Source organism: Phragmites australis, chromosome 2 (assembly GCF_958298935.1).
Source record: "Phragmites australis chromosome 2, lpPhrAust1.1, whole genome shotgun sequence".
NCBI classification, from domain to species: domain Eukaryota; kingdom Viridiplantae; phylum Streptophyta; class Magnoliopsida; order Poales; family Poaceae; genus Phragmites; species Phragmites australis.
In genome coordinates, this window is record NC_084922.1 from 47,403,027 (window position 1) to 47,463,974 (window position 60,948).

Below are 60,948 nucleotides of genomic sequence, written 5' to 3' on the forward strand. Positions count from 1 at the left end.
CAAACATATATTATAGTCTTCGTAGGCCTTGTAAAATCTTGAGGTCGTACTGGTGGCGACGTGAGTGGAAACGGACCGGACCTGGTGCGGTACTCTGTTGGCACGCATGGCGTGCACGATATCCATTCTTGTTCTGGAGTTGTACCTAACCCACCACTTAAATCGACTTTGTTTTATAACCTGTTCAGCATTGGGAGCCTGGGCATGCAGCAAGGCATGGCAGTGGAGGCGGTGCAGAACGTGACGGTGAAGACGACGTGGTTCACCGGCACGATGAACGGTCTGAGGATAAAGACATGGGGCGGCTCCAAGCGCGGGTTCGTCAGGGGCGTCACCTTCATGGACGCCACCATGTCCGGCGTCGACAACCCCATCATCATCGACCAGAACTACTGCCCCAACGGCAGAGGCTGCCCCAGAATGGTAAAGCAGCACACGCATCGGTACACGTACATGCATCTGGCTCACTAGCCAGTCACTACGGTTTCTCATATTGCTTCCCATGCATATATGTATTGTTATGCAGAGTTCGAGTATCAAGATCAGCGAGGTGAAGTACGTGGACATCCGGGGGTCGTCGGCGACGCCGGTGGCGGTGAACTTCGACTGCAGCCGGAGCAACCCGTGCAGCGGCATCAGCCTGCAGGACGTGGCGCTGACGTACCGGAACCGGGTCGCCAAGTCGTACTGCCAGAACGCGCAGGGGATCACTCTTGGGCTCGTGCTGCCCCCGAGCTGCCTCTGAGATAACGAACCGGACAGTAGCATAATCACGTGTATATATATACATACGTCGAATGTATAGTACTTACGATCGTAGATGAATAGTGGAACATCTGTTGGTTCTTCTCTCTCTCTTCCTATTGTAAGATGAGTGACTGGGTACATATAAAAGTCACTTAGAATCGGATTTCACGTTTAATTATCTAACATCATCTAATAAATAAGACAGTGCAATCTGCGCAGCAGGGCATAAAGAAGCTCCTTTCCAAGATGAGAAAAGCTTGGATCGTTTCGATTAAAGATCAGATAATTAGACGCACAGTCGCGCGTACCGCACACCGCATCCGAGCGCATGCATCCCTTGTTATACCTACAACTGCAAATGCAATTTAGATTGCAAACATTGAGTTGGGCATGGCTTAATATACACTTGCACCCAACCCATATCAATTTCTGAAACAAATTTGGAGTGTTTCCTTCCTGCCGAGAAAACAAGAAGAATTTTTTTTCGAATTCCCACAGTAATTCAACTGTTTTTCTCATCAAATCTCTACGAAATCCTTGCGATTCCTCTTTCAACGATGAATAAGTGCAATCTGACCTCCACAACCCAAGTTAACCGAACCCATCCCATCCAGCCAGCCTCTCACAGTTAGCGGCCCAGCGAGCGCCGTGGCCACAACTCTCACGGCAGCCCAGCATCTCTCCGCGCCCAAGCGGCCCAGGAACCGTACTTCCACGAGTTTTTATTTAAAATACATTTACAAAAGACTGCTCTCTCGCGACGGCTTCTCTCGAATCGTCGTCCCCAGCTAGGAAGTCGACCAACAGGCGATCGTCGATTTCTGAAGTCGATCTCGCCGATTTCTCCTCCGCTGGTGGCCTTTCGGCATCGGAGAAGATAGGAATAGGTGGGTCGACGTCCGAACTCGCTAACATGGTAGATTAGTTATTGTTTAGGCTGTAGATTAGGTTAGTTTGGTGTTATTTTCGTATGTAGTGGTGCCTTGTCGTCTCTGGCCGGTTCGGTTCCAACGTCCTCCAGCGGCAACCTCGACATGTTTAAATTACAAGCTTCGAAGTAGATTTACTTTAAAAAAATATAAATTGAATATGGTTAGAGTAGCTACACAACGAAATAAAATAGGTAACAATAAAACATGAGTAATACTATTTACCCTAAGGTGCTACTTAAAATAACATCAACCGAGTACTCATGCCCGTCGCCAACATCAGCGGGTGTAAAATAGTCAAATATTAACATTCCTCACCTGAAAAGCAAACCAAGTACGTGAGTACGAAAGTACTCGCAAGATTTAATTCATAATAGATATTTATAATTAGCCTGACTCCAAAGAGAATACAATTTGAATAATTAGCAAGAACTCGACCACAAAATTAAGTAAATTTTAAATGCAAAAAAAAATTTCAACTCAAGTATAAGCATCTACATCTAACCATAAACAACAGTCTATCCTAAGATCATTATCATACCGTAATTTTAACTTGAGCAGTATCAAAACTTAAACAACATCACTATACATTTCCCAATATAACATCACAGCCACAATTGTAACTCTACGATTGATGCAAATGGATAAAAACATGCTCATAACCGAGAGTGCGGCAATTCAAATTACTTTACACCCTATAGGGGTACTCTATTACTCATATGACTTGAGAACCATACGGTTTACGTGAACACACAGATCTACACAAGGGGTACTCATGTTAACTTTTCTCAAATAAGCTCCAATCGTTTGAACATGCGTCTCGATATACGAGGGTCATCTAAAATTATTCTCAAAGCAAACTAGATACCCCTTACAAACCTATTATGCCAACAACACCCGAAACTAGCACGTCAAAAAATCACAGCTACATAAGGTATTCGACTCATCCATCTCACATACGGATACGTGGTAAGTACGAATAAGTGCTAAAGCCAACTGCAACAACGGACGGTGCTTAATCAATTCAAGCGGGCCTATAGCATTCGAGACTCCCTTTTCGAGCCATCCCTATTGTCCGCTCGAATCTCAGCTCATCTTCACTAACTTACACCATCATTCATCATCATTATCTTTGTGATATAAGGTAAGCTCTAAGCTCACGAACGATGGTCGAACCATCGCTCGACTTTTACCGATGACCTAAACCATGCTAAGCATAACACATTCTTTTTAAGTTAGATCATTATATGACATGAACAACCCAGATTACAAAGGATCAAGTGATAAATAATGTTAAGGGAGGGTAATGCAACAAATAAGATCTAATCCAAAACCCGACATAAGACTCATTGACATGCAAACATACATAAAACATAACTTATCAATTGACACAATATATGATCCAAAGTAATGAGATGAAAATACTTAGATGCTTGCCTTGTTGATCAGCTTCACAAACAAGGGAAATAACTTCCGGATCGCCCTTGATCACACCCGTGTCACTCACCGGTCCTTCGTTCACTAACAAAGATCGCATGCAATGATGAGCATGAAAGAGATGCAATGAAAATGCTACAAAATTTTAATGAGGATGTGATACTGAATAATGAATATAATGCAACAAGAAACACTCGAATTTAAATACATAAGCTCATGGTAAAAAGGATTTATTTAAGATATGTCAAAAAGATCTTAATTAACCTAGCTATCAAGACTAAATGAGCTTCAATAATTTAAACAACACTTTAATACCAAAATATTTTTTTTCTAGATAGCACTGATCATAATATGAATTTTCGAAGTGGTTTCACAATTTTAGGACATGGCATTAGTTAACTGTGATTTAATTAAGCTGAAATGCATTTAAAAAACTAATTAAATATCAGAAAGTATTTATTGAGTTAAAATATTTTTAACATGTAGTTCAGACTCATACGAAGCTAACTCAACTAGCTTCATAATTTTTAGAGTTCGTATGAATTAACTATAAAATATGCAAACTATCAGGATAAAAAGAAAATATCTGATAAACAATACAATCTGAGTCTCCGATGAACTCGGATTCTCCAGGTTCCGGAGTCTCCGAATGACCCTCGGGAGGGGTTCCTCGGGTATTTTTTGTTAAAATCACCCGAAACCTCCGGGTTTACCCGGATAGTCCGGGTTCCAAAGTTTTTCGACAATTCTTCGACCGATTCGATTTGCATATCAAAATCTAAGCCACCTAAACATGTAAAGGCACTAAAGCATTGGTTCTACATCTAATTTACTCATTCTACACACTCGAATCATTAGTTCAACTCCATCTAATCATTTCTTCTAACTTTAATGCTCAAAAACACATGGTTGCGTCACCATTCTTAGACTACCCAAGCTTCTTTTCCCAAGTTGGTGACCGTCGATTGGGGGAAGAAATAGAGGGATTTGCTTGAGAAGATGAAAAGGCATGCTGAAATTTCAGAAAATCAGGGTGTGATGAAATTGCTTTGCAAATCCTTCAAATCTTTGTGCATGTGAGTGATTCTTGGATGGATTGAAAGCTAAGGAGGAGGGGATTGCAATGATATAACATGCACACCTTAGTTTAGCTTCCTTAGGGCAGATTCTTAAGGAGAAAAGAGAGAGTTGGAGAGGGGAGAGCAGCAGCCTTGCTGCTGTGCTTTGGGTGAGAGAGAGTGAACGTGAGGGAGGAAGTGAGGTGGAGAGAGGGGCCGAGGGGTGGGGTTGCTTCCTTTTGCAGCCGAATGGGAGAGGGAGAGGAGGGGTGGGGCCAACTGGTGGAGTCCACTTGGAAGAGAAGCAAGAATTTTTTTAGCTGAAAACTCTTTTCATTCTCTCCCCATTCTATTAACCCAAAAGGTGATCTAGAGCTCCAAAAAATTTACAAATTTTTGCGTCACAAAATACAGAATGAGATGAACCAAATTTTAAGTTGGATTCACGCAAAAACTTAGGCAAGACTCAAAGTAAGCAAAAACTCTAACGTCGGTTATTATCAAAATGCATAGCAAATATCAAACCACCAAATGGAATAGCAACAATCCATAATGCTTAACATCCAAACATGATGCTTATGATGCTTAATTATTAGTAATGACATGATTATGAATTGGGATGTGATATGACAACAACAAAACCCATAAGAGAAATTAAAATGTTGCATCCAAATATAATACCGAACCTAAATTACACTTTGATATTTACTCCTCGGCGGCCTCCACCAGGAAGATGGATCCTACATAGTCCACCACCCCTTGGCACTCCTCCTGCAGTCTCTCATCGGCTACAGGCCCGGCTACTGCAACCCCCTCCTGAATGAGGTTGAGGTTGAAATTGGGATCACGGCTGTCATAGCACCGGAGGACGTACCCCGCTGCATCCCTCACCGCCTGCACCACATCCTCAACACCTCTCGCCGCCAGAATACCTGGGAGATCGAAAAACTCTTCCGAGAGAACCTTGGTGGTATAGGCCTAGGTCTGGGCTGTGTATGGGTCCTTTGGTTCAATGATCTCTAGCTCGAGGCTTCTTAGGGGCTCCTTGAATGCCTTAAAAGCATCTTGGAGAATGCTATGAGTGGTGCTCTCGTCCTCCCTGAGGTAGGTGTGTTCGGTGGTGAGCGCGGTTTTTTCTCGTTGGAGCTCACCGCACTTCTGCTGGAGCACGAGCCGCGCCTCCTTTTCTTCGGCTAGCTGCCTCTCCAATTCAGGGCACCTGCTGGCCACCACTTCCTTATAGTCAATCAACTTGCGGATAGAGGCCAGGAAGCGGGTGGCCAGGGAGAGCAGGTCGGAGGCCGAAACGGGCTCCACGACCGGCTCAGCGGGCACGAGAGTCACCATCAATGCTCTCGAGGTTAGAGCTGCTGTAGGCTGGGGGCCCAGAACATGTTGCTGAGGTACTGGTGGAGGAGTTACAATTGGGGTTGTGAGCAGGGTCGAGGACCTGCACTTGGAGTTGAGAAAATTTGGCTCTTTACCAGTGCGCGGAGCCATTGGGAGCGGCAGGGGTGGTTGTGAAAACACGAGTGGAGATGGAGATGATGGGCTCTGAGCGCAAGGGTTTCGAGGCTGTGGGGGATGGCGAAAGGATTCGTGGGCAAGCTTTGGCTTTCCAATTTATAGTGCCAACGCAATATCCCAACTGTCGCGCGGAGCTCAACCGTCTTGGATTTCGAAAGGCCACCCTTTGGGGGCTAAAATTCCCTCATGTCTAGCGGAAATTAATGTCTCTCTCTCCCACGATGTTTCTCTCTCTATCTCTAGAAGTTTAAAACCTCCCCTTGGGATGCGGTTTTTTGGGCTCGCTACAAAAGTGGAATGCGTTGGTGGCCACTCCCAGGGTGAACTCATGTTGACCTGAGGACCAGGTGGTACGACCAAGTCCATCCACGGCGAACCACTCAAACCACCACATCCGTGAGAGAGCTTGGGAGCTATTGTCGGTGTATAGAATAGGGTGGTCCCCTATTCTGAGGGCCCACACCAGCCAATACCAGTTGGCAGAAGATTCTTTCCCGAACCAAGGTTCCACCACACGACCAGTCTGCATCTTCGCGACTAGGATCATTACCACATAAGAGATTCCTACGACCAGCTTATTCTCATTAAATGCATTCTACTCAAGTGTTTTTATTCCCTAGGAACTCCTCCCTAGCGAACAGGATGTAGCCAGCGCAGTGGTGCCATGCCCCGTCCCGTAGCATTAAACGCTACGGGATGGGATCGCAGGAGTTTAAGACTGCTTCATAGGCGTGTGCGAGACCGGTGATGGGACGGGCGTACCGGCTGACCAGGGTGACGTAGGCATGAAGGTGTCCAGTGGATGGGATGGGCTCGGTTGCTTCATCAGAACAAAAAGGGGTACTTGCGCTGCTCATTTTAAGTAGCCTAGGGGTGGGAGGTTTATCTAAGGAATGGGTTAGCAGAAAATGGCCCACTTGTAAGTTCTCATTCTCTCTAGTATATAAAGAGAGGAGGACTCAATTTGTAGGGGGGCGGATGGAGAACCAGTTCACAAACTCTAATAACAAAATACACAGGATGTTGACTGTTATCCTTAGAGAGGCCTGAACTTGGATAATCTCTGTGTTCTTGAGTTCATCATAAACACACACGCACAACAAGCGTTGTTCACACGCCCATCGATCGACATCATTGTCAGGGACTAACTTTCGACAGATAGAAAGATAGATCTCGAATTTAGATGAATTTAGGTGAAATAACCGTTGGAATCAGAGTCAGAATGAAGAAGTTATGACTCTAGAAGATTTAATCTTAAATTAAGAAATTACAAAATAGTACTATTCATGGATGGGGCCACAGGTGGGACCTACTAAATAGTACTAGTGAGCCCACTAAACAGTGCTCAGGTGGGGCCCACTGAACAGTGTTCTGACTGGGTTGGACTTGGGCCTAGGCTGGGTTGCACAGTGGTCTACCCATCGGGGAAAAACGGCATGAGGCCATCATGGCATGGGTGGAGAATGGCCCACTAGGAAGTGGCCTCGGCCACTAGGTTGCGCCAATAAGACGGCCCATCAGTGGGCCGAGCCATGGCCTGCTCAGCCGCGTCACGCCAGCAAGGCTAGAGGCCTAGCGGCACGCGCGTGCGGGTTCACCAGTGGAGCAGAGCAACGGAGAAGGTGGTGGCGACGAATTGCTGTGGTGCATCGGCGGAGACTCATTGGAATTGCACTCCCACAAGGAACTCATTTTGGGTCTATTGAAGGCAGGCGGCGGCCGGAGCACTCCTAGATGGCTGCCGAAGCTGGTCTAGGTGGCGGAAAAGAACGGGTAGCACCTCCCCTACAAACGGCGTGGTCTACCTACAAGGTAAGGAGGCCTAGCACCTCTGGGACTCCTCGGCACGAAGGCTGGCACACATGAGGGGCAAGGGTGGGCAGTGGTGATGAGAGGCTCATCGCCATGCGCTTGCGGTCCACTGGCCAATGGCAGCCGCACTAAGGCAAGCTCCAGCTATCCTAGCGTGATACGGAGAAGGGAGAGAGGGAGAGACGGGGAGGCTCACCGAGCTCAGGGACGGTGAAGGGTGACTGACATCGAGGGGAAACAAGCGGCGGCGAGGTGGGTAGCGCGGCGAGGAATCCTCCGCAGAGTAGGGAGTTGGCAACTCTCAGCTGCTCCTATTAGGCGAAGGGAAGATCAAGAGGGCCGGTGACGTCCCGTGGTAGCCTCCTTCCTCCTCCTCGCGATCGGTGGTGAGATTGACAGTGGTGGGATTGGCAGTGAAATTGGGGAAGAGGGAAAAAGGGGAGGGCTTCTCGCTTTATAGAGAGAGAGGAACCAGGAGGTGGTGGCACATACCGGAACTTGCACGGCAGTGGATAGCACGGGCATCGGCCAGCCGGCATGGTGGTCACCGAAGTCGTGGCCTGTTAGGTCACGTCTCGGGTCACGTGTGTTGATGGGGGGAGAGAGGGAGAGGGCAAGGAAGTCACCGGCACGACTGGCAGCAACACAACGGCGAGTTGGAGGAGGGAGAAGAGTGGCGGATGGGCTGGTGTGCACGCGAGTTGGGCCATCGCGCGTGTTACAGATCGTGCGCGGTGGAGTGGAGAGGGGGGGGGGAGGCTGGCTGGACCGGGGAGGTGGGCTGCGCAGAGAGAAAGAAGAAGGGCGGCCCGATAAGAATAAAAAGGATCTGGAATTGATTCAAATAGATGTATTTGGATTTGGATTTGGATTTGGCATCAATTCAAATAAGTTTATTTGAATTAGGATTTGGATGTGAAACCCTGACTTTTGGGATGGATTTGAATTCAAAAGATTTGAATTAATTTGGATTTCAACTAAATTGAATCTAAGAAAAAGATTTGAATTTGAGAGTCATTCAAATTAAAATCTCCACTCAAAGAACCATAAAAACAAATAAACAAAAATGCATATATAATCATATTATTACATGGATTAATTTAGAATTTAATTTGGTGCTCTTTAGATACTCAGTCAAAATAATATATATGTGAATATATACATACATGTATATATACATACATACATGTGTGTATCATGTGTGTATATATATACACACATATGAACATACATACATACATACATACATATATATATATATATATTCAAATATATATATATCCTCTGGTATTCATGTAACTTAGGATATGTTTGGTTGGTTCAACGAAGTTGAATGGGATGGAATTATTCTGTATGGACGTGATGGTCCTAATGAGATGATACAGGTATGTGATGATACGAAAATATGTTTGATTGGATGTATTCGATACGAGGACATGTTTAGTTGCTTAAAAATCATGTATTATATGGATGTATAACTTAATTATTTTACAAAAATTATAATTTTTATACTTGTTATTATCAAGAAACTATGCTAATTAGTACTAACCATTACTAATTCCTATTAATCATAATTTAAGTTGTCAATAATCATCACTAAATACTGACAATAATAATTAGTTATAGTTAATAATATTTAATTTTAACTAATGTTTAACTTAAAAATATTTATTAACCACTTATAGTCACTAATCATCTCTAACTACAAGTAATTAGTCGAGTTCACAGAACCTGTACGGGTCGTTCAGTCGATTTTATCGCATAGCTCGGTATAATATCTTCTCAATATATTTAAAAATATAAATCATCTTATCCTAAATAGAATAATAGGATTTAATAAACCAAATATCATGACGTGGTCAGATTTATTTAACCAAGCAAACACAAACTTAGGCAGGTTATCTGCCGATCAACATCTACATACAATACATCACGTGTCTCGCTTAACTACCGCCTTAATTAACACGCCATTTTCAGCTAAACTGTTTCCCTGCTGTACCTCCCGGATATGCACGAATACCAACATAGCAAGAAACCCTATTATCAGTTGCGCCAGTTGCAATATTCTCTGGTCAACTTTTATTTCTCAATATCTCGAGTCAGCTTAATAAAGCAAACTAGAAAGATGACTCACGGTAATAACGTGATTAGTCTCGTATAATATTTTATTATAATAATATTTGATTAAAAATTAGTCTTTTTAGTTTTTTATAATGATAGTGTCATTTATTTACAAAACGTATAAAATTGGAAAAAGAGATAAAAATTATATTAGTAAAAAATAAAATTATTTATGCTCCAATTTATACCCAAATCATATATATGTAGTGGTTCAATTCATATACGTTTTGATCAATTACGAAAATCGTGCGTTAGGTGTAAGCAACCCAATCAAAATCAAATAGGTTTGTCTTGTCTACGTATCGTGCCTCGCCTGCTGCTTGCTTGATGCTACAACCTTAATCTACATGGTACTCCTTAATCTATTATCTTAGTAGAATTTGATTTTTTATTTATATTATGAATTTTAGCTATTGATTAATTGTATTTTATATGGACTTTTTATTTAGTTATTTGATTTTTATAATAATTTGATTTTTTTTTTCTAAGACTATATTTAATATTGATCCATCTTTTTTCTATTATAACCCTAATTTCAATTATTATTAATTTTATTTTATTTAGACTCTTTATTTATATATTTTGCTTTCTAAACCGTATGAAACTCGAACTACTAATTTTTTATAATTTTTAATTTCGAATTAGTAATTTATTAATCATATTTGATATTGATAATAAGTTAATAGATGATATATCAGTTCATATTTATAATTTATTTAAGAATTAAATTAAATCTAAAAGTGCGTATTTATCTAGAGGACGAAGATTTAATTCATAAATCGTATTAAGTTTAAGGGGAACTCAGTCACCTACCGTCCGTACAAAATAATATGTATTATGTTAGGGTTCATTCAGGTCAAATATGAGGCTTGTATGTCAATTATACTCAGAGGTCAGAACTACAATTCAGCTCTTGGCGGATAACATTATATTCCATTCCATCCCGCGGTTTGACGAATTAGTTTCCACGACTCTACAACTACCCCGGTATCGTTTGGCTCTTGGCTGCAGCAGCCACGCCGGCGCGACGTCTATGGCGACCGCGCTGCCGTCGCCGCTCGTCCTGCAGCGTCGACCAGGCCTCGCTGTCGCGGCGGTGGCGCCTCTGCTCATGCTCCTGGCCGTGGCAGCCTTATCCTTCTTATCGGTGGCCGTGGCGGCAGGCTCTCCGGAGCTCGTCGAGCTGACCCTCCTCGCCGGCGCTCGGGAGAAGGGCGCGGGTATTCAGCTAACCATGTCGCCTCCTTTTGTTCATTTGCCGCGTGTATCTGGGGCTGTTTCTTGATAGCGTATGTTTGTGCGTTGCAGTTTGCTTGGATGGGAGCCCGCCGGGTTACCACCTGCAGAGAGGCTTCGGCTCCGGATCACACAGCTGGCTCGTCAATCTTGAGGTGACCGATCGATCCTTTTTGTGTTTAAACTTGGAAATTGTGACGTTTTCATGAATGTAAGATGTTTCTTAAAGACTCGTGCACAGATGATCGTCCGATGTTTTACACGATTTTGGTAGAAGTGACATGGACCTTTGCCAGTTATGGTTGCAGTTAAATGAATTCTTTCTTTCACGATGGGATGTTTATTTGGACTCGATGCAGTGTCATTGATTTTGTATGAATAAACTCAGGGAGGTGCTTGGTGCAGTACGATAGAAGATTGTTCCCAGCGCAAAATGACCGACCTTGGTTCATCTAAATTCATGGGAGCAGTAGAGTTCAGCGGGATACTCAGCAGCAAGCACTCAAAAAATCCTTGTACGTAAAGATGCTGCTTTCATGGATCCATTGTCAAGCTTCATTAACATGCAAAGCACCTATTAGCTAATCTCTAGTCTGCTCTGTGGTTATCCATGTCCCTATTGTTCGTTCGGACTAACTCAGACGAAGAAACGCTTTTGAATTGAGTTTGATGCTTCTGCTGCTCAATGGGGTTTTTTTTTCACTAACTTGAATGGGTGCGTGATCAGATTTCTACAACTGGAATAAAGTTGACATAAGGTACTGTGATGGGGGATCATTTGCTGGGGATGCGGAAGGCAAAGATCAGGTGAAATTTTCTGAATTCTGCATCTGAGTTTCCCATCTTAATTCCTCATATTGATGATGTACTGGCCGTTGATGTAGGATAGAGCCAAACTTTTCTTCAGAGGATTGCGCATCTGGGAAGCAGTTATCGATGAACTCATGGGAAAAGGAATGGACACTGCTAAACAGGTTTGAGCTATCGAGTTTTAATGTCGTTACAACAAAGATTAGCATTCTGGCAATTTGACCACTGGTTGTGAGCAGAGCCATGTCCAACCTCATTTTGTGTACACTTTTCAGGCCTTACTCGCAGGTTGTTCTGCTGGTGGTCTAGCGACCCTATTGCACTGCGATAATTTTCGTTCAAGGTTTCCTCAGGAGGTTTCAGTTAAATGCCTTTCGGATGCTGGATTCTTTCTTGATGTGTAAGGCCTCGAAAACTAGTATACCCCAGTAGCGTTGCACTTGCCTTGAATTGAGTACCAATTTTCTGCCACAGAAAGGATTTATCGGGGCAAAGGTTCATGCGGTCGCTCTTCAATGGAGTTGTTCACCTTCAGGTTAGCTGTAGATCGGAGTTGCTCACCTTCAGGCCTTTTTCTCTTTTGGGATGCATGACATAAAAATGTTTCATATATGCAGCTTGGTAGCAATAATAGCCTTCGAGTTAATTTTTCTGAATCCTTTTTCAGAATGTTAGAAAAGTTTTGCCCAAGGACTGCCTCGCAAAGAAGGATCCGACAGAGGTAGTTACTCATTGTCTAGTTCAGTACTCCTTGATTTGTTGCCAAGTTTATTTGCTAACATGTTCTTTGCTCCAGTGTTTCTTTCCGGCTGAGGTTATTAAGAGCATCAGCACCCCCACATTTATTCGGAACTCCTTTTATGATTCATATCAGGTGATTACAGTCTTTATTTTTTCTTGTACTACTTGTCACATGGCTAAAATCCTAACTGCTTTAGTTATGCTGCTTCTTTCTAGGTAGGAAATGTTCTTGCGCCAAACGGATCTGATCCTGGACAGTCATGGTCGAGTTGCAAAGCTGATATTCGAAACTGCAGTTCCAGACAAATTGAGGCATTGCTTGGTTAGACTAGCTTGTCAATCTCTTTGGTTTCTACCCTCATCTGGTGACTGTCGTGTTTTTTTTTTTTTTGGTGACCCTGTGAATTTTCCTTGTCCATGTTATAGGATTCTGGAAGAAATTTATCAAGGATTTGAAGGTTGCTGAAGACAAGAGGGACTGGGGGCTCTTCATTGATTCATGCTTCAACCACTGTCAAACGCCATTCAATATCTCATGGCATTCTAGGATCTCCCTAAGACTTGGTAATAAGGTGAGGTTCAAGTCACCTGGTGCTGTTTCTTCTATGCGCCTTCCTTTACTTGGATTGATGTGTGTGTGTTTTTTTTGGCCGGAACAGACGATCGCCGAGGCTGTTGCGGATTGGTATTTTGGTAGAGACCATGGAGTAACGGAGATCGACTGAGAGTTTCCATGTACTAACCCCACATGTAGCAGTCAGCTCGACCTGTAATAAGTGAAGTTATGCTCTTCGCTATTGCCAAATCAAAACAATACTTCAACATTCTATTATGCCTCAAACGTAGAAATAGAGATTGATTGTAATTTTTTATTTAATTGTACTTATAAGGATTCGAATTCGAGACATCTGATTTTAATACTATATTGAGTTGTATGTATCAACTAGTTCATAAAAACCTTAGCTGATGAGGAAAAATAATAATTTATTTTAATACTATAATTTATTTAAGCAATAACTTATCAGAAGAAAGATATGCAACAAACTTTTTCAAAAAAAGGTTTTCCAAAAAAAGATGATCAAACTTTCCCCAAAGAGATGAACTCATAACTTTTTCGAGATAACTTTAGCAACAAAAGTTTTTTTATATAACTCTTACAAAAAAGATCATAAAAAAAAGATTTAAGCAGTCCACTAAAGTTATCATAAACCTTTTTTCTATGCAAGTCTTAAAAACTTTCATCGATAAAGTTATCTTGAAAACTTGTTTACAATTTCTTTTTCAAAAAAGATGAACCTATAGCTTTTGAATAAGTCTTAAAAATAACTTTATCATAAATCTTTTACTTATAAACTTTATGAGACTTATATTAAAAAATATCTATCTATTATCTTAATATTTGAGAAGAAAAAGAAGCCTCTATATTCACTTTCAAGGTCACAAAATTACCATGTTAATGTGAAAAAAAAATTAAACCACTTATTATTATGAACATCTAACGGTTTACATTTAACTATAAAGTCCATTTAAAAGATTAAAAGATTGGGAAGAATAGCTGTTCGTTTTGCATACAGATTGGAAATAAAAATATGTAAACAAAGTATGACACTGTTTGTACTTTTGTATCCTGTTCGGACACACAAGCCAACAAGAAATAAATATATCCAATCACGTACTTTTGTATCCTGTCCTGTTCGGACACATGTTTCTAATCCTGTTTGGACACGTTAATGGTCAGAAGCAATAAATATCTCCAACTAGAACTCATGAACGTCAGCCGTATTTCAGATTGTTTTTTGCCAAAACTTTTGCTGCAGGTGTATTTCGCCGAAACATTGTTGCCGGTGTTCGTCATCTCTTCCAGCCTCTCCACTGGGGCTGCAACAGCTGGTGAGATCTCTGCTCTAGCATGTTTCCTCCGCTTGTTTCATTGCCATAACAACTAAGCAAATAGGATTAAAATTTCGATTTAGACTAGCATACAAATTAGATATCTTTAGACTAGCACAATGTCAGACTGGATTTCTCACCCGGATTTGTAAATTGCAGTCATTGACAGTATTGTGGCCGTTGGACGTGATAAACGCGCGGGTGAAAGCGTACGGCCTCCCTTCCAACCTCCTGAATTTAGACTAGCATACAAATTAGACATCCGATATAATTTCCAATCAAATATAAAGGATGTGGTGTCTTTAGACTAGCATAGTGTCAGATTGAATTTCTCACCGGGATTTCTAAATTACAGTAATCTACAGTGTTTCCGACCTTCTCTGGAGCGGCTCCATCTGGTAAGATAGATCGGCTATCACATGCTTCCTATGCTCCTTTCATTGTCCTAACAACTAAGCAATTATGATAGAAATCAGAATACATGGAAAATAAATATCTATGTGCATGCTCCAACTATCAGCAATCTTATAATATGATATTTTGATATGCTATTTATTATATGGCCAATAGATAGCTGAATCCAACAATGACTCCAAGAGAAAAGATCATTCAAGTTCTAGGATGTAACAAGAACACATATGTGTTAACTATTTACTTATATAGCTCCTGATTCAAACTGTTGAGTTGGGTATATCTCATATAATACATTTTCTATGTAAGGCGTGACATATTAGTACTTAATGTTGTAGGTCAAATAAAAAGACATCAACTACAAATCTAATAGAACTCAGGTATAGATGGTGAGAGGTCACAAAATATAAGACTGGTAAATAAAGTTTGATGCATTCTATTTTACTTTTCCTTTGTTATTAGACTGTAGTAAATCTACTGAATAAAACTATATGGTTCATTACAAAACTTGCTCAATACAACTGCAATAAACCTAGGATACTCTCTGGTATTCCTTGCAGAGAATTAGGAAGTTCTTAACCTTTTTCTTTCAGACTTTCCATTTTTAGTAGTCATGATCATCCAAAAATTTGATCTCATACTGTCATGGGTTAGGCCCATGGGGGCCTACTCGGCTGGCCCAGCAGGGAGGCGGTAATAGCCAGAGCTAGGGTTGTCATCGATCTCCACTACATGTGGAAGGCGCGGGAGCCCTAGGGCCGGCCGCCGCCGCAGCCAAATCGTCGAGATCAAGTCATCATCAAGGTATCTTTAGATTAAGAAATAAATATCTTTTGAATAGAAATAGTTTATCTATAGTTAAAGAATAGTTTAGATTTAAATTAGAAAAGAGATCATATATTGTTTGGTAATCAAAAATAAGTCCTCTCTATATAAAGAGAGGTATTGTATCATTTGGAAATTAAGAAAGAAGAGATTGCATCTCTTATCTTTCTCCATCTCCACAAATGGGTGCTATTCACTAGTGTAAACAGTACCAATACCACCAGCATCACCGCTTGCCACCTCCTCTCCCTCCTCCTTGCAGCCGGCCACTCTGGGGCGCAAGAAGGCCATCCAACTCTGCCCTAAGACCTTCTTTGACTACGATCTCCGCTGTCCTCCCTCTACAAAGAAACGCCCACTACACATACGCATCACGCTCGTGCCTTGGCATATATAGATATCTTCTACATGGTCAGGTTATTCTAGATAATCAAATGTGTCATAGAACCACAAAACTTGTATTTTTTTTCATCAAGCAAGATCACCCAAATGTGATTAGTGTGGTCAGAAATATCTTTCACAGTAACACAACATTCAATTTCAGGTAGTCTAGAGCAACTCTGTGCGAAAGCATATTTTTTATTCTCAACCCAGTCAAGTATCTCTAAATGAAACATGAGATTAATGCCTACTACGATTGTAGCATTTAGGCTTTTTAATGCTTCGTAACACTCCATTGCATTTCTTTATATAAGGTTATCATTTTTAAGCACATACTTAAGACCCATTTATATTACATATATCTTAAATACTGTAAACAACTACTTTGATATAAAAGCCTAAAGGAATACGAACATGCAGATACCCATCAATTAGAAATTGGAGTCCTCAAATAACAATCAATTTGTTCCTCCGAATTTCAGTTCGCGGTGTTCTGAATATTATGTTTGTAAAAGCAATTGAGATAATAATTGCAAATATGCTTTGCAACATGGAATTGTCTGAGCAGTGAGAAAGTGATTTCTAATATTATCAAATGGCTTTACCAAGTTTTCTTAAGTTGATTTTCGTGACAGTTTTGGTGTTTCTTTAACACATAATCTCTAATAATATAGGGAGTTGCAATAGTGAATACATGTTTACTTTTCATGGTTATCATTAAACTGATGTTTTTTGCCATGCTTCATTTTCACAAATTTAGAAGTGTACTAAAGAGCATCAAAAGTTGCACTATAATTTTTCAAAGTAGACAGAGTAACTCTAATATGATTGTTGCTGCCAAACTATATCTTGATTTGCATGCTATTATGACAAACCTCCCTTTTTAAATGTAGTTGCCCATATTTAAGTATCAAAACCCCTTTCATTTTTTACCCATATTTTTTGGTTTATTGGTGACTGCAATACTTTTAACACTAACAATATTTTGCAGACAAGTTATGATGGGACAAAGATATTATCAACGAAGCCGACTTCGACAAAGAATGCATTGAAGAGAACAACATGTCAGTGCACAAAGAAGAGCAGACAACTCGATATAAATCATCAAGGCCTAGGAAAAGACCTGCAAGATACATATCTTACGATTAGGAGATGTTAGAAAAAAGTTTGGAAAACTGCCTAGAAGAAATAGAAATATTATTAGTTTATTTTAATGAACAACATTACATATAACTCATTGCAATACAATTAGCACATTAACAAAGTTCTATATGCTTCCTAATTCTTCAAAGTACATTGTGTCAATTATTTTTCATGCCTTAATGGTTAATGCAAACTTTAAATTTTGACAAAATATGACAATTATAAATAACACTTAACAGTAGCAATATTCAAACTGAATTTACAGTAGCAAGTAGGAATTACCATCCAAATAAAGTAAGACCCCCCCCCCCCCCTAAAAAAAATGAAACTCCTCAGATTATTCTTTAATAAATATATTTTTAAGTACGAACTCAAACTAATTACAAATGCATTAGAAGATAAAACATCAATTTTCTTTCTCATTTATACCATTCTAAAAAAAATTGTTTATACCTCTCCAATGCTCAAAGCTTCTGATCGTATTTTTGTGTTCACATGTTATTCAACCCATACGAAGATGCACAAATAGGAATCCAAAATAGATAGGTCCTTTGTCATCAAATCATCTTGGTTGTATATAATATATTGGGTGAGCAAAATGAAAAGGGTCAGCATTGTGGTAGTTTATTTGATATAGAAAAGCAATCATGACTGAGACATAATCGAGTAAAGTATAAATATACAGTTAGAAAGCAGCATGTCACAAAAGTGAAGAGTTAATGCAATGACTATGTTCAGGTAACATGATATAGATCTATCACACTCTCACAATTACAGCATGATGTAGAGTTCAATACTTCAATATACTCAAACAATATAATTCAAAATATACATACAACTATACTAGAGAACAGTAAAATCATGTTAACATTAGTTATACTCAAACTTATACATACCGAATGGGATGGAGGACTGTCATTTCTCACTGCTCTCTTTTCCCAACTCTGAGCAAAAGACTTTGTTTTTCCCAATGGCACAACAACTGAAATGGAACCAACAATATCGTTAGAAAGCTATTTTTGTCCAAGTAGACCCATCTTTAGAGTGGACAAAAGATTGTACCCTTGACAATATCGGTTAATATCCTAGTTTCACCATAGACAACTTCTCCCCATGGGAAGTGTTAGATTGCATCGCATACCCAGATTCATTGAAACAAGGTTTGACATTCAACACCAATGTCTGAATGGAGACCAAGACTTGCAGCATGGTTGAATAGAAGGGTTCCACTTCTCACATCCACCACCAAACTAGGTGTTTAAGAGGCTAAGACAGACTTACACACAATCATAGAGATTTGGGTTAAGCCGCAATCCTCCACAGCAGTAATTCACTAGCTGAAAGAACAGCCAAATATAGGTTTAACATGCATATCAGCATATGCTTTTTTTTTTGACGTAATCAGCATATGCATATAATGGAGAACAAAGAAACAACAAGCTATTATATATGCATGTGACATCAATAATTCCTTACCAGAGGTTTACTTGGGTATTGAGAAGGAAAATAGACATCAAAGAAAAAAAGCCCGTCATGGTAAGGAGTGCCTGCCAGTCCAACAATGACAACTCTAAGCAGGTCCATTCTATCCTCATAGACTCTTACAAATATTATATCTGCTCAGTTTGGAGAAAAATAACAGTAAGTACATGAAAATACTATGTTGCGCATTAACAAAATTGCATCAAGACAATTTTCTGGCTAGATTGAATTCGAAGTCATTTTAGACATGCGTGCAAAGTAGTAAAGATACCAATAGGTTTGATCATCTGGTGAACATGCAGAAAGGAGGGAAATGACTAATACTATGAAAACAATAAACTTTTTAACAAATATGTAACCTCTATAAAAAAAATAGACCATAAAAAACCACTAACCTGGAAATTCCTTCTCTAGGATTTTCCACTCATGTTGAATTCGCTTCACCCAGTTCTTTGATGGTTGCTTAAAAAACAACTTAATATTAAATTAAGGAAATAAAATGAAGAGAGTCAATGTCCAAAGTTCAAACATCTACCTTCTTAATTGCCCGAACCTTCGTTTTGCCTGGCAATGAATAGAAATGATCACTGTGGTCAGCAACTATATCAAACTATTTAAATGCCTTAGATTTTTCATCAAGTTCATTGTTGACAATCTTAATTTGACTAAGATGATGTGACATCTCAACAGAAGTCATGTGCCCCCATGCTAAAACTGCACCAACATCGGGTGGAATGCCATGTAACAATTCGTAGCCAATTTTAAGATGCTACCACTTTTCATTATTGAATTGTTATAACTATAGTAGTTAATGGACACATCTTCATTATAAGCATATTCTTCCTCTCTAGGTGCTTCAACAAACTGATCAAAATAAAGTCCAAAAATTCCATGGGCAAACATTTGTTGAAGGAATAGCACTTGGGCTAGCAAAATCCTCAGCAACCCCACTCTGAAGTTGTCCAACAAAAATATAAATCAATCAATAAATGGCATCGTATACTAACAAGGGTAAAAAAAAAACAAAGCAAGCACACAAAGGACTTAGCCTTTGCATGATTTTGCCAGTCCTTATGAAAACCAACATCTTGCTTATTCTTGTGATCTGAAGTCTTCTCATCAATTATCACAACTCCATCAAGGTCACCATCAGCATCAAGTTCAATTACCTCATGAGGAACAACCTGTTGATGGACATAAACCATGTTTAAAATAGAAAGGTTTTCTAGCACCTTAACAGCATCATGGCACGTGTAAGAAAAATCAAACTTAACAGATGCATATCAATGCACCAAGGCATAAGCCTAGATAGACGAAGACAGAATCAAAATTACCGATAATTGCATTCCCAAAATATGTAGAACATTTTGAACATCCTTTGTTAGTTATGAGCTCACATGCAGCCGCTATTAATGCTACATGAATATCAAGCAATCTGGGAAAAAGAAAATTATGTATGTCAGTTTATTATTTATTATTTGTTAAAGGAAAATGTGAGGATTAATCAGAAAAGCGTCATCTAAATGTAAAGCAGTGTATCTGAGGATTATAATACTCAAAATGAACATTTGAATGCATGCTTTTCTGCAAGTGTTATCGCAAGTCAAGCATAAAAGAGAGATACTTGCATATTAAGGTTAAAGACATATGCTAAAAGGAAGAAAGAGGAAAAGTAACAAGAAAAGTCTATGATCTTAAGGTGTAAAATTAAGAATACTAAACAAGAACAGGAACAGACCTTATCTCATACGGCTTCCCATCAGGAGGTTTATGAAGAAGAAGATCATCCATAATTGAAAAATAGGAGTGGAAAAGCAAGTCTTTCACATCCTTGACTATTGTATAGCTTCCAGTGATAATACTCCGTATTCCATCCTGCAGTTCGGAATGGCAAGAAATGTCTAAAAGAAATGATAACAAACAACACAGAGAGAAAAAATAAACAAATAAAATTGATCATCAAAAGAAAAATCTATCATAAAACAATGAACAAATGGCTTTTCTTTGCCTTCTCCAATTACGCCAAATGTTGCCATTGTGGGTGCTAGAAAACCATATACTAATCCAACAAAGACACTTCCCGGAATGCCAACTATCAACCATAGGATCAAGATTGTTGTAGCAGCAATAAGAAGCATAATCTTTATTGCAGGTCCCACCAGCTTAGTTTTGCCTTTAAAAAAAGGAGGACACAAAATCCAAATCTGATGCATGGGCAATAACACAAAGGATTAGGGCAGATAGTCCAATTGCCATAATAAGACATTTAGTCATTTGCCATGTCAGACCTCTATCAGATTCCAAACCAAGCTGAGCGATCTCTAGCCCATTTTTTTTCTGACAAGCTCAATGTACGACGGCGCGGAACGATGGGAACAAGGCCACCGCATCCCCAAACGGTGGGCGTTCGTCGGTGGGGGAGGGCACCCTATCGATGGTGGACCAGGAGCGCGGTGCTAGGCCGATGGCGAGTGGATTTGAGTGGTGAGCGGTGAAGTGTTCTGACACTCTGAGCCTGAGTCGGGTGGTCGGATGGGAGCTGGGCAGTGCTGGCCAACCTACACATATAACACGCAACCATGAGCCCTGACAAAAGTTTTAGATCACTATGATTATTACTATTTCTTTAACTGTTATGATTGTTACTATTGGCTAGCCATAATCAATGTTATGACGTGCAAAGAGAGATTGCTTCTTACCAAAAATCAAGATTCGCCTCATATGATCATTATCTGTTTTCCGAAGGACTCACATGATAAGAAAAATAAAGGCATTATTGCACAACGTTAAATTACCAAAGATCATAAAATAATTAGAAACATCTCAAGTTTAACCAGAACACAAGTGTCTCAAGTAGAAGCTGAGCAAGCCAAATGGAGTATCTTTTATCACATTCATGTGGAAGAAAATAACATCTTCACTGAACGCAGGAATACTATCCTCTAAGGCTTTATTTGCTCAAAGTTTAAGGCTATCAGAGCCAGAAACCAAAATCCCAGCCAGTAGAACCAAATATTGGGGAATATACAGCAGGGATAATCAAAATTGTACTATACTCGTTGTCACGGCATGATGAACAAAAGGTCAAACCACGTTGATCCTGAATTGAATCCTTCTTTCTACGGCGCCACAAACTTCTTAGGTGGGGAATTTCAAGAAATTAGGCTATAACTATCTGAGTTAAAAATACATTTGTCTCTTAGTTTTATTCATAACTAAAGACTAATTTCTTGCATCGAGGATAACATACTTAAACTTCTAAACAAAGAGAATATTATGAATAAAAATTTATACCACATCTAATCGCGCAATTTGCGCGGCCTCCTTACTAGTTTTCCAATAGAAGGAAACAGGTCGTCCTGCAGTCCGCATGGGCCACGTGCCCCGTGGTTGGGTTACCTCCTAGCCGGATGGGCCGCACACCTCCACAGCCACAGGCCACCCCGCGAGTCCTCCACGCTGCACTAGCCGGCCTACCTCCACTCCCACGTGGACTGCAAGGCTTCCTCCGCATGGACCTCGTTCAGCCAGCCCACACGCCCGAAAAAGGAAATGGGCGACGCTGTCGGAGTTGCGCGCCACTTAGCGGGCGCGCTCATGAAAGGATTTTCGCCCGACTACTGATGGCCATGGCTGCTAGCCTGCTACGCTATTTTCCACCGTGCGATCGCGCCGCAGCTGTCCAGGCACGCCACCAGCTGCGCCTGTGGTGTGCCCACCTCGGCCTCGATCGCACGCGTGTGGAGGCAAGCGAGGCGCGTCCCACTCAGCGGCGCAGGCACCGTGGCACATGAGGAATAGAGAGACTCCGAAGCGGCCACGTCACAGCGACGGACTCGTCTGGTCGCCCCTCTTCCAGCAGAGAATTTTTTATTTTAGCCTTTTTTAAATTAATATTTTAAAAAAAGCATGTGGGTTCTATAGATAATCCAGGAGGAGCTTTAATTATAGGCCTCAACACCAATGAGCTAGGTTCTATAGATTATCACGGTCAGTAATCCATTGCAACATTTCCCAAGTGTTAAAAACATGCATTGTGCACCAAACACCAGCATTATATTCGTTTAATTGATGGACATACATAACAGGTGAAAACTAATTGCTACTGCAGGGAGGAAAGCTAATAATATTGCTGCTAAAGGGTTTAATTCATCTCGGTAGGTTAAATCATAACAGACTATATAATAGTGACTGACAAAATGTTACTAATTGTAATAGTAAGCATATGTTCACGTAGTAATTATGAGACTTTGTGTAAGTTTCAAATTTTTTGTAGAAAAAAGTTTTTTTATATGTTGACAGAGTATCGGGAAGAAACTTTCACACTGTGTAGGAACTCAAAAAATTCTTATTTCTCCTCCTTCAAAAGGTGCCAATATCTCACAATTAGGGGCGTGCACTCTGCCTTTATCATCTTTTTTGGATGAAACTCCGGCCGTACGTTTAAATCGATCAGGTTATTTCGTGCCTTTAGACTATCCTTTGTTTTCTCAGGGATATTGCACGAAGTATCAATGAGGCTCTCACATATATTATTTCCTATATGCATGGCATTGAGATAGTGTTGAACTTTTAAGTGCGGCCAATAAGTTAGCTCCTAAAATATCAATTTCTTTTTTCACATGATTTTTATTAGATCGTTTTCTTTTTCTAAGAACAATATTGATATTCTTTACTTGATCATGGACCTCCTACCCTCTGAAATGTCTAGAACTAACGCAATCTCTCTCGTGAAATCAAATTCTTTCTTCATATTACTATATGGATGAGATTCGGGCAGAAACTGTTAATGCTGCATATACACTATTTTTCTTGAGTTATTGAGCCATATATTCTCGGTAGCATCTAAGCATTGGGCGCATGCTTTGCTTTCTTTTATAGTTTGTCCCGACAAATTGTCAAGAGCCGGTAAATCATTGATTGTGCAAAACAATATAGCATATAGACTGAAGTACTCTCGCTTGTACTCATCTCATATGTCTACACCTTATGACCAGAGTATTTTAAGGTCACCCACTAATGATCCGAGGTACACATCGATGTCCTTGTTAAGTTGCCTAGGATATTGGATTAAAATTGACATCATAAGGTATTTTCTCTTCTGACAGAGCCAAACAAGAATATTGTATATGCACAGAACTACTGGTCAGGTGCTATGTCTGCTGCTCATGTTACCAAACGGATTTATTCTATTCGTGCTCAAAGTAAACATCATGTTCCTCAATTATGCCGTAAATTCTCCGAATTTCATATCGATGTTTTGCCAATGCACACAATCAGTAGGGTGTCGCATGTTTAAATCATTCTTACAATCCTCTTTGTACCAACGAAGCAATTTGGCCATCTTTTTATCGGCAAGCAAACGTTTCAAACGAGAAATTACATGAAGATACCACATCACTTTTGCAAGATATCTTTTGTTCCTACGAGCATCCCCTCATCATTATGACACTTGTATCGAGTTGTTTCACATACAGAGCACTCATATAAGTCTGCATACTCTCCAAAAATAAATAATACAATCTTGCTTGCAAGCATAGATTCTTTTCACTTCTAATCCCAAGGGATAAATTATTATTTTTGCTTCACACGTGGATGTGGGTAGCATATTCTCATTGGGAAGCAATGCTACTAACAGACGTAACAATACAATGAAACTCTTATCAGACCATTCATTGCTTACCTTCAATTTCAAAAGTAGAGTACCACATGCAACAGTGTGTATTGCTCTTCACAGCACAGATATGAAGGTTACTTCAACTGCTGCACAAATTCTTAAAATCTAGCAAACTCTCTATCGTTGTATTCATCATTCCCCTCAGCACTACAGGCCATCTGCTCTAATTTTTTAAGAATATCATCACCTCGGTTCATAAAGTCATCAACAATATATTCGACGTCCCTGACAAGAATAACTTCATACACATCACACTCATGAACTCTTTGCTCATGCATATCACCATCAGGATCATTCACATCTTCTTCTCCATACTTGATCCAACATGTATAGTTTTGTGTGAATCCACGCATAATCAAGTGTGCATGCATATTTTGTATATTTGAAAACTTTCTCTCATTTGTGCAATTAATGCATGGATAATACATAATTTTTTCTTTCTTGTTCAACATAGCTGTATCAACAGCACGCATGAATCCATATATGCCATTAAGGAACTCATCATAAATACGATTCTCTATGTACATCCAATTTCAGTCGGCAATCTGTGATTTCCAAAATATAACAGTTATTGAATATTCAATCTATAGAATTGTTTTAAGTGCAAAATTTTGAGGCAATAGTTCTGGCCTAGAAAAAGACAACAAATGAATATATACGAAATCTTGAACAGAAACTCAAATATTTTGAAACTATGGTTATTTGAATCTACCAATTTAGAGCTAAAGAATATAAATACTAACCTCTAAAGATTCAAATAGAGGAAGCTTGCACTCCAAAGGGAGCTCAAAAAAATCATCCTGCAGAGGAAGCTCAACCCAATGTCTGAAGAATCGCGCTCACCTCTGTCTGAAAAACTCGCGTCAAAAGACAGGATAAACCATCTATATGTTCACCTTCGTAAAGATGGTATTTAAGTACATACGGTATATCATTGTTATCTATCTGTGTCTACTTGAGGGATACAGACAGATTTTAGAAGAAACTGTCTGTGACAATGTTACAGACGGCTATTTCTAAAATTCATTTATGTCTAATCCGTCTGTGTCTCTTAGCACACCCAGACGGCGGTCATGTTACAGACACGTCTATTTTATCAACTGTCTATAGGTATTTTGTTAGTAATTGGTCATAAGAAATTGTATGTGGCACTCTGTCTACTTTTACTGTTTGAGTGGTAGTGTGTAATGCAAAGAAGAATACAGGTTTGCTACGCACACAGTCACAAGTTCCTTGACATTTTAAAATTAAGATCAATTTTTTTGTGGCCTTTGGATTTGCACGTGTCATCTGGTTGAAATTTGCACTGATTTATTTGTTTATTTTTTAAAAAAATTGCACGTATCCATCTCAGTTCAAACCTTTGGTTGTACGACTGGGGCAAATACACCCAGTACTAACTTCGTATGTTAATCTTGACTGATTTGGTGGGTTCTACTTCCATCACGCAGCTTGACAAACTAATATTACACTGCGCCAACCACCCCTATTCTTTGGCCACACCAGCGCGCGACGGTCATGGCGACCGAGCTGCTGTCGCCGCTCGTTCCGCAGCATCGACGATGACGAGGCCTCGCTGTCGCCACGGCGGCGCCCCTGCTCGTGCATGGTCGTTGCCACCTTCTCCCGCTCACCTGCGGCTCGTCAAGTTGCTGGGTATACAACGAAACAACGCATTTGCCAAGTTGCTGGGTATACAAATTAGGTGAAAACCATTTGCTGCCGAACTGCTCGTTTGGCTTCCGGTGATCGACGTCAGACAAAGTTTCAGATTAAACAAATCATGCGCGGAAGAAGTAAGGGTGGAGCTTCCGGGAACAGACGAAGAACGCGGGAACTAGAAGGCCGCCACGAGCCCCATGACGAACCCGGAAGCCACGCCAATAACGGACTCGTCGTTGATTCTGTGCAACCTGACTCGTTTCAGACTCCTTTTCTTTCTACTGGGACAGTCATCCAACGGTGCCCCACAAAGCCCTTGGTCACCAGAAAAGTTTGAAGCCGGAAACCTTTGTAAAGGCAATATAGGCCCAGAACAACCGACGTCGAACGATGTCAACCGAGAAAGCAAGCTAAATTGCCCCGGAATTTCAGCTGCCGAGTTGGCTGTGCTGAAGGTTGAGGACGTTAAGGTATACCATATTTGAGATGGAGACTGGGATTTCACCTGAAAAACTATCGTATGAGAGGGCAGCTGCCGTGCAATGTCGGATAGGGCAGCTGCCGTGCAACGTCGGAAGGGAGGGGTCCTAAAAAATAGTTACTTGACAGGTCTAGGCTGCTCATGGTCGTGCAATGCTAGACCACGAGGAAATTGGCCTTCAAGACCGAACCCTGTTGTCGATGGGGCTCCGGCATTCCACACCAGTTCAGTATGCCCCTGGGATTAGTCACTGATTGTTGTAAAGTCTAGACGGATTTTAGCCCATCTCCAACAGGATCTGCAAATCTGAAAATTCTAGTGCTACAGTACTTTGCGGTGTACTGTAGCACTATAAATTCGTCTCCACCAGAGTCTGTATCCTGCTACAGTGTTAGTGATATGGGATGCTGTAATAGTGATAAGGGATGCTATAATAGTATTTTGAGGATGAAAATTTGAGGTAACTGTTGGAGATGGTCTTACATCAAGTTCAGAACCAAAACACCTATTGGACCCCTTCTTTAGGTCTGCTTGTGCAACTCTTACCAATCGAACTAGCGTCAATTCGGCGAGTCAATTGGGCGAGTCGAATACATGTCTCAGTCGGTCCGCATCGGCGCGCAAGGGCACGTGGGCGGGCCAGATCTTGCAGGAGTTGGACAGTTAGGGTACGTTTGGATCCTTTGCCTCTTTTCACTGGGCAAGAATGTGTGTTTGGTAGCAAGTCTAAAAGCTTGTTTTGCTAGGCAAGCTAGTTTAGGAAAGCAAGAAAAAGCTTGCTGCAGGAGGCAAGCTGATTTAGTTCTTCCACTTGAGCAAGACAAAGCGCGTGGAACGTACAGCAGGTGGATAACATGCGGGTAAGGCAAACATAATCAAACCTCAACTCTACACATGGGCAAAGCAACCAAACGCCAACCCCTTTTCTTGCCTTGCCTTGCCCATCTAGGCTAGGCAATCCTTCCTCAGCTAGCAAAAGAACCAAACATATCCTTAGCTGAAATACAAAAGTGAGGTTCGGTATTTACATGTTGATTGACACTTTTAACTGTCTATTTGGCTTCGGATTATGGTTTTTAGTTTTTATAATTTAAAATTGAAACAAACAGATAACTTCTTGTCATATTTTTTTACAATCCACTTGTTACATTATAGGAATCTAAGAAGCTGATTTCCTTAATTTTTTTATAGATTGTGAAAGTTTCTTTTACTGATCTGTTCATCGTAGTTTTTTAGAATCCACAATTTAAATGCTTTTTACAATTCAACTTTTTTTACAATCTATACTCTGCAAGTTGTTTTTTAAACCTCCAACCGAAACAAACAGAACCTAAATCTAAATCCTTTTTCTGTGCCCATTAAAATTGTGACTTGTGAGGACTGTATGGTTGGACGGTGAAATAAATTTTGTGAAGGAAAGATAGTGATCTAGTTATTTAAATGATGGAATAAAAAATGTATCATAGTCTCTACATCACATGAGTGTGTTATTCATTATTGCACGATTGGTTATAGCTTTTTTTTTCCGAAGGGAAATGGGTTATATTAATTTGGAGCATAAAACATCCTATTTTCCAAAATTACAGAAAGAACCCTAGAGAACAAAGAAATGAAAGTAAAACACTCCCAGGTCTTCACCTCCGGTGAACCCAGTCTGTCTACACGAATCAAGACCCTGGAGCAATCCTCCTCGTACCTAGACCGTCATCCAACTCCAAACCTTGGAAACGCCACATCATCTAGCACTCCGAAACCACAACCGAAGCACATCTAAACCACTAAAAATGTATCGGCAGTTGCATCGCCAGCTCGAATACAGGAAACACTCCTCTGCTGCCGCCGACAAGGAGACCTGCGACCCGGAACCACAAACCACAAACCACAAAAGGGATTGCAAAGAACTCCAATCCCTTCGCAGTTAAAACTTGTACCATCGGCAAAAACATCGGTGATCTGGTAAGAACAACCACCCACAAATAGACAGAAGTAGCACATATCACACAAACACAAACACAAACACAAACACATACATACCTTCCACAACTCTCCCCGGGGACATTGCCAGAGAAGACAGCATCACCAGAGAAAGCGTGCAGAAGCAAAAACATGCATGGTGTCCTCGCCAACGACTCTACCAGGAAAACTACCTAACCTTCCATATTTACACCTAAACCAAATTCTACCTACCCTACAAGCTACGCCCAGCGTCGATCCGCCAAAACCCCCCACACTCCAACACCGGAGAGGCAGTAGTTCGGCAAGATCAACGCTGGAAATCAGAATCGCCTTTGAGTCACCTTGTGATTGCTGTTGAGGAGTTTTGAAGCTTATCTCTTTCCCAGGTTGGAGATGCAGTTATATAGTTTTTTTTAATAAATAATTGAAGTACAACTTTTGATTTTTACACAAACAAGACGTAAAGACTTTCAGGATTCACATAGCCAATATGATTATAGCTCATAGCTATCGTACCACATAGCAACATAGTCCCCTGGAAATATGTTCATGAAAAGGAAACTCTCGAGCACAAACTCGATTAGTAGATTTTCACCCGTGCTTGGTATTAAGTGATGCTGATCTAATTGACAGGATAGATTTATGTTTAAGGAAAAACAATCAACTGACATATGTATTGAGTGAGTTTATTTAGGTCTAATCTGCTATTTGCACGGCTAGGTCAACTATTCTCAGGTTCAGGACTGGGTCTATGCTACACTTCCACTCGTATTTAAATCCTGCCTCATCTGGCGGGTTGCATGGTGAACCATCACGCGGCTTGAAAAAAAAAGATTCCACGACGCCAACTACCACGTAATATTTGGCCCTTGGCAAGCCCAGCGCGATGGCCATGGCGACCGAACTCCGGTCACCGCTCGTCCGGCAGCATCGACAAGGCCTCGCTGCCGCGGCTGCAGCGCCCCTGCTCATGCTCCTGTCCGTGGCAACCTTATCCCGCTCATCGGTGGTGGTGGCGGCGAGCTCTCCGGAGCTCGTCGAGCTGACCCTCCTCGCCGGCGCTCGGGAGAAGGGAGCGGGTATTAAGCTAACCATATCGCCTTCTTTCTTTCATTCCGCGCGTTCGTATATCTGGAGTTTGTTCTTGATGGTTTATATGCATGTGTTGCAGTGTGCTTGGATGGAAGCCCGCCGGCTTACCAGTTGCAAAGAGGTTTCGGCTCCGGATCACACAGCTGGCTCGTCTATCTTGAGGTGATCGGTCGATCCTTTTTTTGTTGAAATCTGGAAATCGTGACGTTTCCATGAACGTAAGATGATTTTCAAAGACTCATGCACAGATGATGGTCAGATGTTTTACACAACTTTGGTAACGGAAATCTTCAAGCATATAATTTAGATGGACAGTGCTGGTTATGGTTGGCGTTAAATCGGCTCGTTCTTGCATGATTGGGTGTTTATTAGACTCAGGGCAGCGTTACTGATTCCCCATGAATAAAATTCAGGGAGGAGCTTGGTGCAACACCATGGAGAGTTGTTCCAAGCGCAAAATGATTAACCTTGGTTCATCTCACTTCATGAAAGCAGAAGAGTTCAATGCGATACTCAGCAACCAGCACCCACAAAATCCTGGTACGTAAAGATGATCCTGTCTACTAGTCTTTCATTAAGATCGGAACATTATTTCATTTTGGAATAAGGCTTCCTTCATCTAAAAAAAAAGTCTTCATCAAGATGCTTCTTTCAGAGAGCACCTACTAGTCGGCTATCGCTTTCCATGCCCATATTAGTCGTTTGGACTAACGCAGACACGATCTCTTTGAATTGACTTGGAGTTGAGCTTTCATGTTGCTACCTGCTCAATGTGTCTTTGCACTAATTTCAATCGGTGCGTGGTCAGATTTCTACGACTGGAATAAAGTTTTTATAAGGTATTGCGATGGGGCATCATTTGCCGGGGATGCGGAGGGTGAAGATCAGGTGACTATTCTGAATTTTTTATTCTCGAATACGTATGAGAGCTGTACATCTTTGTATTAAGAAGAAGAATAGATACGAGTTTACACGATGCCCATTGGTGCGAGTAGCATATATAGATAGAAGAACTGATGCTGTACTGGCGTGCCTATCTAAATTCCTCAAACTGATGCTGTACTGGCGTTGATGTAGGATGGAACCAAACTGTTCTTCAGAGGATTGCGCATCTGGGAGGCAGTTGTTGATGAACTCATGGGAAAAGGAATGGGCACTGCTAAACAGGTTGAAGCTGTTGATTTTTTTTAAAGACCTTAAGCTATTGATTTCGTACGTTGGTACAGATTAAGCTAGCCTTCTGGCAATCTGACCACAGCTTGTGAGCAGAGCCATGTCCAACTTCATTTTGTCTACACTTTTCAGGCCTTACTCGCAGGTTGTTCTGCTGGTGGTCTAGCTACCCTACTGCACTGCGATAATTTCCGTGCAAGATTTCCTCAGGAGGTTTCAGTTAAATGCCTTCCTGATGCTGGATTCTTTATTGATATGTAAGGCTCTGAGAATTTGTGTGCCCCACCAGCATTGTACTTGTACAAAATTAAGTATAAATTCTCTGCCGCAGAAAGGATTTATCAGGAAAAAGGTTTCTGCGGTCGTTCTACGATGGAGTTGTTCACCTTCAGGTTAGCTGTGGACCGGAGTTCTTCACCTTCAGGCCTTTTTTCTTTTGGGATGGATGGCATGAAGTTGTTTCATTTATGAGCTTGGTAGTAAATGGTGGTTGAGTTTTTTTTCTTCTGATTTTTCTTCCAGAATGTTAGAAAAGTTTTGCCCAAGGACTGCCTTGCAAAGAAGGACACGACAGAGGTAGTTGCTCATTGTCTAATTTAGTTCTCCTTGATGTGCTGACATGTCCTTTGGCTCTTTCCTCCCAGTGTTTCTTTGCTGCTGAGCTTATTAAGAGCATCAGCACCCCCACATTTATTCTGAACTCCGATTATGATTATTGGCAGGTGATTACTGATTACAATCTTTTTTTTTTCTGTATATTCGTCAAATGGTTACAATCCTCATGCGTTTGCTATACTTCTTCTTTCTAGATACAAAATGCTCTTGCACCAGACGGATCTTATCTTGGACAGTCATGGTCAGGTTGCAAAGCTGATATTCAGAACTGCAGTTCCAAACAAATTGATGTATTGCATGGTTAGACTATCTTGTCGATCTCTTTAGTTTTCTATCTTCATTTGGACGTTTGGTGACCAGCCTGTTTTCTGTGACTCCAATTTATTTTATTTCGTCGTGTTGCAGGATTTAGGCAGAAATTCATCAGTGAGTTGAAGGTTGCTGAAGATAAAAAGAACTGGGGGCTGTTCATTGATTCATGCTTCGCCCACTGTCAAACGCTGCACAATACCACATGGCATTCGCCGACCTCCCCAAGACTTGGTAATAAGGTAAGATCTAAATCACCGAACTTTACACTGCAAAACCGAAGCTATTGGTAGTTTTCTGTGTCTGTTACTTGGATTGACATATTTTGATTTGAATTTTTTTGTGGAGCAGACTATTGCAGAGGCTGTTGGGGACTGGTATTTTGGTAGAAGCCAAGCAGTAAAGCAGATTGACTGCAAGTATCCATGTAACCCCACATGTTAGCTGCCTACATAACCTTCAAGGGACTGAGCCGAGGATTGTCTTTCCTCAATTTTTACAGCTTGTTTACTCCATCCTACCTGTGCTGTTGATAAACACACGCTTGTAATAAGTGGAATTGTACCACAGTAGGGGTTTCCCCTACTGTTTCCCCACAAAAAATAAGTGGAACTTTCCTCTTGGCTATTGCCAGGTCAAAACAATACAGAAAAACTGAACAATGACAATCTTGGATGAAAGGATACTACGTTTATGACATGAATGCTCCAGGTTTCTGACTAGCCACCGCGGCCTGCGTTGCGCATCCCCTGCACATGTTGGCAGACCTCTGGTTCAGCGGACAAGATGCCTGCACCAAATACAGCCATCCGACGATTCCAGCACGACGTAGTTCAGTACAATTTTTTCGAGAGATTCCCGAACGGGCATCAGTGGCGGACCTAGGATTTATTGGCTGGGTATTCAAGCGAAAAAAAAATTTGTTCCCTCTAAAATAGAAATAGTCCATAATAGCTTAAATTAGGATACAAATGATCCAAATAGTCCAAATTATAAAATATATAAAAAAAATTACAATTCAACTTTGTGTTTCTTCGTAGCTTGGAACCGATTTATGATATCAGTATCCTTGACTTGGACAAAAACTTCACGCTAAAAAAGAAACCAAGCAATCATTCAAATATTGATTACTATTCTATTTCTCAGCTTATTCCTCACATAATTCATTGAAGAAAAAACTCTCTCAACACTAGCAGTTGCCAGAGGAAGAAGTAACACTAATTTAAGAAGCTTATACATAATATCATAGTTGAGATTTTTCTTTATTTCAACAAGCATAATGGATAGCATAAAGGGAACATAGCGAGATCTAAGTATGGAGGCTAAGAAAAAAAATACCAGATTGAGAGACTGAGAGAAGGAAAGAGCATTCGGCATTTATAGCTTTTTAGCCTAGATGAGCAGGTCCTTGACCACGGCGAATTTAACGTCAAGGACTTGGTGGAGCTCAGAAGGCTCAAGCAGTTCGGCTCCACGTTTCTGGGCTACAGCCTTCACTGCAGCACCGCTCCAGCCTGCAGCCAGTAGAGTAGGCTAGCAGCTCCAACCTCTAGCTCGGTGCAACGAGAGCAATTGGAGATCGGAGCAACGAGAGAGCTAAGAGCTCCGGCCTCATTCTGCTTGCCGCTGGGTGATGACTGGCCAGTGGCCGCAATGAGATTTTGCCTTTTGGCCTGGCTGCTAGCTAATCCAGCCCAACTCACTTTGGCTTGGTTGGTAGCTTTTGATCTGGCTGGTAGTATATGCATGCATGTATAGCTTCCATATACTAGTTTTTTTTTGCAAAAAAATTGGGTATTCAGGTGAATACCCTTGCACCATAGCAGGTCCGCCCCTGACGGGCATGAGGCGCACTCTTTAGAGCCCTCCTGTAAGCGAGCGCGCCGGTACGATGTGAATTACGATCAGATAGATATTCAGATCCGGCGCTACTCTATCTCTCGGAAAATGCAGCTCCGCTTGGGAGCGTGTACACACTGGTTATTTGTGTCGTTTGTGTATTTTGTGATTGTAAAATCAGTAAAACAGTAAAAAAATATCCCACCAAAATAAACATATAAAAAACTAAAACATTTACACATCATACAAAATAACTGAAAAGTACAGTCATCCCACCAAAAAATACATAAAAAGTAAAACATTAAAAAACCAAAAAATGTTGTCATCCACCGGAATAAATGCATAAAAATAAAATATTTACACATAATACAAAATAATCGGAAAATATGACAATCCCACCAAAAAATACATAAAAACCGAAACATTAAAAACCAAAAAGTATAGCCATCCAACTGGAATAAACATATAAAAAACCGGAATATTTACACATTATAAAAAAACCAAAAAAATATGCTGATAAAATCGTAAAACTACCACATCCCACCAGAATATAGCTGCACCGATATGTACGTTTATAAATCTGCTCTTTTTATACTTTTCTTTAGTTTATTTCAAGATTTGTGCGTAAAATATACAGACAATCTAGATAATCGAAGTGTGCACATCCCGTTTCGGAAATTTCCCTTTGCTCTCTCTTGCTCAAACTTCAGCTGGCACTAGCCCAACTAGAAGCCTATTTTTTTTACGAATCGGATACCCAGAATCCAAGTTCTGTGTCCAATTTTTTTTCAAATCAATCATCCAAATCCAAATTAGATTTTAACACATGTATTGGTGTCCAGATAACACTTGTCGTTGATCCTGCCTAGCCTTACTCCGAACCGTGTCCCCGCGCGTATCCACACCCGGAAGACCGGAACCGCTTCTTGCGCAACGACCTGCTGCCTTTTCGACGGCACACGGCAGAAAGACCGAGTCTGCGTCAAGAGTCTCCGGTCTCCGTGCTCATCAGTAGACCTGTCACGGGAACATATGGAGGTAGTCGCTGGACTATATAGTATATACCTGCAGTGGTATCAGCTTTGTCATCGGGCAGAGAAGGACTTCATACCTGCACGCGCTTAAGCACACGTACTGCCTGCGGTGCCTCATTCTGTCACGTTGACGACATACCAAAGTTCGCTCGTGTGCAGACTGCAGTGCACTTCTTGGTTGATTCAGTGCGAATTCTGAATCAATTTACTGCTGTGATGAAGTTGTTGACCTCGCTCTCCTTGGACAAAAATGCTTTCTGCTCTTAAGGACGATTTCCACAGGCCTCAACATCATTTTCATTCGTGTATATATTTCTGAATCTCGAAATAAGGTAGGTTTGTTTGAAATACGCATTACATAACATGATAACAAGCACCTCATTTCCTATAGTTGCCATGCACACAAATTAGGCTGAATTTATTTCTAGACAGTAGTGTTCACATGCTTTTATAGAAAGCAAATAACAAGGTTTTGGTACAGCATCCTGTGGGGGTTTGCAGCTCACCCACATAGCAAGCAAAAGGAAGTCGAATTGCTTATTTGGTGTCAGACAAAATGTCATAACAAACGGATCGTATTAACATATGCGGAAGATGTAGGGATGGAGGCTCCGGGAGAAGATGAACCAGTGGGGGAAGTAGAAGGCTACCACGAACCCCGCAACGAACCCGGCAGCCGCGCCTATACTGGACTCATCGTTGATTCTGGGCAACCTGACTCGTATCCGCCTCCATTTCCTTTTACGGGGACAGTCATCCAACGGTGCACCACAAAGCCCTTGGTTACCAGCAAAGTATGATGGCGGAAACATCTGTAATGCCGACGGAATACGACCTGATAACTGGTTGTATGCAACAATGAGCTGTGTTAACTGAGTAAACACATTGAATTGCCCTGGAATTTGTCCGCTGAGCTGGTTGTGCTGAAGGTTGAGGATGTTCAGGTGTACCATATTTGAGATGCCGACTGGAATCTCACTTGAAAAGCTATTGTAGGAGAGGTCCAGAGATGCCAGATCCGGCACCTTCCGTGCAATGTCGGAAGGGATGGGTCCTGAAAAATTGTTAGTTGACAGGTCCAGGACCCTCATGCTTGTACAATTCTCAAGACCTTGAGGAAATTGGCCTTCAAGGCCCAAGCTGTCGAGATCCAGCGAGAAAACCATGTTCTCACCGGGGTGCCAGCATTCCACACCAGTAAATTGGCATATGAAACCTTCGGTGCCGTTGTCAAAAATCCATGAGGATTTCAGTATGCCCTTGGGATCAATTACTGATTGTTGTATAGTCTTCAGGCATTGGATATCAAGTTCAGAACCGAAACAGGATGATGAGTTGCTCAAGAGCAGCAACCAAAGTAGGAACTGGATATCACCAGCCATCCCAGACATGCCGTAGAAACAGTGTCTCAGCCAAAAGTTGCAGCTTCTCAGCTCCAGTATCAGGTGCCACCTGCTCAAGACATGTAAATAGAAATATTGTTCTACATAGGCACAAACATGGAGATGCCACAGACCAACAGAGCTGCCAAAAAAAGTCAAAATTATACTTATTTTTCATGCAATACTACGTGCTAGATGCATGCTCAACATGTAGTATAACTTCTTCACAAGATGAGGTGTTTAAGAAAACTCACCAGTTTCCAGATACAGGAAAATCAGAAGCCACTACCTGCGGCAGATGAACGGGCACCTGCACACAGCTCTTAAAGGGGAGAATCCCTTCAGAGTTAGTCCCGATATCCTGCTGACTCGAGACTAACAAGCAGCCGCCACAACTAGCACGGTAGAAAGACTGACTGTTAAAGGGAAGAATCCCTTCACTGTAGAATAACCTTTTCTTCTGTTAGTTCCTACAATCCTGCTGACTCGTGACTTAAAACAGTTGCAGTTTGCCAAACCTATACATAGCAGAAAGACGGACCCGGAGTCAAGTCTCCAGCCTGAGCAATCTCCGAAGACTGATCCTACCGAGGAAGATAGGTGGTAAAATCTTCTGCACTGATGCCATCAGCCCATCACAGCACTGATTTATGAGGAAAGTAACTAAGTTACATATGAAGGGCAGCTAAAACTTTGTGAAGAGTAAAGACGATGTATCACCTAGCTATTATGCACTTGGATTCATTCAGAATAAAAGGATGTCTCCATAGTCAATACTTCACTTGGTATATTTCAAAGACAACATACAACAATTGGAGCGAGCGAAGGCAAAGTATAGATAAGATCAGGAATCATCCGACAAATGCCCCGCTCAGTGAGAGGTTTCTCTTTTTTATATACTTTAAATCCAGCGGGTTGGATATACTAATATTAGGACTCTCCGTAATATTCACGGGAATTTACACAGGTTTCATTCCTGCGACACGCGCGCGACTTGCTTGCCAACTTTTTTTACCACTGAACAGACCGACAAAAGGCGACAGGTCCATTCTCCAGCCCCACACTCGCATCTTCTACATACGCAATCTTGCCATCTCGTAGCGCTTGGTCTCTCTCTCTCCCCCCCATGCTTACGTCACCCATGCCTCTATGCCACGCAAAATTTCCGCGCCCACGGACACGCGTGGACGACGCAGGCACCCATGCCATGGGAAACGCGGCGAGCTTATCCTGCCACCTCGCCGCCTATGACCCCATGACGTCCACGAACGCACCGTCTCTCTCCAGCTCCCTCTTTCGTCTATAAATAGCGCGCCCCACTCCTTCTCCTCACCCTTTTCCCCATTCACCGCCACCACAACGCTGCCTCCACCGCTATTCTCGTCGCTGCAACCTCGCCATCGCCAATCCGCCGTCGACGTGCTGCTGAGGAGCACCAGGGAGCCCTCATCATCCCTGTGCTGCCGCACGTTCGCCACCACCGCCTCTTCGACGGATCACCGGCCGCCGCTCCACCCATCGTCGTTCTTGCGCTCGGTGAGCCTCTCAGTCCCCTCGTGCATCTGCGTATGAAGCATGTAGTCGCCCCAAGCCGCTGGTTAGCGTGTGGCCGCGCACCGTCGCGTGTGCTTGTCTTCGCTGCCGTGCAAGCGTCACCACCGGCCTGCGCTTTGCTCTGTGATGTGCCCGGCCGTTGTGCCGTGATGCCTTGAGGCGTTATGCCCCATATCTTTGTAGGATTGGCCCCTCCCCGTGCAGGGGAGGTGTTGCCCAATCCTTCTCACGTCGTTGTCTCCCCTCCGGCCGTCATCTGGTGCTGCCTCCGCCGCCGACCGCCATCGAGGAACCCCTAGTCGAGTCCGTTGTATCGTGCTGATGGCTGGCATCCATTCATCGTCAATGAACTCCGGCGAGAACCTCCCTTCGACGAGCTTCCCAGCGTTGCGCCACCGCGATCCCTCGCCGGAGTTCTCTTTTCCCCTTCCTTCGCTCGTGCGCGCGTGTGGAAAACGGCCTTGGGCCGTGGCTCGGCCTGGCCGGCCCAGCGCCCCGTGGGCCAACCCAGCTTCCAAGCTCGATAGCCCAAGACTCCAGCTGGCCTGGCCCATCCGAACCCAAGCCCAGCCCATCCAATCTCGAGTTGAACCCAACTCAGCCCAAACCAGTACTGTTCATGTGGGCCCCATCAAGTCACTGTTCATGTGGGCATAGGTTACTGTTTAGTGGGCCCCTCATGTGGGTCCAAAAATAAATAGTACCATTTCGTAATTTTCCGATTTAATTTCAGATTAAATCTTTCGGGAGCTATAACTTCTCCGTTCTGGCTCTGATTTCGACAATTCTTTCGCTAAAATTCATCTAAAATCAAGATCTAATCATCTATCATATTGTGATATCTATTAAGGCTCATTTGGATTTCTATTTGGTGCTATTTGATTCTTATCTAGTATAGCCGTTATTGATCGTAGTCACAACTGCAAAGCAACCAGAGTTCTGCGAGTGTTGTGCGGGAAGTATCAGGAGCAAGGAGGATCCCTACTACAACCAAGAACTCAAAGAGAACTTTAGAGAAGGCAAGTCATATCTCCTTGATTATGATGAACATATGTTTTCAAATAATCTACATGATCAACTTAAAACTGAACTTATTATCGTATGTGTTATTTATTGTGCTATTTGTAAACTACTTGCAATAGTTAAATCCTATCAACACTTGCTATGCCTTACATGTTATCATCCAAAACACATATCATCCTATGATTACCTGTTGTTATCTATATTAATAACATATGACGTCTTGATATCTAGCATGCTTAGGATTGAATACATCTCCTCGGAGATATCGCTTTTAAAACACTTCTCCTCGGAGATAAGACTTAATGTTATCAATGAATAACTCATATACCATGAATCCTTAATGGTTGTGAATTCTGTGATGGTTGTGAAATCTTTGATGTCATGTAGGATATGGTGGGAGATGTGTAAAAATAGGTGAAAACTGCTTTGACGGGGGCAGGTAGAGTAGTACTCTGGACAAGGATGCTCTTGGGAGCTTGAGTTACCTTTGTGGTATTCATTACTGGAAGATATCTGCTCTGGTCGTTTAAGGATCGAGTTATTTCGCAACCATGCCGTAGCAACCCCCGTGCAACCATGCGTCTTGAATGGGCAGTACTTGACTTCTCCTTCACCGGACTGAGTTGGGCATCATACTAGGAGGCTGGGAGCTGCGAGTGGTCAAGTGGCCATCTGTCTCTCTGTTTGGAGGTTGCTAGTACTGACCTAGGCTTAAAAAGTGGACTCGGTAGGAAAGGTGATTAGAGTGTCTCTGTATGATTCGCTCATCTGCTTACAACAGTTGGAGGCTGAACATATCGTGTGGGTAAAGCTGTACAACCTCTGCAGAGTATAAATCTATTCGAATAGCCATGTCTATGGTCATGGACATGCGAATGCAGTACCTTTTTTACTAGACTCTGGTGTGTGTGTCTTGATGAGTGAGTGTGTGGACTAGATGTCCGTATGATGAGGTTGTTGACTGAATCCGTCAGGATCTATGTGGTATTAGAGGTACACCAGATGTGATGAAAGGTACTGTAGAGTGAGGTATAGCTCCTCCTAGGACTAAGAAAACCCTAGGTATAGCTTGTTACTTGGTTTTGAACTATTTAAATTGTTTTAAAGTCAATCATAGATGATACAATTGGATATTTGTATAAACTACTTTACGCATAAAACTAAACCTTAAAGCCTTATCCTTGAATCACCCCTTTATATATATCAAACACCTTGAAGTATTATAGGGCTTGCCGAGTACCTTTCGTAAGCATTCTTGTTGTCATTCAGATGAGGAAGCCGATGCTGACTTCACCGAAGGTGAAGGCAAGGATGAAGAATAGTCTTAGAAGTCACGCCCGCACCCTAAACTGCTGTGACTTGAGTTTTTGCTTTCCGTTGTGTTATGTTGGTCTCTCAGCCATGTTTGTAGTATTCGGCATGGTTTGTTAACCTTTATACTATGTAACCTTAATAATTATGTTTAAAGTTTGACTGTGATACTATAGTTGTTATACTATACGTATCAACTACTTAATACAGAGACTGATACTGAAGGCATAGAAGAACTCGGGTTTAGGGTCTTACAGAATTGGTCACAAAGTGGCTTTGTTCCTAATTACATGTTTTTCCAAAATCTTATTTGTGTTCCATCTTAGATTCAGAATGAACCCAATTTAAGAAATCCCCCCTTAACTTTCATCAACCCAGACCAGAAATGAGGATCTGCTGGCTTTCCTTCCACTTGGGTGAGAACTTTGCTACCAAGGTATTTATTCCTTAATATTCATTGCCAGGTCACATCCTCATTTAGTAATTTAAAAGACACTTACTAAGGAGACAAATGTTTTTTTATCGTAAGATTAGTATGCCTAATGCACCTTGATTATAGGGCTAGCAGAGAATATCCTATCCAGAAAGTCTGTATTTTTTTATGATTATCTGAAGGGATCGGTGACATCCTAAGAAGAGGGTGAATTACGACAAAAAAACCTAACTGGCTACAAAAACTTCACAAGATAAACCTATATCAATTTTTATCTAAATGTGTTCTAGATTTATCTATTGTGTCTATTCTACCATTCAAAAGATTTGCAACCTATAGCCAATTCTAGGAAACTACTCTAAGAAAGTAAATGCACAAAGGTAGATCGCAAGAATGTAAATACGGTAGAGAAAATAAACTCGGCACAATATATTTTTATCTCATAGTATCAATGGTATGAATGTCACCCCTAGTCTATGTTGTAGCTTCACCAAGGATATGCTCACAGTCGCTAAGACTCTTCCGATCACGGCTCTTCAGTCACCGAGTTATAAAGACAATACCTCAACTCAGATGAGCCACCAAACCACAAAGGCAATATCTCACCACTAGCCTATCTTTCAGTCACTTATAACCGTCTTCACTTCGGAGCTTAAACCACCAAGGCAAAAGTCTTCGCGTCCCTGTACACGTGTCTTGCTATCGCTCCACACCAAATCAACAAGCTTAAGCAACTCCGACTCAAGATGATAGCGAGTCACCAAGACTCTAAGGCATCGATGTACCACCCGATATAAGCTAGGATCACTTCTTTATCCACTCTCTAGGAAGCAACCACTTAGAAACACTATCTCTAGGTCTATAAGCACTAATCACTTACTAAACGTTTACTTAATTAACTTAGATGATCATATTAAGCATTTTGGTGGTTTAGATGTCTCCTCAAGTATCTATATGTTTCTTTGTACTCCAGCAACTTCAATTTGTCAAGTGGGTGAGTATTTATAGCTTCAAACCAGTCAACTAGCTGTTGCCCTCACAGTTCAACTTTACTGTTAACACCGGATGATCCGATGACAGTAATGGTACAAGTACCAAACCATCCGAGATGTATACCAGTAGAAACTATCCAGTAAGTATATTTAAGACATCCGAGCCTCTACAGCTTATCTGTGTAAATTTATCCGATGTAAACCTCTGGTGTATACATGCAGTTGCTTCTGCGATGTACTCCAGTTGTACCGCTCGCTACACAAATCCAGTATCATGCACGTTAACTTTTCTTGGGAGAACGAGGACGACTTTTGAGCTGTCCGGCGTAGATAACACGTCTCCGATGAACACTGAAGCTTCGGGTTCGTCACGCCTGCTTGGCCCGGTCGTCGGCTCAGCAGCTGTGTGAAACGAGGGCCATCTCGACATCGATCACGATCGGTGCATCGTTATCTGCAATCAGATGCCGTTGGAAAGAACACGGAAAGCAATCGTGCGACCCCGTCTTCCCAATTTGTGCCCATAACCAGAAGCGTGCCGACGTGCCGACGTACGCGGGGATCTGTGTGTAGACTGCCGTCGCAGTCTGCGTGAGAGGCAACAGCGATACGTTGATGATGCAAACTTGCAAAGTAGATTCGACTGATCCTTTCGGTGTCAGCATCGAGTTAAAAAATCTTCAATCATTTTCTTTCAAAAGCCTAATACGGATTGAATGTTTCTGCCTTGAAACCTGACATGGATTCGAAGAGCTTGTGTCGAGGAATTTTATGCGTGTTTTGTCATGGAACTACGAGACTTTTTCTAGAACTGGAAAATGACAGTATGTTTTCCTTCATAAAAAGAGAGGGACGATGTGTGCGTAGTAGTACCTTGTGCTGAACAAATTGTGGATGCAATGGTTTTTACGGGCCGTTGGTTTACAATACGTTTTCGTATACCTGTTGTCTGACAATGGTGTGTGTGCATATATATATATCCAAATTTTCTTGTAAAGACCACTGTATATTGTTTTTTTAGTAAATTAAGAAATATGTGCCCAATTTTAAAGGGAAAGGTGCCTGTTCGTTAGCACTTATACTTCAACATAATGCATGAAAACAACAGCGATTCCATCCTTACGAAGCAAGGATTTTCATTTTAGTTCAAGGAGGAAAGCGGGAAATGATCATTTAAGAAATGGATTCACTTTTGCTTTTAGAAAGAAAAAAATTTGAAAACGAACCACGTAAGTTTTTTCAAGCTGCCAACCAGTTCAGTAAAAACAGGTCAAAAGTACTAATCCTATGATGCGCTGAACCTGATTCTGTCAAACATCCAAGCTGGTGACAGTCATGTGTACTCTGTTTCGCTACCTTTCCTGACTGTGACCGTTACCATTCTCAACGGTATTTCAAAAAAACGCGCCAAAAGACTTCATCTTACCCGCGTTATAAGCATAGCTAACTTTAGCTCCCTTGGTAGCCGGGAAACGAGGCATTCCACTCTTCCCTCTCCTCCGCTCGTCTTCTCCTCTTCTCCTCTCCTCATTCACCAGACCCGAGCCTACCGTGAAAGGTTTCGATCTCAGCGGGGCTCTCCGGCGCACTTTCTCGTGCCTCGGGGACCCCGATCAGTCGTCGAGATCCTGTTCCCGGATGCCCTGATCGTACCTAGAGGTTGCAGCTCACCCCTGGTCGTCGGCGTCCGCCGAACCGGATTTCGGATATGGCAGCGAACGGCATGAAGGTGGCGGTGCACGGGCAAGTCACCGGGGGCTCGATGAAGCACGCCGCGGAGCTCCGGCGGCAGACGTCGCTCGAGTCCCCGCGGACGGGGCGGGCGACCAGCCGGTTCTTGTTCGGGCGGCAGTCGTCGATGGACCCGAACCGTCGGCGCGGCCGGAGCCAGAGCCCCGTGGGGTCAGCGGAAGAGCTTACCGTGCCGGACAACCTGGACGCCACCATGCAGCTGCTCTTCTTTGCGTGCCACGGCGACGCGGCCGGCGTCGAGGCGCTGGTGCGGAGCGGCGTCGACGTCAACAGCATCAACCTGGACGGCCGCACCGCGCTGCACATCGCCGCGTGCGAGGGCCACCCGGACGTCGTCCGGGTGCTTCTCGACTGGAAGGCCAACATCGACGCGCGCGACCGGTGGGGCAGCACGGTGAGCCGCGCTAATCATAGTGATCAACAAACTTTTTCTTTCTACCTGCATCAGATGATAATTTCGTTCGTTTCATATATAGGCAGTAGCTGATGCCAGGTGCTATGGCCAGACGGAGGTCTACGATCTCTTGAAAGCATATGGTGCAAAGATTCCGGTATCTTTCGACAGACATGAACTGCATGGCCTTTTTTCGTTAGTATCATCGATCTACTGATCTTGATCCTTTCTGCAGAGAAACAAGAGGACGCCGATGATGGTATCCACCCCGGCCGAGGTACCGGAGTACGAGTTGAGCCCAACTGAGCTCCAATTCCGGCGAGGGCAGGAGCTTCCCCCGGTGCGATTTTCCTTCTCGTATCCAATTTGGTTTCAGACACGTGTGTTCAAGAACAGAATGTGGCGCTAGTGAGATAAGGGGAAAAAAGTGATAATGGTATGTACATCGAACAGGGCGTGTACCACATTGCGAAATGGAATGGCACAAAGGTTTCCGTAAAATTACTTGACAGAGAGAGTTGCTCCGACCAAGAAGCCATGTAAGATGCCAATCTCGGTGCTTAATTCAGAACGAATTGATTGGTCAAAGATAAAAAATTAAAAAAACCTGCCTCTTCTTTTGTTGCAGAAACTCTTTCAGGAATGAGCTGACTGTACTGGAGAAGGTCCGGCACCCTAATGTGGTTCAGTTCGTTGGAGCCGTCACGCAGAACATACCTATGATGATTGTTTCTGAACTGCATGCAGAGGTAATAGCACCATGCCTTTTTTCCAAGGGAAAAAGTTTCAATTTTACGATAAAAAATAATTCTGAATATGCCACTGTCTAGTGTACACACATATTATCCTATGATGGATTGAAGTCACGTCGACCCCATCGGTTGTGTTTGTTCGGATGTGTGGTAGTGCGCCGTTTTGGTTTATGGTGGTCGTAGCGTTCCTACGGTTGAGGTCTTTGCTAGTTTTCCCTAATTAATCGTGCGGTTATATAGTTTTCGGATCTGATTACCTGACAAATTAGGTCAATTCTTTTCTATGATAAAATTGGTAGATCTTGTGCCGTTGTTTCGGAAAAATGGATTGAAGTCATTTTTTTCCCTGCAACGCAGACTGATTTATCAAGCTGTATTCAGAGGAAAGGAAAGCTACATGATCAGAAGGTGCTAAGATATGCCCTTGATATCGCAAGGTGCTTCTATCTCTGATTCCAACAAGAGTTGAAGAATTCAAACATACGTCAAATTGTCTTTACCAATTATCCTTCATACGTTCAGAAAACATAATGATCCATATCGAAATGTACATCAGTACTAATAATGTTTCCTGTTGCTGCATTGATTGTTTAGGGGTATGACCTATCTCCATCAGTCCAAACCAGATCCCATCATCCACTGCGACCTAAAGCCAAAGTAAGATGAGGAAATGAAGCTGTTCTTTCTTTGCATTCTTGGGCTACAAATTGCATTCTAGTGCCGTCTTTCACGTTTGTCCAGTACTTTACTATTTGAATCTTGGTAAGGTGCCAGAAATATCTTCCTGGATAGTGGAGGCGAATTGAAAATTGCGGGATTCGGCGTGACAAGGGTGTCGAAGGTCGGCCCTGACAAAGTGAAATTGGCCAACCATGAGGCTCTTGTTGGCAGCTTCAGTAAGCATGAGATTATGGCTTTCTTGTTCTATTTCCCCACCAAATATGCTCTAAATGACAACCTTACTGTTCCTGTGTTTAGGTTACCACACTGCGCCTGAGCTGTACAGAAATGAAGTATTTGACTCAAGCGTTGATGCTTTCTCATTCGGTTTCATCCTCTATGAGGTCAGTAAATTCCTGTTCCAGATACAAAAATAACAAAAAGATATGCTGGTTTGATGTTTCAAACTTGATAAATCATACCATTCCTGTAATCACTCATTCTTCGTTGTGTAATCAGATGGTTGAAGGATCAATTCAAGTGAAAACAACAGATGATTCGGGACACCCAATCCGGTTCGTGGGGATGCGGCCGTCACTGAAGAACAGGCTCAAGGGCTATCCTCCAGACTTCAAAGCGTGAGTTCTGAAAAAACAAGGGCCCTTTCATGACACCTCCTGTGTGCCATATTCAGTTCAGCAGCATGTGTTTCACAAAATGTAGAGTAGTACAGTGCACTGAACAACCCTTCTTCCCCGGGTCTCTGCAGGCTGATCGAAGAATGCTGGTCCTCTCAGGCCATGGCGAGGCCGACATTTTCGGAGATAATCATCCGGCTCGACAAGATCTACGCTCACTGCGCGAAGCAAGGGAGCTGGAAGGACTCGCTGAAGATTTGGTGTGTATCTCGGCGGTTTAAGCGATCTAATCGTTCAGTGAAAAGCAGAATCCACACTGAATCGTGAACAATAATATATTCATAAATGATATTATGCTGGATGACTGAAAAATTATCTGCATTGTCCTGTGTTTTTACAGGAAATGACATGGCCCGCATGCCTCCTTTGTGTACATATCACACAGCAAATGCGTCTCTCCTTCCGGGGAAGCTTGACTGCTGTTAAGGTGGAGGACCACACATGCCATGTTGATCGTCGAGTACAAATTGTAACAGATTGTGGCTTAAATTGGACGAAACAGCACGTATGCGTTCTTTTTTTCACTGCAGTGTCAAACTATACATGTTGGTGTTCTCGTAGTACACAAAGTAAGATATCATGAAACCAATCCTTAGACACCGAAATGATCTAGCAGAAATGGCAGCGTCTCCAAATAGTCTTTTGGTCTACTGAAGCATCACAATTTACAGAGAGGCCCAATAGACCATCCATACAGCATACTTCGCTGCTCTTCCTCTTCGTCTCTAGACGCGTTGTCGCCCACTCATTCTCCGGAACCGCCGGCCACCGCCTCCCCTACTTGGGACATCCAAAACCCTTACCTTTATGCCCTTCCTTTTCTAATCCTCATCCGAGTTGCGTCACGGCAACTAGAGCGGGGAGTTAGGCCACCCACGGCACGAGTTTTAGCACGGCTCAAAGCACAGCATGACACAAAATATTTTAGAGTATGGCACGAACACGAGGATCGTGCCGTACCTAGGACCTTGGCACGGTGGGCGTACCGATGGCTTAGACCGTGCATGTGCCGGTACAGTAAAAAAGAGCACTACACAATCTGCATGATTATTTTCCCATGCTTATCCTATCTCTTTAATACAAAACGTGAGACACTAAGAGAGATACATAAGCATGAGAGACATAAATGTGAGATGTAAGAGATAAACATGTAAGCATTGTTAAGCGACATAGAGCAAGGACGTGCTTGGGCCGACACGGCATGATGACGGCACCGCATGCCGAGGGCCGTGCTTGGACCTCCCTGGAGTTGACTCGTGTTGTCACGGCACAACAAAATGGGTCGATCGTGCTTAGTGAACATGGAACGATGTGACACGAGGCACGACGGGGCTGAGCCGTGCCGGCACGACACGACCCAAGTCCCAACACTAGTGGCAACAAGCTTTGGCCCCTCCGCTCGCCAGTGCAAGTGTGGAAAGGAAAATTCCACAATGTGATGAGCACACACCGTCTATCTCGGTCGTTCATTTGCGTAGAGATTTATGCTGGAGGGTTAGATGAAAAAACATGGGGTAGATGAGAGAATAAATGGATAGATAAGAGGAGTGGACGGCTGAGATAGACGACGCGTGCGTAATACGGAGTTGCATTTTCCATGTAGGTGTCTGTCTTGCAATGCATGCTGTTCCGAGTGAGCAATTTGTGAAAGAGAGTCCAAGGAGCTTGCGATCAACGGCGCGGAGGATGTGTGCGTAGCAGCTATGGGGGCTCGCGGTAGGGGTCGCGAAGGCTCGATTTTGTAACATCCCAAATTCTCAGCAATTTTGAAATCAACAAATCATTTCAAGGAAATCAAATCCAAACAAGATTTCAAACATTTTCCTCTCTCCTTTATTTCTTTCTTTCCCTCCGCCACGACAATGCCACCACCTAACTCTGTCACCCGCATAACTTTTGCTAACTACTGTTGGACCCCACCGCCGACCGTTGTAGCCCTCGCCCAGTTATAAAGGCCCAGCCACTCGCTCCTCCGCACCTCACCGCCGCTCGCCAAGCTTGTCGAGGCAAGCTCCTCCCCACTCTCTCTCCCCCCTCCCTCTCGTTGTTTGTCCCCTCAGATGGCATCCGCTATCGATCCATCACCAGAGACCGCTGGTGGCCAATTAGGCCCCATGGCGAGCTTCACCCGGCCTCCCTCGCCCCTCTGCCTAACCCCTCCTCCTCTCTTCTGAGTCGCCATCGAGCCACCATGGCCATCAGCTTCCGCCTCCGTCACCAGTCGCCGATGGTGCATCACCAACTAATCTAAGCGTGGAGATCCCTCTCTCGCACCTCACGCTCACTCCCGATGCCCAAAAACTCTGCCCATACCGATTCTCCATGTTTTCCCCTGTCAGCCGACGTTGCTCCCAATCCTGGGAGCGCAGGACGTCGAGCAGGACCCTCTCGAGGTCGTCAGCGGAGGCAAGTCTCAATATGTTTTCCCTCGTTGATCATATTGTACCTAGTTTTTATCACCACAACTCATAGCAGTCGTTTTTCACTAAATAATTGCATAAAATATTATTTATCGATATAATTTAAATTATTGATCTAGTTATGTCCTAATTGTAGATTAGCCAGTCTGATTGCTACCAACTTGAATATTACCTTGATAACCCTAGAATTATCGCCTCGGCAATATTAACTGTGCTAAGACGGATCCCCTGTTATTTCATTCTTAATCATAATTAGTTTTTTGAAATGTGTAAAACTCGGTGCTTAGTGTTGTGTGGGTTATGGGATGTGAAGCCTCACCAGAGAGCTATTAACAAAAGAGAACCAATTAGAGCTGGGATAAATCAGGATTTCCGTCAGGAATGCCTTAGCAGTCTAAGTGTTGCCTGTGTAGCAAGCTTAATATGGATATATTTATCTTGGTTCGATTAAGGATCGAATTAATGTGACATCTTACCTATTCTTTACAGTACGGTCACACAATCATGTATGTTGCAGAGCTTAGTTTAAACTCCGCTAGCTAGTCTACTAGTCGTCTGGAGACAGAAGTGCAACGGAAGACTATGGAGTAGGTATAGACTTATCGACTCGGTTGGAGGCCTAGCTTTTAGGCCAGGGACCCCTGGTTAGTGCCCGTAGGTGACTAGTGGGATAATGTTATGGTGGGTAATGGTTTCATTGAATCGTATTGACACGACGGTGGTATGCTACTAAACTCAACTTGTGAGTGAAGTTTACCACTCTACAAAGGTAAAACTATTCGAATAGTTATGTCCACGGTCACGGATGAACTATGGTTCGGTCACAATAACTAGCATGGGTTGTGTGCGTTTCCTTTGGATGTGAGTGGGCAAGGTGTGCCGTCATTTTTGGGAAACAGGTCACGCAGTATGCATGGATTATTGTGGATGAAGTGTTCGGCAAAATTAGAACTAGGGCACTGGTGACCTTTCGTTACGGTCGAACCCTCCTTTATTTACTAATGACGTTATGTTTTTTTTCACAAAATCCGCTTTATGGAAATAAACCATTGCATGTGGAAACTTGGCATTTTTGCAAAATTCAACTTATAGTCATGTCCTTGTCAATATTATATACATGTATTTATACCCCTTTGATGTAGGGTTAAGATTGGGGCTTACTGAGTACGTTTGTACTCACACTATGATTTTAGAGAAAGATCTGAACTTTACCGACGCCGACGGTGATACTAACGAATAAGTTTTGGTCGCGTCCACACCCGAGTTACTTGTAGAGTGGCATGTCCCCATGCTGATCCTGATATGCCCTATGGTGTTATGGACTATGTTGCTCGTGAGACTTTGCAGAATCATTTATGTGTTGTTAGCTTGATGAATTTATGTCACCACTCCCTTTGTTGTATAACTATGATATCACATGTTGTATGACTTGTATTTACATACGACTGATCCAGAGAATGATATAATAAAGTTTTAAGCACTGAGATGACCCGAGACGCTTCAGGTTCTTGTCGAGTGGGCGGTCATGATCGGTGACAGTAACTACGTGGCGGTGGGGGGCTTGAGTCACTTACCTCGGTCACACTTGAGAGTCCTTTCCCAGGCGTTATACATTTTTTGGATATAAAAGAGGAATAAGAAGAGGAAAAAAAAGAAGAAGGAACAAGAAGGGGAAAAAGAGAATAAAAAAGAGAGGAAAAAAAGAAGAGGATAAACCACTCCTAAATTTTTGCTCGTCCGCCACTGGTTAACTGTGAACATCAACTGCATTCTCAAGTTGTTTGGCATCAAAAATTTGTGTGCGTTTGGATTACCTGTATTTACCTCCCTATCTCTGACTTTTGGTATGTTCTCGTCTGCATTACCAGACTTCTAAATTGCAATCGTTCTACAGTTGAATGTGACCTCTAACATGTGATTAGAACGCCCACCTGCGAACCCCATCTGCCAACGAGACCTGCTGCGACGCATCTTTTTTCTGAAATTTTACAGAACAAAACCCTGTAAAAGCTCACCGTAAAAAAGGAAGCCGAAAGCACACGCCGGAGAGGGTCCTCCCCACCTCGGGCGGCCGGATCCAAGCAGTGGTGGCTCGAGATTGAGTCCCCGATGGCATAATCCAAGGGCTCCTCGCGCTCATGAGATGGAGCGACGACAGGTGAGACCAGATCGGAGTCCCCGTTGACTGAGAAAGAGTAGGACGACAGCGGGGAGATCAACCGGATGTCCGGATGGAGGGATGGGTAGGGGTCGGAGTAGTCAGAGGATTCGTGTTCGGTTAGGGCAGAGATGAACAAATGGGTCTTTCGGCTTGGCCCGGTATGGGCCCGTCTAGGTACGACCTGGCTACGCCCAGGCCGATCGGCCCAGCTCTGTTACGGGTTTTATCGTGCCGGCCCATGTGCTACCTCCTCGACCCACAGCACGGCCCGTCATCCACCATGTCGTGTTAGGTTGGTCCGGGCATGATTACGGTCCGGCGGCCCGGCCGGCCCGGAGGCACGAGTGGCCCGGCAGAGGCACGATGCAGGGGCAGTCTGGCGGCATGGCTACACATCAGGGGGCCGGCGGGCATGATGGAGGCACGGCCGGCCTGTTTGGCATTGCTGGGCACATCGGTCTGAGAGCACTTCAAAAATAAGAAAAAAATTAAAAATAATAGTTAAAAAATCAAAAAATATCAAAAAATATATAAAAGAAATTAAATAAGCTTTATTGATTAGTTGTCTCGTTAAAAACCTTTCTACTAAAAGTAAAAAAAGAGTATAAACTATGGCTATGCTTCAAAAATTACATGGTTTCAATAGAAACTCCAAAATTTTGCTTGTAATATTTAACATGCTTCCTCAAGTGCTCCGTTCTATTTGTAGACCTAATACATAATTTATTGTTTTCATATATTACACTTAGCAAATCTTAATGTTTTCTGTTAATTTCTCTAAAGAACTTCTCAAAATTTTGCCACAGCTATGACGATGCACGCGAGTTTTTGGCGTCTTGATCCATGAATCGGAAATTGAAAATCTAGAATTGATTTGTTGAAGTGGGCAAGTGGCTTTGGAGTTTGGATCATGGGAGTTTGGCATGGATGTATAGTGGCTATTTATAGTCTAAGATGAGAGGTGGGTAGCAGGTCTCGGGTCGCTTTTAAAAAAATAAAGAAAAATCATAAAAAAATCAAAAATAATAGGGAGACCTAATTAATTCTCAAAATGAGCTTTATTGATAGGTTGCCTCATTAAAAACCTTTTTAGAAAGGGAGAAAATAGTACAACCTAACTTAAAAAGTTTAGAAATTACACGTTCTCATCAGCATCTAGATACAAAATTTCGAATGAAACTTGATGCTCAGTGTTCTCTGCAGTGTGTTACATTCGCGCTTTAGCTTGTTCCCAGTCTTTTACAATGGTGAGTATTTCCACCATCTCACTTGTGAGATTTGTTCTTCTCTTTTCGATTATATCCTTTTAGTAAGACTGAAGACAATCTCAGAACAAATTGTAGATACGGGAACCGTTAACGAATTTCGTGCTAACAGTGAGAGCACCGGATAATTTGTCTTGAGCTCATGCCACCATTGCAGTATGTTAAAATTTTCTTGTTCATAGCTGATAACGTCGTTGTAGATGAAGGTAGTTTGCTCCCCTCCGGATGTTGGAATTCCAGCACTCGTAGTCGTAGACGATCGTGATGAAGAGTCTGAACTTCTTGATGAAGAACCTTCACCAAATATTTTTCCCACGTTGTTGTCTTCTTACTTGTTGTGGGTGCTAGTAGAGGTTGTTGTAGGTAAACTCCAGTATACCTTGTTTCATATTTACTATAAACATCTAATAACTTAGAACGGCTATTAGTATAATAAGTAGAATAATTATGGCTAATTGCATCACTTGGAGTTGTGAGAACTCTACAAAAACCTACGATTTTAGCTATAGGATCTAAAATAAAGGCAAATGTATACAACAAAGGAATTTCTTTTCAATATTTTAAAAATTTAGATTTCATAGGAACTATACAATCTCTTAGAAAATTGTCATTTTCATACATGTTTAAGTGAATAGCAATTTCAACAATATTATGCACTACTAAATAAGATGTTGGATAATAAACTCCTGATAAACTCACAATTGAATCATAAAAAAAATCAAAAAACTTTAGTATCCTTTCGGAAACATATCAATGTGCTTCCATGAGTAAAGTTTGACCCTCATGCTGATGATAGTGTGTATGAATAAACATACTAAATGTGCTCTTATATGGTATAATATTTTTAAGCATCAAGAAAGTAGAGTTACATCTTATCAGCATATCCACATCAATCTTACATAGACGTGCACCTATTACAACACAGTATTGCTTATATGTTGTAATTTGTTGATTAGAGGAGTTTACAAAAGATATTACGGTACAAAAATCATCTAGGTATTACGACAACCTCTTCAAACCGGAATTCAATATAAGATGTATGCCAAGCACAACGTTAATGTAACAAGAAATATTCAGCATATGTACTAAACAACGGAGTAAGAATATCTATGGCTCTAGAGTTTGCACCGGTATTATCTAATGTGATAGAAAATATTTTATTTGTGAGACCAAAGTCTTCAATTACTTGAGATATTTTTTCAATAATATTTTCACCGGTATACGCGTTGTTAATCAACCTGAAAGTTATTATTCTCTTTTCTAATTCCCAATCATTATTAACAAAATGAGCAACAACACTAAGATAATCCTCTCTAGCCCTACCTGTCCATATGTCCGAGATCAAAGTAACTGAAAACTACATGTTTGCAATATTTCTTTAAGCTTGCTACGACACACATTGTAGTATTTTACCATATCCCTACCAGTTTCTGTCTAGAAACATACATGAACCTAAGATTATGAGCTTGTTTAATGTAATCTTCAAATACATGAGACTTACCAATGTTGAGTGGTAGATCCGCTCTTGCAATGAAGCGGCATAACTCTTTTTGAGCATTGGCAGAGACATACTCCCAATGACGAACAGAGCCATCGGGGTTGTACCGCAGCACCGTCTGCTTCATGACTGCTCCACTCTTTCGCTTGCAAGTTGCGGCGTGCCTCTTTAAATATCCCGTTTCACCTGAGGGCTTTGCAGATAATTCATATTTGCAAATATAATACCTAGCATACTTGACACTCACCCTATTTTCCTCTATGTAGAACCTTTCAAAGTCTTGCCAAACTTCAGAAGTACCAACTATTGATCTTTTAGAGCCAGTGCTTGCTGATACGTATGCACTTATAGAGCCTAACGATGGAGTTGTTGCATCACCTGCATGTGAACCAACCGGAGGTTCACCGTCGGGTACATCATCACCTGTAGTACTGGTATCAAAGGGGCCGTAATCCCCTATGAGTCCTTGGAGAAAAAGATCATGATCGATGGATGTATTATGATCATGATCACCAGCATCACTGATCAATATCGATTGGCACTAAAAAATGCAAATATTCATAGTTACAAATAATCAAATAATAAAATAATAATGAACAACGATGCAAAAAAATCATCAAGATTTCTTCAACTTGAAGACAACAGGATGGCAATTTTGAAATTGCTCGGATTTTTTGTAACAATCCAAACTAATTTTACCAAATTATCGCTAATTCTCAAGAACTTTGAGACAAGAATGAGATGAGGAAATAAGAGTTAAGAGAGCAAATTGTGTTGCTGGTGTGGAATAGAAGGGCAGTGTGATCCTCTATTTATAGGTGAAAAATGATTATTTTTGAATTTTTTTTGAATTTTTTGGAGTTCAAACGGTCACAAAACGACTACAAAATTCAAAAATACCGGATTAACGGGTTAAACGGGCTGTCTCCGACCCATTTAACCCCTTAAACCCGTGTGCCCCAGCGGGTCGTAGGTGCCCCCACGTGATGGGCCCACGCATTATGGCTACAGCAGACCCAGGCATGCCCGCTGGGTCGTGTCGTGCCCCGCCCACCCAAGCGTGCCAACCGGGTTATACCGTGCCAGCCCGGCTGGGCCGCCTGGGCCATCGCGTGCCGAGTGGGTGCGTCGGGCCGTGCCATGCCGAGCTGGTCGTACCTCCTGGGCCTCCGCGTGTTCAAACCGTGCTGTGCCAGGCCGTGCTGTGCCCGTACCTGCCCAGGCTAGGTTGTGCCCGTGCCGGCCTGAAATGTTCAGGCCGGACCATGTCGGCTTGCTGTGCCACACGCTCGGCCCAGATACAACCCGAGGCCTCATGGCGTGCCGACCTGACCTGTCTAGGCTCGGGTCATACTTATAGTATCGTACTTCGGGTCAGTTCAGTACACACAACCTATTTAGATATGTTTAGCTTAGGGGAGTCGACCAGCTGGAAAAGAGATAAGCTAATATGGTTTGGGGGCATTTTGATCCTTTTTATGTCACTGAGTGTTTTCTTTTAATTTTATAAATTATTTTTGCTTCCAAATGAAACAATTATTGTCAGGGATAGAGTAGTGAAACGGAAGCCATGGAGGCCTGTTTCGGTGGCAAAATTGCAATTTGATTTTTTTAATGGCAAATCTTCGATTGGGTTTCGATCTAATTGGATGGCTGCTGAGTGGTTATTAAAAAAATGGGGTTAAAAAAAATTAAAGGCAAATTTTTGATTGGGTTGCTAGGTGGGCTACTGCTGAGTGGTTTAGGTTGGTGGTAGGGGTCTACCTATTCTTAACTTTGGTCTCTTAAATTTTAAGTTATTCTTAGCTTTGGTCCCTTAAATTTTAAGTTAGAGCGCTTGTTTAAATTAATGAGTTGATAAAATTAGAAGATGAATATGGGGCTACGAATAATAAAATTGTAATGGAAAAGTTGGGCATAGGGTGAGCTGTGAGCGCTTCCCATGCAGAGGATTTTTTTTATCTTTTAGCACTCAACCTATAACAAACATATAAAAACACTCACCACTTAATCAATTTTTTGCCAAAAATATTAGGTTTTCAGCTGAACAATCATGCCAGATCCACCGATGTAATTTGCCTAAATTTGTAACATTACGCTAAATGTGTAGGGTAACGTAATGCCAGTGCACGCAAACGAAAGAACAAATTCGGACTGCCAGAAACGTACTACTCGGTGTTGAAAGCGTAATGTAAATCTGCGAGAAGCATTTTGCAGCAAAGGACACAACAATCCTCATCTCCCTTTCACCTCCCCTCTGCGCGTTAGCCATGGAGACGCGCAGGAAGCGGCTTCTCCCCATCCTCCTGGCCCTTGTCGCCACTGCGGTCGCCCCGTCCGCCGCTGCCGGTGACGAGAGGGAGGTGGTGGAGGTGTCCGGCGCTCCGGACGGGGTGGTGTGGGCGGTCCAGCTCTCGGATCTCCACTTCAGCGTCCACCACCCGGAGCGCGCCTACGACTTCCGGCGGTATGTCGGCCCGGCGCTCGCCATGGTCAACCCTTCCCTCGTCCTTATCACCGGAGACCTGACTGGTACATATTACATCCCTCCCTAATACTTCACTGATGCGTGGGGAATGAAAAAAAGTGATTAGCGAGGGTTCTAAGTAACCTGATGCCGTATATGGATGATTTGTTGGGGGCACTGTAATGGAGAACGGAAAGGAGGATAAATTATATTGAGTCTATCTGTCATAAATTTTTAGAATGATCTAACTTTCTAGGTCAGATACTCAGAAAACTGATAGTAACTCTCCTTGGCATTGCTGTGGGATGAGACAGAGAATTGACCACAGTGTGAGATGAAATTAGCGAATAAGCAGAGGTGTTCAGTGCTTCTCCGTATGTGTGAAAACCAGATGGTTTGGCACGTTCAGTGTGAATTCTTAATTTTAGCACAAATCTGGTGTAGCTGGCCTGTTAGATCCATTCTGGGGCAGACGGCTCGTTATCTCCCAGTTGCCTGTCAGTAACTAAGGCTACTAGCCACAGGCCTGAGTTGAACATTGCAACAGAAAGACCATAGAACAGATATATAGGTGCTGTTGAGCCTGTATATTCCTAAGAATACACTAGGTATTAAAGCCTTAAAGGCAATGCACAGATTGCTGAGAGATGTAAACCAGCTCATGTAGGCTGTAACTCTGTCCCTGTGATATTATTGTTTGATAGCACCTATCCCTGAGTATCTGACGTATTTTTAGTCAACAGAGTGCACTTCCTTATACTGGGAACCGGTTCCTGTGCAGTCGCTAGTGCGACTGCAACTTAAGCAGTCGCACTAGCGGCCGTCAGATGCGAAGCAGGCGGTCGAGGCCCGCGCGGAATACTGTAGCAGGAATACCATGTCGAAAATTACTGCAGCAGTGGTACTGTAACGGCCCATCTGCACTGTTCATCACGGAAACGGGCGGCCGAGAATCGGTGCCGTCACCCTTATACTGACAGTTATTCCATATGAAATAATAACGATAGAAATAAATTTGAACTTCAAAGGGCTATGCGAATACAAAACTGAGCTAAATTGACATCTGTTTTCCCATTTCTTGTTTCATCATATGGAATTGGTACCTAGCTGTAACTACGATCAGTGTCACTGTCACAGAAGTTGCTACAACTAGCACAAAAGAAACTAATTAACACCCTCTAATTTGTGAAATGAGTTGTAATGTTGAATTTATTTTGAAAGGTACCCAGGTCCCAAATAACATTACTAAGATGTTTTCTCTCGAATTTTTATTTATATCTTTTTTTGTGACCAGATGGAAAAAGCAAAGATCTGTTAACAATGAAGCAAAACGAGGTGGAATGGATGGAATACAAAAGTACAATCAAGGATATCATTGAAACCAGCCAGCTTCCAAGAAGAATTTTCTATGATCTGAGAGGAAACCATGATAGCTTTGGTGTACCAACATCTGGTGGGGTCTATGACTTCTATCAGAAGTATAGCATCAATGCCAATTTAAGACGGAAGGGGCGTGTGCAAAGCATTACGTTGGAGGTCAATGCTTCTTCTATGCATGATTGCATGTTTGCAACTTGTCATCTGGAGGATGAAATATGTGGTGCCTTTTGTTCTGTTGCCATTTTGTAGTTCAATTGTATTGTTATATTTGGTTCTGATTGCAATCAATTTTTGGAATACCCTTGACATACATATAGTGGATTTATGATCTGCAGAATAGTGGTCGGAAGCATCTATTTGTTGGCTTTGATACCACAATGGAGATTGGTCTCAGAGGCCCGACAAATGTATTTGGGCATCCAACTGATGAGCAGCTTATAGAATTGGATCAAGCATTGTCGCAGTGGGACACGGACTTCAACAAGGCTCCAGTGACAAAAATTGTATTTGGGCACTTCCCGATGTCTTTCTCAGCGTTAACAGAGTCAGGTAAAAGTATGAAGGATGTTTTTCTAAAGCACTCATTGGCAGCATACTTGTGTGGGCATCTTCATACAAGGTTTGGGAAGAATTTGAAATGCTACTATCGTAGAACAGTTCAGGAACCGTCATTATCAGAACATTATTACCAATTTAACATGCAACAAGGTTATGCAATCCAGAGTAATAAAGAAAACTGTTCCGAAGAAGCAGCTCATATTGAAGAGTTCTGGGAGTGGGAGATGGGTGATTGGAGGAAGAGCAGAACTATGAGGATATTAGCAATTGATGATGGTTATATCTCCTATACTGATATAGATTTCAGATTAGGCTCAAAGAGCATAATTGTACTACCTACCTTTCCTGTTGATTCAAGATTCATGCAGAGAGCTTCTGCTTCTCGCGATTTCAAATGTCACATCATGGGGCCGACAACTTTTGATACAGTGAGGGCTCTTGTATTCTCTAAACACGAGATAGTATCTGTTTCAGTAAAGATATATGACTCAAGACCAGGAACTCTTGAAGTAGTCTTTGACTCCGAAATGAAAAGGGTGGATTCCAATGAAACTAGAGGACACATGTATTTAGTTCCATGGAACTGGAGGGCATTTGAAGATCCCTCTCCCAACCGATATTGGCTCCAAATTGAAGTGATGGATATAACAGGTGACACTAGTGTCAGCCAGTTGAGGCCATTCTCTGTAAATGGCTTGGCTGCAAGAGTCAGCTGGACATGGAAGGAGTTTTTTGTGATGGGTATTCAGTGGGCTTCAATATATCATCCTGCACTCTGGTGTTTTTTCTCTCTGATTTTTTCATTGCTTCTTGTACCGCAAGTTTCAGCTATGGTATTTAAAGATCAGTTCACATATAAGTATCTGTGCTCAAACGGTAATCAGCAGACATTGTTGAAGTATCTAGTTGGTGGTTTCATCTGGCTCTTTGTTGAACTGGCTAGGGTGGTTCTTGTATGGTTTTTGCTCTTGGTGTATATTATCTATTTAGTTGTCTTCCCTTGGCTGTTTGGTCACCCTATTACTGAGGATGGTAACCTGACATACATGACATATAAAAGCTGGATTCTTAAAAGACTCAATAGTGGCAACGAAGTAGTCCATGCTGGAACTCCAGATGTCATGGTCATTGTTCTACCTCACCTATGTTTTGTGTTATTACCCACAATTGTGATTTTAGCTGCCATGGCTGCTGAGAGAACAGCGTATCGAGAGCATTATCTTTTGCGGTCAGGAAAAAAGAAAGATGATTACTACCAAAAGAGCAGGAGACAAATAGAACATGAATTTTTTTGGAATGGTCGCTGGATTAGGAAATTTCTCTGTCTTCTCTGCCTGGTGGTTCTATGGAAACATTGGAAGGTATGAAATCACACGTGCAAGTTTCTGTCCTTTGAGCTGGTCTCTAGTTCGAACAATTTTCTGACCCCATTTTTGTTGTGCAGCATTGCAGAGCTCTTGTGAAGGCTTATACAATGAATCCTTTGCTCCATTCGCCAGTACATTTCTTCTTCATTCCTGCACTCATAGTGTTTGCCATCTACAAGACATCGTCCATTTAGCAGTTTGGGAGCTCCGAAGGTGCTCTGTACTAAATTGTCCTACAAATGGATGATACCATGGTGTACCAGATTGCCCGTTGGAGCATCACAAATCGAGCATCTATCTATGTAGACTATAACTCACAACTGAAGGAGTGTGCTACCTCTATTTTTTCTCTTTTTCGGAGAGCTGTTTTGTTAGATTGTCTAACATATATAAAGATGTTGTCAGCATTGTGCAGCACATAATTGAGAGACTACGGCATTTCGCTCGGATGGACAGTTATGACTGAGCCAAGTGAAAGAAAGAACTTTTTTGTTTCTTCATCTTTTGCAGCTGGTACAATGAGAGCTGCCCACGCAACATGGTACTATAAAAGTGGATTCCTGCTTCGCCGGAGCACGTGAAGATCGCACACTCTCAAAAGAGAAGAGGACCCCAGTTCTTCGCATTTGCAGTCTGCTTGGGAGGTTCACTCGTGTGCCAGTTCCGTTCATAACGTGCGTGCTGTGCAGACATGCCAGATCTCTGCTGTTCTTGGTAGCAATTGCTTGAGGTTTTGCGTCCTGCCAACCATTCTTTGCAACTTTCTGTGCTTGGTACTATCGATCGCTTGGCGGTTGGCACTATATCTTTGACACGACACCAATACACGAGTGAAGTCGTGCACTCACCCGTGCTAGCCTTTAGATGAGTGCGTGAACATAAAAAAAAAAACTCTAAATGAAGTAAAACTAATTTTATATATCCTCTTAGGTTACACCCTATACAAAAATATGTGTTTGCATCTTATTATTTTCCTTAAATTGAACCCTACTAAATGAGTTACACGCTTTTTAAAAGCATGTTTTTCTTTTTTTTCCCCAACTTCCTCTCCATGAAATATAATGTAAATGGCATTATTTTTTAAAAAAAAAATCACATAAGGTTTTAGAATTGTCTCTAGTATTTTTAGAATTTTTATGATTTTTAATTCAAAATTCAAAATTTGCTCGGTTTAGGAATTCGATGTGACTCGAATTAGTCACATTTCGCGAATTTTGACTGATATTCGTCACATTTGTGAACTCTGGTAGCTAAATGCCAAATAGCATGGCCCAGACTGATGACAAGAGAGAAGAATCAACAGCGACCAAAGCGAAGCGTTTCTGGGTGCAATCGACAAGTGCATTCACAGAAAAACTTGAACTTTCTCCATCACGGGCCTAAAGAACCAGATGCGCAATGGTTAGACAGAGAACGACATGGATGTTGCACCGATGAGAGGGGAAAGAGAGTTATTTCACGGCTCTCTTATGAGATTTTGTTAAAAAGTATTTTTTTAAAACTATTTATAGCTTATGTCAAAAACTATTAGTTTTTATGAGAAATCTTTAAGTTTTTAATGTACTAATTTTTTTAAAAAATCACTCTCAACTAGCTTATTAGCTTTTAATTTATTTTATCAAAAGCTAGCTTTTCAAAAGCTATGAATAAACCATACTATTTATTTCAACCTATATCTTTAAAAACAAAAACCAACAATAAACTATATCAAACAAAATGCTATGTTCACACGGACGTGACCTGACATGTCACTCCTCACTGGAATGAATGATTGGCGCGACGGGATGGCGATCATTGTGTGCTGGGACGAAAGGATGGATTCTTGGAAGCAGTGGATGATTGAAAATGGAAAACGAGACAGAGGTTGCTGACTGTGTTTTCCCTCTCTTGTTGCCTGGCTTTATTCGCTGTTGATCATTCATGGGATAGCGACAATTCCGGCTTGTTTGATGCTGTACGTGTTGTGAATACAGTGACGTAGATGTTGACACTGTCCTGCAGGGATTTGGTTTTCTTATCTGACGAGCGAATGAACGAGCTGGAGAATGTTTTTTTTTTAAAGATAGCTGGAGAATGTTTTAAGTTTGATAAGATCTCTGTGATGCTTAAGTCGTCAGCTTCTGTCTGTATCACATAGCAATTAACAATATGAGACAGAATGGCGCACGTTGCTGCGTCTGTCCCGAATAAATATAATACTAGAATGTTGTGTGATTTGTAGGTTGTAATTTGAAGGTACGATCGGTCTTTTTTTTTTACAGCCACACTCATTGAAATGTTGCTATTGTAGTTTTTTTATTTAATACGTCAAGGTCCATAGATCAATTATGTATTTTTTCTGTTAGGTATTTATGTCTCAAGCTGTTAAATTGACAGTGGTGTAATTATTTTTATCTAATTTGTTTTTTTTTGTCATTGCTGTTTTTTAAGTACGAATCATCAATGGTGAGCGAAGCAGAGATCTAGAATTTTTTTATCTAATTTTGGGCCGGT

The 60,948-nt window shown here is 42.0% G+C and overlaps 6 protein-coding genes and 2 pseudogenes across 7 annotated transcripts in view; 5 read left to right on the forward strand and 3 right to left on the reverse strand.

Moving 5' to 3' along the window:
* Positions 1–967, forward strand: part of LOC133910194 (polygalacturonase-like) — a 2,400-nt gene extending 1,433 nt beyond the window's left edge. Inside the window, exons 3-4 of the mRNA XM_062352706.1 lie at positions 189–423; positions 527–967. Coding sequence (XP_062208690.1) covers positions 189–423; positions 527–745 — 454 coding nt within the window. The 3' untranslated portion in view covers positions 746–967. The remainder of the gene's footprint in view (positions 1–188; positions 424–526) is intronic.
* Positions 968–10,574: 9,607 nt separating this feature from the next.
* Positions 10,575–13,245, forward strand: LOC133909357 (pectin acetylesterase 5-like). Its single transcript, XM_062351754.1, has 12 exons — positions 10,575–10,851; positions 10,940–11,022; positions 11,256–11,382; positions 11,595–11,674; positions 11,752–11,841; positions 11,953–12,077; positions 12,152–12,212; positions 12,345–12,398; positions 12,474–12,551; positions 12,635–12,740; positions 12,845–12,990; positions 13,078–13,245. The coding sequence occupies exons 1-12, from the start codon at positions 10,665–10,667 to the stop codon at positions 13,141–13,143; spliced, it is 1,203 nt and encodes a 400-aa protein (XP_062207738.1). The 5' UTR covers positions 10,575–10,664; the 3' UTR covers positions 13,144–13,245.
* Positions 13,246–18,145: 4,900 nt separating this feature from the next.
* LOC133908277 (putative ubiquitin-conjugating enzyme E2 38) lies at positions 18,146–20,586 on the reverse strand (annotated as a pseudogene).
* A 5,478-nt stretch (positions 20,587–26,064) lies between these two features.
* On the reverse strand, positions 26,065–28,478 carry LOC133908280 (probably inactive leucine-rich repeat receptor-like protein kinase At5g48380; annotated as a pseudogene).
* Positions 28,479–29,106: 628 nt separating this feature from the next.
* On the forward strand, positions 29,107–32,193 carry LOC133909356 (pectin acetylesterase 5-like). The gene is made up of 12 exons (XM_062351753.1): positions 29,107–29,405; positions 29,498–29,580; positions 29,832–29,958; positions 30,227–30,306; positions 30,496–30,585; positions 30,724–30,848; positions 30,923–30,983; positions 31,114–31,167; positions 31,236–31,313; positions 31,401–31,506; positions 31,612–31,757; positions 31,867–32,193. The coding sequence occupies exons 1-12, from the start codon at positions 29,213–29,215 to the stop codon at positions 31,957–31,959; spliced, it is 1,236 nt and encodes a 411-aa protein (XP_062207737.1). The 5' UTR covers positions 29,107–29,212; the 3' UTR covers positions 31,960–32,193.
* Positions 32,194–34,966: 2,773 nt separating this feature from the next.
* On the reverse strand, positions 34,967–35,835 carry LOC133908281 (probably inactive leucine-rich repeat receptor-like protein kinase At5g48380). The gene has a single exon (XM_062350273.1). The coding sequence runs from the start codon at positions 35,777–35,779 to the stop codon at positions 34,967–34,969; it is 813 nt and encodes a 270-aa protein (XP_062206257.1). The 5' UTR covers positions 35,780–35,835.
* A 6,700-nt stretch (positions 35,836–42,535) lies between these two features.
* LOC133909358 (integrin-linked protein kinase 1-like) lies at positions 42,536–45,863 on the forward strand. Of its 2 annotated transcripts, XM_062351756.1 has the most exons (12): positions 42,536–43,229; positions 43,312–43,386; positions 43,465–43,569; positions 43,683–43,768; positions 43,858–43,978; positions 44,339–44,418; positions 44,576–44,638; positions 44,756–44,877; positions 44,960–45,045; positions 45,161–45,279; positions 45,411–45,539; positions 45,680–45,863. In XM_062351756.1, exons 1-12 carry the CDS (start codon positions 42,792–42,794, stop codon positions 45,684–45,686), a joined length of 1,431 nt encoding a protein of 476 aa, XP_062207740.1. In that variant the 5' UTR covers positions 42,536–42,791; the 3' UTR covers positions 45,687–45,863. The 2 variants fall into 2 exon arrangements, with proteins under 2 accessions (XP_062207740.1, XP_062207739.1); XM_062351755.1 differs by having other exon boundaries at positions 45,411–45,863.
* Positions 45,864–54,919: 9,056 nt separating this feature from the next.
* Positions 54,920–59,258, forward strand: LOC133909359 (putative metallophosphoesterase At3g03305). The gene is made up of 4 exons (XM_062351757.1): positions 54,920–55,215; positions 56,445–56,686; positions 56,866–58,449; positions 58,533–59,258. Exons 1-4 carry the CDS (start codon positions 54,954–54,956, stop codon positions 58,647–58,649), a joined length of 2,205 nt encoding a protein of 734 aa, XP_062207741.1. The 5' UTR covers positions 54,920–54,953; the 3' UTR covers positions 58,650–59,258.
* The last annotated feature ends 1,690 nt before the right edge of the window (positions 59,259–60,948 follow it).

What these genes read in the sequence shown, in the direction of transcription:
- LOC133909357 (XM_062351754.1), top strand. Translation starts at nt 10,665, where the DNA reads ATGGCGACCGCGCTGCCGTCGCCGCTCGTCCTGCAGCGTCGACCAGGC. An exon ending in GCTGGCTCGTCAATCTTGAG is followed by an intron (nt 11,023 to 11,255) that starts GTGACCGATCGA and finishes GAATAAACTCAG; the next exon opens with GGAGGTGCTTGGTGCAGTAC. An exon ending in CCCTAAGACTTGGTAATAAG is followed by an intron (nt 12,991 to 13,077) that starts GTGAGGTTCAAG and finishes TGGCCGGAACAG; the next exon opens with ACGATCGCCGAGGCTGTTGC.
- LOC133909358 (XM_062351755.1), top strand. Translation starts at nt 42,792, where the DNA reads ATGGCAGCGAACGGCATGAAGGTGGCGGTGCACGGGCAAGTCACCGGG. An exon ending in TGCTCCGACCAAGAAGCCAT is followed by an intron (nt 43,769 to 43,857) that starts GTAAGATGCCAA and finishes CTTTTGTTGCAG; the next exon opens with AAACTCTTTCAGGAATGAGC. An exon ending in CACTGCGACCTAAAGCCAAA is followed by an intron (nt 44,639 to 44,755) that starts GTAAGATGAGGA and finishes GTAAGGTGCCAG; the next exon opens with AAATATCTTCCTGGATAGTG.
- LOC133909356 (XM_062351753.1), top strand. Translation starts at nt 29,213, where the DNA reads ATGGCCATGGCGACCGAACTCCGGTCACCGCTCGTCCGGCAGCATCGA. An exon ending in CCAGCACCCACAAAATCCTG is followed by an intron (nt 29,959 to 30,226) that starts GTACGTAAAGAT and finishes GTGCGTGGTCAG; the next exon opens with ATTTCTACGACTGGAATAAA. An exon ending in CCCCAAGACTTGGTAATAAG is followed by an intron (nt 31,758 to 31,866) that starts GTAAGATCTAAA and finishes TTTGTGGAGCAG; the next exon opens with ACTATTGCAGAGGCTGTTGG.
- LOC133909359 (XM_062351757.1), top strand. Translation starts at nt 54,954, where the DNA reads ATGGAGACGCGCAGGAAGCGGCTTCTCCCCATCCTCCTGGCCCTTGTC. An exon ending in TATCACCGGAGACCTGACTG is followed by an intron (nt 55,216 to 56,444) that starts GTACATATTACA and finishes TTTTGTGACCAG; the next exon opens with ATGGAAAAAGCAAAGATCTG. An exon ending in TTCTATGGAAACATTGGAAG is followed by an intron (nt 58,450 to 58,532) that starts GTATGAAATCAC and finishes TTTGTTGTGCAG; the next exon opens with CATTGCAGAGCTCTTGTGAA.
- LOC133908281 (XM_062350273.1), bottom strand. Translation starts at nt 35,779, where the DNA reads ATGTCTGGGATGGCTGGTGATATCCAGTTCCTACTTTGGTTGCTGCTC.